Here is a 67651-nt window from a genome sequence, read left to right as displayed (position 1 = left end):
AGCTAAAAGGGACTGATTCAAACAAACACTGACCATTGAAATCATTAAAGACTGATCCAAAGAACAACCAAAATACTTTAATCAAATTACAAAGAACAATAGTTCAACCAGAGCATGGTTAATGGAAGTCAATCTTTGGTCCTCGATAAACGAATACAAAAATTTACCAGCAACTAATACAAAAGACAAAAACAATTGTAGCAGCAAAGACGCCATATAAACAATTGTATTCTGACTGGGTTGACCAGAGCTGTTCTGTTCATTTGAATTTTCTTACAAGTGAGGGCAGAGAGCCAATGACCTTGCTGGTGAAGCTGGATATGGAGTTTGGATTATCCATCTAACATATAAGAAACCATTTGAGTTTGGGACTTTGGACCTGTTAGGTCTTGTGGTGTCGCCATAAATTTGACTGAGGTATAGCAGAGAAGGTGAAGTGGGTTTGCAGGTAGAGTTGTAGAGATGGCTTGTGGCGGTGAAGCTTTGGCTGTTGAAGTTGGCTTTGAGAGAAGGCGAAGTGGATGAGCACAAAAAACAATCTCACGTTAAAAAAAAAGTCTCATGGGTTAGGGTGGGATTTGAGATAGGGTTTGATATTCATACATCTCACTAAAAAGTCTCACACAATCTCGCATTTGAAAAAATCTTCTGAAATTAACAAGTTTTTGAATACCATAAGACTTTTTGTTACTTGTTTAAAGTCTTGATTGAATACCACAAGATTTTGACACTCTCTTTAAAAAATCCTAATAGTCTTAATGGAATACCACAAGACTTGTTTAGATTATTTAAAAGTCTTAATTGAATACCACAAGACTTATTTATCTCAAAATAGTCTTTTAAAATCTTAATTGAATACACCCCCCTTAGAATTGAAGCAAGTTTTGGTATAATTTTAGGGGAGGTTTTTTTTTTTCCCTCCAAAGCTCACTCGTTAAACTGATCTTGAACGTTAACATCAGTTTTTGAGCGTTGTCCTTCAGTGTTGAAATCTTGATCGATCAGGAGCAAATACCATCAACGAATAATTGTTGAATCCATTCACAATTATCCAGATGCTTGTTTCTTTGGTTTTAGTGAAGCCACTGATGGTGTCAAGTCATTGATTCCAAAACATTAGGTTGTTATAGGCCAAGGTAGAGCAGACAAACCTAATATAATCAAAACAAGCTTGATTATAAAGGACGTTTGTCAAATTGGTATAATGTAATATACATATATATATGTGATTATGATTCTATGAACAAAATATAATGATAATCGTATCTCTGCATATAAGAGGGTGCGAACCACAACCATTGAAAATTGAAGGCCCCATATAGCAAGGCAGTGAAGCAAACCCAGAGGACAGAGAACCCAAAACCATTCAAATTTGAAGATCCCAGATCAGGGCAATCCTGAAGCACAAAATTTCAGGGGCCAAGAGAGAGAGAAACATGCTCAAACTGACGTTAACGTGTGTGAGTTTTGGGAAAAGAAAAAAAAACAATAACTCCAAGTTTAATGACATGCCATGTTTTAAGACGTTAGATTATTAGAATGGTTTGGTGATAGGACCCATCCCGAATTCTCCATTGGAACCTGTGACGAACCCTGTTGCCTGTCCGGCATCTAACCAATGTCGGGCCCACTTACTAAAATAACTCTCTTCCATCAACAACAACAACAACAATAGAAAAAGAGTCCAGACTTCTACCAAAATTTCCGCAGTCTCCTGAAAAACGAATAAATCATAAAATTTTCCACTAGTAAAAACAACACATTAAATATCTCAACTGGCAGCACACACAATGCTAAAGCACACAGTTCACAAAATAGGCATCCGACCTCAATTTCTACCCTCCATGGACAATATCAGAGCAATATAAGAAATTCTTAATTACACAACCAAAGTAATTTTCAAAGGAAATAAACAACATAAAAGTCCTACGATTGAAGTCAGAAGTGCGGGAAGAGTGACTTGGATTCACGAGTCATGTCAAACTACGGCGTGAGGGGAGCAAAATAGAAATTATGAGTGGACAAAAATAAAGTTTGAAAATAGTTATGATCAAACGTACTAACCCTACCGTTTTATGAAAACAATGTAAAACCATGCAATAAAATCCATTATTATAGTATACTTGAATTTGAAATCATTGTAATCCCATAAACCCGATATGGCATGGAATATAATCATCAAACAGGACCTTTTTCCTTTAGCCAACCCTTTTCCTAGACATATGCTTGTAAAAACACAAAATACAAAGAAAGTGCCTTATAAATATATAAGTATAAAAATGTATGTATGTATATCACTACATCAGCAACAAGTACCAAGGGAAACAATCTAACATGAGGATTGTTTTCACTAGATATAGGATAGAAACGCATTACCCTATGACTACAGATGAGCAGTTCAATCGGGGGACTATTGCTCCCCAACACACATGACGAAATCGCATCACTGTAAGGTTAAATCATGTCATACGCTTGTAGACTGCCCCACCAAGGGCCTGTTGGTTTTAAAACATTTTTAAGAAGTTGATTTGAACATTAAACATACAAATTAATCAAATTAATTGCAGCGGAAGAATATGGTGGTTGTTTAAATTCAAAACAAAACTTCTTCCAAGTATCTTAAGCCATGAACATTGATATGTATTTCATAAATGAAAATTCAAGAGAAAGGATAAGATATAATTACCCTTGAAGCAATTATATGAACCAAGTTGTGTTTTGGTCTTCTCTTGATGATTTCCCTTTGTTGATCTCCTCTTGATCTTTCTCCTCCTTGTGAGCCACAAAAGTATATGGCCTCTAAGTCTCCACACCAATGGAACCTTGAGATGAGAAGAAGTATCTTGAGAATACAAGGATGCTAGTGCAAGATCCTCAAGATTGGTTTCAATCTAAACCCCTTTGAAAGATGATTGTGTTTCACTCTTGAAAACTCACAATTGTCTCTCTTTGATCTCCCAAACCTATTTGGTTGATGTTGGATTGTGTTTGTGTGTAAATGAGCTTATGGAAACAATTCCCATACACCTTTACTTAAGCATTTTCGGCCAAACCCCATTGGGCTTCCAAAATTGGGCCTTATGACACTTAAGCCATAATTTAGGTGTCTTAAGTCCATGGGCTTGATACCCAACCATTTGGGCTTCTCATTAACTATTACCGAGGCCCAAATATATTTTTACACATAGTAAATCATCCACATCAAATCAATCAAATTGATTTCCTCATTCTCATTTGTATTACTCAAAGTTAACCATTTAAGGTGTGCGATCCATTAGGTTCTAATTTAGCAAGGCAGTGGGAAAACATTAGAACTCTTTCTAACCAACTGGAATTAAAACCCCTTTTTAATTCTTCCTTTATTTTGGATTGATCACAATCAGTCCTAGGACTTCCACAAGCCAAGAGTGACATCTAGCAATATATCATGGCTACCCAAGCTAATTAGAATAGATGAAGAACCTATTCAGTTGGAATTGCAATGCAATACGGTCCTTCTCTTATACAATGTTTCCAATCATATTATTAGGGTACGGATTGATAATGTCAAACCCCTAATATGATTAACCTCATATGATTCAATAGAACATAATTAAAACACTTTTTAAATCATGTTCAAGTACTTCGGCCGAAGATTCACTGAATCATATCTTGAAACATTCTCCTTTTCTTATCAAAGGTAGAGATTCCTTATTGTACATTCACATATCTCCATGATGAATTAAGAGATCTCAATAACACATAAGGAAAATCTTTTACGACTTGCCTTTGTGAGTTATCAAAGATCAATAACGCATCACAAGACAACCATGATGCCTCAGGTCTAAGGACTAATTTGCATTATTGCAACTATAAGTTCTCGTTTGACATATAGATAAATACTCCATACGAGAACTGCGGTTGATCGCGTTCAGTGTACTCATTCACTAATGAGCACCCACATACTTGTATTAGTGTCAACTACACAAATGGTTTGAGACCAACCATCCTCATCATTGAGCATACATAGTATGTGCCAATCTTGACGGTTTATCAATGCCCATTTGATAACCTTATGATTAGGAACATTTTGGGATACTACAGTTAGAGATTAAAGGTCTCCCGAATCTAAACTTCTTTAGATTACTTTATCTCTTATTTAGTACACCCTGGACTTTTGTTTCTTTACACGACATAAAAGATAACAAAATAATATTGCCCTTTATTTATCATATACGAAATGTATTCTAAGGAGATTACATCAAATGTATTGGCTCTTAGGGCACATTTCTAACAGGGCCTGCAACACATCCCTCCAAGGGTGCCCGGGTCCCGACACACCTATGAAGAGTTATCGCGTGTCGAATGTATCCAAGTATCCAATAACATGGGAGGTACATATAATGGTGCAATCAATACATGATATGCCTAAACCAATATTCCAAAATCATAGCCCAACACTATGTACCAATTCCCAAAAAAAACAAAAAAACAATATAAAAAAAAAAATTCCAATTTCCAATAATCATCTCCGAAATCCATATTCTCAAATTCACACTAATCAAATCCATACACATGCCGATAAAATCATAATCCAAAACCCAAAATCCCTTTACTTTATAACTAACAATAAGTTCTAGTAATCCCATAAGATACTATAAAGCCATAGTTAAAACATATATCAAATTCCATAATCCCAATAAACCAAATAAATCAAGTTCTAAATCAAATCTCATTTATGCATGCAATTCCATATTTGAAAAATAATGCTCATTTAAAACAATGTCTACTCATAACAAGTCCAGAGCTGCTCGACTCTGAGAATGTCTCTCTTGTGGAGTATGTGAAGCTTGAGTACCTATTTGAAAGAACAATAAGACTTAATCAATAAAAGTATCCAACCATAAACTTTAACTTCAAATCCTAATTCTGGGGACTCAAAGTGTGTGTACAACCTTTAAGGAAGTTCCTAAGGGTCCGGCAAGGGCTACTAAATATGTCCCTAGGATTTGGTCTCGATCGAGCAGTCGGATTTAAACCAATCGCACGATCGGTTTGCCTAATCCTAAAATTAGTGATTCGGAGGATCCGAAACTTCGATTCTCACTCCGTAAGTTCCTACACGATCCTAATTGAAAATGAAACCGATCAAACGATCCGAACCTATTGAACCCAGATATCACATAATAGGCGCAATATCCGTTCGATAGTTAAACGATAATCCGAGCATACCTCATGCTCGGGACGATGTGGTGAGTATTTAGAACTCAAAAGACTACCACAAAGTGGCCAACAAGTTCGATCTAGACATTCCTAAAAATTCACAATTCTACTTTACTTTGGAACAACTCAACAATCTACAAAACCTCAAAAATATAACCTCTAAAACAAATTTCCATAAATCAAACATCTTAAATATTTACCTCACTCCTTTGAATTGGTCTGAAATCCTCAATTCACCTCTCAAGGCGAACAACCACCAAAACAGCGATTGGCAACAAAGAAGCTTGTTTAAGCTTGTACGACTTTCGAGAGGGCTAAACTTGCTGGATGACTACGAATTTTGGATATGTTGTAGACTACAGAATTCTCAACAACTTTCATCAAGAACTTTCTCATCTGAGCAAGGGAAATCGACATGCAAGATAGAATTTGAGCCTACATTAACAAAGCAGACAAGGATGAACAAGTTACACTTAGACACGTTTTAAGATGGCTATACTTATTGGATAAAGTTTAAATTTTAGCATATTAGAGCCACGACATAGATAAACAACTTTGATGAAGGGAAATATGCCATTAGCGCAGAGGAAGGCTACATGCAAGAGTTCATAAGTTCACACTAGTGTGGAACCAGTAGACAGGAAGTAAGAGAAGACTAGTCTCACCTTGAACACGATTTAAGGTAGATAGACATCGTCAATTTAGATGACATTATAATGTCAAAATTATGTGTTTAGATTACTATGCCAAGATTTGAATAACAATGAAATGAAAATCAAATGAATTTCAAATGATTCATTGCATTTATTCATTTCATATCCATTCCGAACGACGAAACAAAGCAAAGAAAAAAAAAAGGTAATTTTATTGGCACCCCATTATTTGCTCTTTGCACCCCATACTATTTTTAAACATAAATAATCTATTATACCCTTGTACATAATTACCATTTAGAATAAAAAAAAAATATTTTTTTTAAAAATTAAATTTGCTTACTACACCCCACATATGTTTTTGCAACCTTAGTTAGACTTTTTTTGCAAACCATCATGTTCCTACAATCTTAACGAGGTTTATACGCTTATATTGGTCAAACAATATCTTGTATTTATTCATGAAGGGTAAGATTGAAGTTAGACAGGCTTTAAATGAGGTATGAGTTTATTTTTTGGTGTTTTTCAAGTTTAGGATTTCATGATGGTCGTTGGTTGCATTTAGCACATTAGTACCGAACGCGATAGGTAAATTCGGTGGGATGCCACCGAAACATTGCACCTATTTCGGTTATGTTTGATCGGTCGTTAACTTAAGATGTGGTGGAGATCCACCATAACATGGAACGGTATTTAATGGTGTATAAACAAGTTTTTACTTACAATTCAGTGGCAACGAACCAAAGTATATATATTTTTTTAGTAATTTATTGTCTACCACAAATTTAATGTAAGCTATTTTGACCTTACTCTCATTGAAGGAACAAAAACAAGATGACGCCCTTAAAATAGACGACACATCATCCAATGTAATGGTCATCTCACCAAAAGGCATGTGAAATATGTTCGTTTCGGGATGCTACCTCGTAACGGAGGTAGATACAATAATCTTATCTGCATTCCGATAAGAACACCTAATAAGTTGCTCTAATACAAACCTTTGAATGTACCCTTTGAATATACTACTATTTGGATTAGGCAACCAATTCCACTCACGAAGGGTAGATGTCTTCGACATGCACCTAAGGGCTTCCTAGTCAAATTAAAAAAAAAAAAAAAAAAAAAAAAGGGTTAATTATCATGAACCAGACTTATATTCTGCTTTCTATTATTACAGTAAAATGACTTACATGGTTATTCCAAATTGCAGCTACTATGTGAGTTTTAAAACTCGTAAGTAAAGATGGATCAATATGACCTACTCGAGATGGCTCAATAGGCTTGACATCTACCTCAAAATTACTATAATGAGTAGTTTTTACATCTTCAACCTCTGTAGTATCTTTAAAGTGCTATGGGAATGATTGCCACCTGAAGGTGCAATGTTTTAAATTTATAAAACTCGCAAGCGCACGAATCGTTGATAGAAAAAGTGTGTGTAAGTGCGAGGTCGTAAAATGGAAAACTAACCCAACCCAAATTAATTCAAATTTGAGAAAGAAAATGAAATAAAGCAAAGAATTGAAAATGCAAATAAACTAAAATAGGAAAAGCTAAGGTTTTAGATTCCATACCATTATTCCACAATCTCTAATCTAACAATTCCCATTGAGTAGCAATCTAGAAATCAATCTACTACTTTCTCAAGATATATCAATTAAGCATGCATTTTAATGAATCTTATGTAAATTCCTCTTCCCTTCATATTTACAAATTCTAAGCATCCTATGTGAAAAATATTATTTAACTACAAAGGATCAAAGAAAATTGTATATTAGTAATACAAAACCAAGGATGCATTAATAGATTAACTTGTATTCCTAACTACCACAAATACATGATAGAAGTGGTGAAAAGAAAATTAACCTATTAATCATGTGAATGTGAAACTATAAACATTGAAGAACATAATAGTTGGGAATTGAAAGATAAAACTAGAACAACAAAGTTTAATTAGACATAAATAAAATAACAATACAATATAAAAAATGAAGAACAAATAAGAAAAACTAAAACAAAGAGGAGAAGGAAAAATTGCATCTTTAACCCCTTGGTTCCTTGCCTCATGGCTCCCCAAGGTTCTCTCCAATTGTATTGCCATTTTTCGTCTCCCTGGATCTTTGCCTCTCGGCTCCCCAGTTGTTAAACTACTATCTATTTTGGTGCCAAAACTCTTGCACAAATTCTGCACACTTTTCTCTTCTGCCGTAGCTCTCTATTTATAGGAAAATGGGAGCAATTTTGTTTCATCAACTCCCTCCATACATGATTTCACTCCCGACAAGCAATTGCCATTTTGCTTCTGTAGGGGCCTTTTTCTTCCGGCAGCAAGTGGGCTAGGCAGATGAAATTGTACCCTTTGTCTGAGTTCGAAAATTAAGCCCCAAAATACTTCGAAAATGCAGCAAGGCCTTAGGAAGTATTTTGGTTACCTTCACCAACTAAAATAGCAGCCACTTACAGATAACTTCTTCATGCTTGTTGTTAGGGTCTTTTTCTGTCGGAAGGCTCGTCCGGGCTTGTTGATTCTCGAACCGCCATAGAGTGGTGGATTAAGCCTTCGTTGCCCCTTTTTCTGAGTTAGCGAGAACTAGGCCCAAAGTATCCCGAGAGAAAAGCATGTCCTAGGGGGGGTACTCTGTTCTTCTTCCAGCGGCTGCGTGTTTGATGTTGACGTTTCCGGCAGCTTGACGAAAAGTTGAAGATGACTTGCTGATGTAGATATGAGATTATATTAGCTTGGCATGAGAGCTTGGAGTGTGGGAGCTAAAGATTCACAAGTTTAGCAAATGAGAATGCATGTGCTTGGCTTGTTGTTGGATATGCTTGAGTTTGGGATATTGATGATTTGTTATTTGTGGCTATGGCTATGGGTATAGGGATTTTAGAGTTCAAGAGGAGGATGGGAGGAAAAGCTTGAGGCTTGAAGGCTATGGTATTTATAGCTTGGAAGGGTATGAGGAGGAAGGAAAATCTTGGTTGTGATGGTTGAGGAATAGCTGGGATGACTGCTGGAATGCTTGCAGCAGCCAAAGGGAGAAAGGAAAGTGGTTTGATGGTTGCTGGGGGCTTGAGCAACCAAGAGATGTTGGTTGACAGCTGCTGGGATGCTTGCAACGGTCAAAAGATGGAGGTTGATGGCTGGGATGGCTGCTGGAATGCTTGCAACAGCCAAAAAGAGAAAAGAATATGAGTTCTCATGGTTGTTGAGAAGCTTGCAACAACCAAGCGAGGCTGGTTTTGGCTGGACAAATGCCTCCCAATTTATAGAGGGGGAAGGCTTTCTTTGGTTTCTAATAGGTAAAAGGAAGTATTGGAACTAATTTATTTCCTATGGGTAAAAGGGAGCATTGGGACATTCTTATTTCCAATGAGTAAAGCTAAGCATTGGAAAATGACTATTTCCAACGGGTAAAGGGAAGTGTCAGAATTGGCTTGTTTCCAATGGGTAATAGGGAGTACTGGAAAAGGCTTATTTTCAACGGGTAAAGCTAGGCATTTGGAAAATGACTATTTCCTATGGATAAAAGGAAATGCTTGGAAAATATCTCATTTGCTTACCCACATTGGAGAACTCTAAGTAATGGGCTTGGACTTTGGTGCTCCCAAGTAGCTAGCCCAAAGTCTCCATTATCCAAGAGCTTCCGTGGGCCCTGTGAACCTCCGTAACCTTCCACACCACAATCCCTCATGCAAGCCCCGTAACCACATGACTTGGGTTCATGTAAGCTTGATAGGTGATTGACATATGAAAAATGTATTATTGGCTTTGCATGGCATGGACACTATTATTTATTTAATGAATTAATTCCCAAAATATAGCTTGGATTAACGCATGACCAAAATTATATGTTATATCGGGCCTTAAATGTCTTTGGGCTTCTCATGACTTTTTTGGGCCTCAACACTTGCAGATAAACTTTTGGGCTTGGCATGAGAGGCATGTGGCATGGGAGCAAAATTATCATGGGTTTAGTACTTTATGAGAGAGAAAGAGAGAGTTATGGGTTCCTATGAAGGTCAGAGGTTCTAATGGAAGGGAAGAGGGTTCTAAGGAGGATTGGTGGAGAGTTTTGGGTGATTTTCGTAGCTTCCGGCAGCTTGACAGTGACTCTGTCAGAGCTTTTGTCAATCTGCCAAAATAGGGGAAATAAGGGAAGATGGGCAAGAATAGCACGAAAATTGTTGGGTTTTGCATGCAAGAGAGGAAGCTTTCTCTTTGAAGGTTGTAGGTTGTTCTGTGTTGGGTAGAAGAGGCCCTATTTATAGTTGCTGGGGTTTGTTCTTCTCCAAGAAACCCTAATGGTTTCTTCCCAACCTAGCTAAGCTTCCTTCTTCCTTTCTTCTCTTCCTTCTTGACTTACCTCATGGTGGCAAAGTCAGCTCTGCCCAATCCCACAAAATCAGAGATTTTGGGTGCTCCAGGCTTCTTTTAGCGGCTGCCTCAGAAGGGAACTTCCCTTTTTCACCCATCTTCTTTTTCCTCTTTCCATGGCCAAATCTGATGAAGGAAAGAAAGTGGGTGCGCCTGTTGGTTTAAGGGATGGCATCCTCCCTTGCGTGCCAAAATCCCTTGGTTTCTTGAATTCTTGCACTTGGGACTTGTTCCTTAGCCCCCCAGCAGCCACTCACGTGTAGATTTCCAAAGTTCCTTCGTGGTTTTGTCTCCAAGCTGAGTGCCAAGGCTTATGCTGGTTTTTATCCTAATTATGTTGGCTTTTAAGACAACCACATGATCTATCCAATGGATGAGATGGCTTTGTCAAATGTTGGGCTTTTTGGTTAGTTTGTTCTAATTGGATCAATGGGCTATTTTGGCTAGTTTATTCTAGTTGGGTCAATGGGCTATTTTGTCTAGTTTATTCTAATTGGATCAATGGGCCATTTTGGTTGAAGCAATGGTCTATCTCCTCTCTTGCGCTTACCCACGTTTGGGCCTAAGAAAATGGGCTTGAGTCCCGAGGCCCTCAAGCGACCCGAGACTTCCATTTCTCGACCCATCAATGGGCCCCATGACAACTTGTTACCATCCATACCACAGCCCACTCAAGCAAGCCCCGGGCATTCGAGTGGCTTGGGCCCACTTAAGCTTGTTATGGGATAATAATTTATTGCTTGGCATGGCATGTCGCTTGGCGTGCTTTTTAAGTATGACGCTTGATAGAATGATTGGCACGAATCTACAGTGCTAAATGCATCCTTATAATTTTAATCTCAGCTTCTATCATGATAGATTTCTATTTTGGCGCGGCATGTAGGATATGGCTCGTGCATGGCAGACTTTGTACTCTTCAAATTGAGTCTTTTTCCAATAATATGTTGTCTTGGGCCGGGAATTTACTCGGGCCCAACCATGGATTTTTTGGGCCTCAACAGCTTCACTTTTTTTATTTGCTGGCAGCATCTTTGCACCATCGTGCCTTCTCTTTTTCAAGTACAGCTGCCATTCTTCACATGCTAATAATTTCCCACTAGTATTTCTTTCTTTTTACTTCTGCTTTCATCACGTGGTGGCTCTCTTCATTTGATCATTTAATTATGTGATATGGCAAGAAATGCTGCCATGCTGCCCATTCATTCTTTGTTTATCATATTCACATTCATTTGGTCTTCAACTTGTGGCTGCATGTTGTTCCACATTCTTTTGTTCATCCTTCAGTTGTTGCACCTGCACCAATTGTAATCTCGTGTTTATTAAAAGGATAATTATATTAACTACAAAATCAGGTAAAAACATGATGTTTATTTTCTCCATACAAATTAGAAAATCCAATTGAATTAGCATTTATTTCAATAAAGTGCAAATGGATTCGTAATATGCAAAGTAACACTCTAAGTGGTTCAAAATTCATTCAAACAAAGTACTAACAAATATAGATTAAGGGTATAAATTGTAATAATTATGTGTTTATCAGGGGACCATGCTGGGGTTGGTTCGCTTGAAGGGGTAACCTCGCCACTTTATGTCTCCTCGTTGAGGTTCTGGGATGTTGTTTATTAGGTCGAGATGATGAAGCCTTAGTAGTACTCTGTGAGTCCTCTTCATATCTAAAAAACAATATTAAGTACAAATTCAGTAATGAATTCGGTAGATGATCACTGCAATGAGAAACGAATTCACTGAAACAAGAAACGAATTCAGTAGACTACTATTGAAAAACAAAAACAAATTCGGTGGACTACCACTAAAAAACTGATTCGGTGGACTACCACTGAAAAACGAAAACACACGGTGGACAGCCATTGAAAAATGGAAAAAAAAAATTCAGTGCACTACCACTGAAACAATGTCGATTTCGGTGGGATTTACACAGGTAAGTTAAGGAATGGGGTTCATGAATGCAATTTAGGAAGAAAAATAGGATGTAGTGAGTAATTTTAAATTTTAATAAAATTAAGTAAGATGTAAACATAATATGAGGTGCAAAGAGCAAATTTTGGGGGTGCCAATAAAATCACAAAAGAAAAAAAAAGACTTTAGTTTCATTTTTAATCCTGAGAAAATTATTATAAAAGAAAAGAAATAGTTGTGCAGCCCAATGTAGAAAATTTGGGCTTCATATTTGGGACTGCTACAAAGCCCTAAATTTGATTACAATTTAATCTAGTCCATACTTCGAGAGTTGGGGTTTGCCGTTTTCATTTTCAGCACCAGAGACCTGGCTTCGGCTACCTCACACTCTCTCGCGCCTTCCCCTCCTTCCTCGACAACACTCTCTGGACTGCTGCAGGATTGACGGCTGCAAATCTCCCAACGCATTTCGACGACCAGATTCAAACCACATACTTCCACACGGTACTTGTTTCTTCTCTTATGTTCTCTTCCACAGTTTGGGCACTTTTTATCTTCCTTTTGCTTTCTCAATGTTGTATTTAGATGAATATTTATTTGAAATTTTTTGGGTTAGTGTTCCTTAATCATTCATGAGCTGCTAAAAACTGTGCTGGGTTTTATATTCTTGTTATTTGTTTTTATGTTTTTCTGGTGGGCATTTTTGTTCGAGACACTGTAATATATACTTTGGTACTTGTCGAGGAAGAGTTTGACGCCAAGAGGAAGCTCCTCCCTCTTCGAAGGTGAAAGTTGGGTCATAATTCATTTACTATAAGGAATTTGTACTAGTTTTTGGGGCTTGATTTTGAAGCATAGTTTTCCTTATCTAGTAGAACATATCCGAAAATTAGCCCAATCTAAGAAATATAAACACCTCAAAACCCAGTTTGAGGACGAACAACTCATCTCTGCCTGGTACTCTATGTTATTCACGGATTTAGCTTTGCATGCGAGTTTCTATTGCTTTTTTCACCTATGTTCCTTCACAAACGTTGTTACTGAGGTCGAGAGCTACAACATATACTCCCCACGTCGTCCCGAGCACGGCGGTATGCTCGGATTAGCGTTTGGTTACCATTTGACTATCGAACAAATATTGCGTCTATTATGAGATATCCGGATTCGATAGGTTTGGACCGTTCGATCGGTTCCATTTTCAATTATGTTGTTTCCCATACCTCTAGGATCATATAGGAACTTATGGAGTGAGAATCGAAGTCCCAGATACTCCGAATCACTAATTTTAGGGTTAGGCGAACTGATCGCCGTCCGATCGTGCGATTGGTTCGGGACATATTTACTAGACCTTGTCGGACCCTTAGGAACTTCTTTAAAGGTTGTGCACACACTTTGAGTCCCGGGAATGAGAATTTTGAGTTAAAGTTTGTGGTTGGATACTTTTATTGATTAAGTCATCATGTTCTTTCAAATAGGTACTCAAGCTTCACGTACTCCACAAGATGGACCTTCTCAGGGTCAGGCAGCTCTAGACTTGTAGTTAGTGGACATTGTTTTAAATGAGCATTATTTTTCGAATATGGAATTGCATGCATAAATGAGATTTGATTTAGAACTTGGTTTATTTGGTTTATTGGGATTATGGGATTATGAGATTTGATATATGTTTTAACTATGACTTTATAGTATCTTATGGGTTTACTAGAACTTATTGTTAGTTAAAAAGTATATGGATTTTGGGTTTTGGATTATGATTTTATCGGGATGTGTATGGATTTGATTATTGTGAATTTGAGAATATGGATTTTGGAGATGATTATTGGAAATTGGATTTTTTTTGTTTTTGTTTTGGGAATTGGTATATATTGTTGGGCTATGATTTTGGAATATTGGTTTAGGCATATCGGGTATTGATTGCATCATTATATGTACCTCCCCTATTCCTGAATACTTGGATACATTTGACACGCGGTAACTCTTCGAAGGTGTGTCGGGACCTAGGCACCCTTGGCGGGGTGTGCTGTAAGCCCTTGGTAGGGCAGTCTACGAGCTTATGTCGGGATTTAGCCTCACTGTGATGCAATTCCGCCGTGTGTGCTGGGGAGCAATAGTCCCCCCCAATTGGACTAGTCATTGGGTAATGCGTTTCTACCCTATGTCTAGTCAAAATAGTCCCCACGTTGGATTGTTTCCTCCCGGTACTTTTTGATGGTGTAGTGATTACATATATACATTTTTATAATTATATATTTATAAGGAATTTTCTTTGTATATTGTGTTCTTACAAGCATATGTCTCATAAAGGGGTTGGTTAAAGGAAAAAGGTCCATTTTGATTATTATATTCTATGCTATATCGGGTTTATGGGTTACAATGATTTCAAATTCAAGTATACTATAATAATGGATTTTATTGCATGGTTTTACATTGTTTTCATATAACGGTGGGGTTAGTACTTTTGATTATAACTATGTTCAAACTTTATGTTTGTCCACTCACAATTTCTATTTTGCGCCCCTCAGGCCGTAACTTGATGTGACTCGTGACTCCAAGCCACTCTTCCCGCGCTTCCGACTTCAATCGTAGGACTTTTATGTTGTTTATTTCCTTTGAAAACTACTTTGGTTGTGTAACTAAGAATTTCTTAGATTGCTCTGATATTGCCTATGAAGGGTTGAAATTGAGGTCGGATGCCTATTTTGTGAACTGTGTGCTTTAGCATTGTGTGTGCTGCTAGTTGGGATGTTTAATGTGTTGCTTTTATCGATGGAAAATTTTGGGATTTATTCGTTTTTATAGGGGAGACTGCCAAAATTTTGGTAGAAGTATCGGGCCTTTTTCTATTGTTATTCACGGAAGAGAGTTATTTTAGTAAAGTGGGCCCGGTATTGGTTAGATGACTGGCAATAGGGTTCGTCACAGGTTCCAAAGGAGAATTCGGGACAGGTCATGTCACCAAACCATTCTAATAATCTAACATCATAAAACACGCCACGTCATTAAACTTGAAGTTATTGGTTTTTTTTTCCCAAAACTTGCGCACGTTAATGTCAATTTGAGCGTGTTTCTGTCTCTCTTGGCCCCTGAAATTTTGTGCTTCAGTACTGCCCTGATCTGGGATCTTCAATTTTGAATGGTTTTGGGTACTCTCTCCTCTGGGTTTTCTTCACTTGCTATACGGGGCCTTCAATTTTTAATGGTTGTGGTTCGCACCCTCCTATATGCAGAGATTCGATTATCATTGTATTTTGTTCATAGAATCATAACCACATATATATATATGCATATTACATTATACCAATTTGACAAACGTTGTTTATAATCAAGCTTGTTTTGATTATATTAGGTTCGTCACAACCTAATGTTTTGGAATCAATGACTTAACACCATCAGTGGCTTCACTAAAACCAAAGAAACAAGCATTTGGATAATTGTGAATAGATTCAACAATTATTCGTTGATGGTATTTGCTCCTGATCGATCACGGTTTCAACACCGAAGGACAACGCTCAAGAATTGATATTAACGTTAAACGTCAATTTAACGCGTGATCTTTGGAAAAAGAAAAAAAAAGCCTTCAAGTTTAATGACGTGTCTGTTAGATTTCTTTATTACATAATCTAGATCTTTCACACAAATATGTAATACGTATAAAGACATGAAGACGTACCTGGAGCCATCTTCCTTGAGTACACAGCTTCTGAACTTATCCAATCCGTAGCAGCAACAAACCTATCAGGAACAGGAACGGCTCAAGACTTCTACTCTCTCTCAGAATCTGTTTCAGCTCTCTTTATGATGAGAATAGGTTTAGAGAACGTGTCTGATTAGAGCAGGGCCTTAAGCTTATATAGGGCTAGGTCAAGTCGTTTCTACTCATCACCGAGGGCCGACTTGACTAATCTTCCAAGCCCACTTAATCGGTTCACGCAAAAAGGAAACAAAATAGGACTCCTTAATAGGTCTTAAAACCTTTCCTTATTTCACAAGGTTCGGGCCTCAAAGTACAACTTAATTTAAACCCTTATCAAACCTGATGTGACTTAGTATCTAGTGCACCAATCTAAATAGGAAAACATAACAGTGTCATGTTAAGACGTTTGATTATTAGAATAGTTTGGATTTAATGAAATGCAAGTAAATGCACAACCTCTAAATGTAAAGCCTCGGGATCCCCTAAAATTATACCAAAACTTGCTTCAATTCTAAGTGGAAAAAGTTACAAAATCACATATATAATGGTGGCTAATCTCATGAAGTTGCCACGTCAATATGAATGTGGTCGCATTCTTATGATGGGAAGAATTCAACAAAAATAAGAACCCGCCGCTTATACTGGTTAAGTAAAGTGGCAAATAGGAGGTAAAGTACTAAATTGCTTAAATTGATTGTAGTAGGCATGATCCACCACTAAAATGCTTCAGATAAAAGCACTATTAAATACAAATGTTTCATAATCAGAATATTACAGACTGATAAGTTTTGCCTTTATATTATTTGTTGCAAATGAGCTAGACATCTTATTTCATGGCATCATACACTGTCAATCACTCGGTACTCATTACCAAGTTCTCGAGCCCATCATGTCTACTAGTTTTGAAGTTGAGTTTTGTACATGACTTCGCCAGAGGTTGCAGGGGTTATCGGGCACAGCCTAATTGAGAATGAGTATGGATAAGCATGAACCAGATACTCGTGGTGGACGCAGGGCGACCAACTATCATCCCCACCCAGGCCCATGTGCTTGTGATCAAGATGAACCTGTAACACAGTAAACCGTAAACCCTAGACCCTAAACCATAAACCATCCTCTGTATATTACTCATAATGGATGTCCAGAAACAATCTACTGGTACTGAAATGAAAGATATGGATTGATGATGTAGAAGAAATTACCTCAATGTCATCTCCTTTGATAAGATCTTCATTATGCGTTGCCCGATCAAGCTCAGCTGTGGTGTAGTAACTTGCATTTATTTGCATAGGCGTAGAGCTGCCATACACTGATGCATATATTCCAAAACCATCCTTGTTTTGGAATGTCACCCATCTAACATCTGCCCTACCTGAACATTCCCCAGGAACTATATAAGGGACATGCATGTCATCCACTTTCTGCTCATAGACCGCAACATGAGCAGCTGCTTTTCTGTCTGGATAACATTCAAATGGTCCTCTTCCATACCACTTAATCTGATCCATTGACTTATCCAAATGGAACTCCACTCCCACACGTGGCAGAGATGGAAGGTTCGAACTTGGTCTTACATTACACTCAACAACAATGTCTCCTGAACCGTAAATTGTGTAAATCACATCAACTTCAATTTTTGTCTTTTTCCACCTAGGTAAAGAAACCTCCTCATTCTTTGGAACACCAAGAAAAGCCACAGCTATTTTCACAAAATGGTCCGTCTTATTCTGTATAGAACAGCTTTTGGTAATATAATGAAGGTTATCAATACGAGCACGTTTCCATAAGGAGAAATAACTACTGGCACCTCCTCCTTTGTCATTATCTGTTGGTGCTCGCCAGAAGCATGGAAATATGCCTTTCGTCATCAAAGGAACTCCTTCAACCTACCATTTTTTTAAATAGGAAACAAAATGAGTATTAATGAAATTGAGAAGTACAATCAAAGCGGTTTGGTTGTCAACAAATAAGCAACCCTTAATCTACATGAGACGGAACATCCTTAGGAACAAAAAAGAAAAATCATACAATGCTTATCCCAACAGAAAATAGAACAATAACCAGGCAACTACAATCATAAAACTTGGAGGGAAATCATTCTTAAAATAACTTTGGTTTTATAAAGAAAGTGTTTATCAACAAAAAAATGAAAATAACAATGGTGTAGAATACCTTCCAGCTTTCAACTGTTCCCGTTTGAACACTCAATATGATCTCCCAAAAGCTATGTCGGCTGACTCTAATTTTATCCCCAAGAGTTTCACTGACGAACGTAGCATCTTTAGTCTGGATGACCTGGAAATCAAGGCCAATTGTAAAAATGTTTTTATATGACAAAACATGTAAACTTCATTCTTATTGTCAAAGTGGGTATCAAGCAAAAGCAACTACGTGAGGAACAATTTCTCTTTTGGAAGGCAACTGGACTTGGGTAGATGAGATAACATGACCGGCTTCAACCCAGCGTGTGGAATGCAAAAGCTTAGCTGTTATTGTTAAAAAATATTCCTCTGCAGATGATGAAGTCCATAGAGGATACCACGGAGCTGACTGCCAATCAATATCATAACTCTTCTGAGGTCCGATGAACGGAAGAGATAGAATTCCGGATCCAAGTTTGCATCCATCCCCATGAGCATCCCAGCTGAACTCCAATCCTTGTGTTGCTTTAAAAAAGTGGGTATTTGTTATCTGCAAGGTGTATTTCAGGTAAAGAAGTATTCCGGAAAATAATAAAATAAAATGAAAGCAAATACTATGTGAAACTTACCCTTAGTGTTTCTTTGCTAAATGAAACCTTGATTGGTTGGTACACATACTTGACTTCTGAAAACAATAACCAAAGAAATGAGACATGAAAATAAATTAAAAAATGACGTACAAATATTATCTTAAAGAACGCAAAGGACAAAGGTACTTGTAAGTATAACATAAATCATCAACTTACCATGCAGTGCAGGATGAGGAGTTCGATCTGGCCATATAAGGCCATTCAAACAGAAGTTTAAATCATTAGGAACATCACCAAAGTCACCCCCATATGCCCAGTGCTTACTACCATCTGCATTATCCTTCAATAGGGCCTATATACAAAGAGAAAATCTATTACCCCTGATGTAATTTCTGGTTCTGAACAACAAAGATTTCATGTGTGTGTGTGTGTGAGAGAGAGAGAGAGAGAGAGGTTAGGGGTTGGTGGTTGGGGGATGAGAAGAAGAAAATGATGATGATATTTACCAGGTTCAATTTTATGTTGATGTTATGTGGTTATGCCCAATAAATTAAAGTAAAGGGGTTTCAAGAGTGTAAGATGGCTCGAAACTCAATATTTAATGTAATGTTGATAAATCATCAATGCATTTCTTATGAACAGCAAGGATACTTGACCTGATCAACCCATTCCCAGATAAAGCCACCTTGAAGACCAAATGTGCTATCAATTATTTCCCAATATTCATGTAAATTCCCATTGCTGTTTCCCATTGCATGTGAATACCTGCCATTATTTTCTCAAACTTTTAAGTGAAGAAATTAGCATTGCCATGAGCATAAACAGAGGTATCTTATATAACTTTACAAAATAAATTAGCAGGTTTGAATACATTTGGCCCAAATTCTAATAGCTTAAGAATTTGGGAGCAGTGGTAAATCAACGAACTTTTGCATGGTATTAGAGCAAGAGATCCTGGTAAAGGTGTAGAGCAAAAACTGCAACCTCTTTTTTTTTTTTTTTGGATTGGTTGCAACCTCCCTATATAAGTTGAATTTCACATGTTGGACTCTATTGGTGGAGGGGTCCAAAGGTGAGAAGTGCCAGAATATAAATAACATTTGACTCATCTTCAAACATTGGGAATAATGGTAAACCAACAAACTTTGCTCAAACAATAATAAAAAGGGAAAAGTGAAAAAATTTACATACTCGCACAATATCAAAGGGCGTGTTTCATTTGAATCTCTCGAAATCCTCGACATGTCCGGGACCCGCATATACATGGGACATACAATATCTGTGGATGAGGTTCTGGATCCACCCCCTTCGTAATGTACCAGCCGTGAGGGATCCTTTCCACGAACCCAGCCTAAATTCAAGTGAACAAGTCTTGAAAACAATGAGTGATATGAAAAGGTGGGGGAAAAGAGATGCCTTACACGCAACTTAAATTATACTGTTCAAAATTTTGAGGGTGATCATAATAATAATAATTATTTTTCATAAGAAACACTAACATTTTAAAAAATGAAAAATAAAATACAAAGATAGAATATTGCCCAAATTATAGAAAAAGGTGATGTTAACTTACTTACCCAACTTTAGTATAATTAATTATATATAAATTACTCAAAATTAGAGTGCATGCTTCTTTCTTTCAACAATATTCATTTTCCCTAAAGTAAGGCCCATTCCCAGATGAACGCCAGTTCCGACCATCACTTCCTTATTTTCAAAATTTTGAACCCAAATCCATCACCATCATTTCAAGGTAACTTACTAAAGCCACAAAATGATTTCCCATTGTCTACTTCTGTAAAATGAATATATCTTCTAGGAGAAATATGTCAAGGTGAAGCAATAATTCTCGAACAAGTACAAAGTAATAACATTTTCTAAAACTTCCTTCAAAGCTGAACAAAAATATGGATATGATAAAAGAACAGCGGTTTACCAGCTAAAGCAGAATGATTAGGTCCATATCCAGCTTCATTCCCTAAGGACCAAGAGATAATGCAAGCATGATTTTTGTCTCTCTCAACCATGCCTATCACACGGTCCATCATTGCAGTAGCCCAGCTGGGTTCCAAAGTAGGATGCTTCACGTGCCCAGAAAGATCAAAACCATGGGTTTCAATATTGGCTTCATCTATCATGTACATGCCAAACAAATCACAGAGCTCGTACCAACGAGGATGTTGGGGATAATGACTGTTTCTCACAGCATTGATATTGTATTGCTTCATTAAAACCAAATCCTGTACACAGAATAGTGATTAAAATTCCAAGAACCATCAACTCCAGTTGCAAATCAACTTGGCTAGCAGAGAAAAGACAAGGGGTAGTAAAGTATGTGTTACCTTAACCATGCAGGATTCTATGTTTGTCTTCCCCAGACGTGGATGATGCTCATGCCTGTTCACACCCCTTATTATTATTGGATGCCCATTAACAAGCAGCTGTTTGGGGGCTTTTGATACTTGCCGTATGCCTACTAGGCAAGATTCACAGTCCAGAAGGTTGCCAGATGCATCTTTCAATGTAACAGCAAGAGTGTACAGGTATGGCTGCACACGGTAAAGAATCAGTAATGAAATATGTATGTTGGACACAGGAAAAGAGTTCAAAAGCAAATACTGTAACATAAACTCTGGGAAATGAGTCATCAGTGAACAACATTAAATAGATAGCCGGCAATCTTTATTTCTTTTTGAATCTCTAAAATCAGGTCATAATTTTATTTTATTTTTTCAAACAAGTGAATTGTACCACTTCCACTCTTCCCCACCATTGCGCTTTCCCCTTTTAATCATCATATTTTCCCTTTGAAGAACAAGCATAATAAAGAAGTGGAATGAGAGCAGATAAATTTAAACCCTAGATTCACATAATTTAATATTAGTAAAGCATCACCAAAAGCATTACATTTTCAAGTTGCTCAAGGAAATGGTATTAAAAGACACAAAGTTTGCTGCTAAATGAAGAAAATATTCTCTTGAAAGTACTTCTCTAAATCCACCAAACAGCAGAAAATTTTGCAGAACTTTCCTCGAAAATTTTGAATTTTCCGCTGAAAAAATGTTCCCAAAATTCTTCAGAGAACTTATTGTCTTTCCTTCTATCTTCATCATGAAACCATTTGATCTTATATGAAAGATGAGAAGAGAAAAACATCTAATTAATAACTGAGAACACTGTGTTACAAAGTGATAATAAACCGTATGATTGAATACTTTAATATTCTTTTCCTAAGCTAATGTACAATGCTTTAGCGTTTGCCCATAAGAAGGAAAAAGAAAAAAAACAATACCACCAAATGTACAAGCAAGGTTTTAGATACTTCTTGTTATGGGGCCACAAAACTTTTAGTTCATATCATGATTTATCTAATGTATATTTTTTGTTTTTCTCAAAACTTCTTTTCTTACTATTATGCTTGAGTCATCCATCTACTTTATGCTTAAATGGAGCAAGAAAGTACCAAAGCCATACTTTCAACATGACTTGACTAACCCTTTACCCTAGCTAATGCTTAGGTAAGGGGGAAAGTTTGTAGTCATCTACGTAGTATTCACAATATCACCCCATTGAAGCTCAAGGTAGAAAGAAGACTCGACCATGGTCTTTTAAGGCATTAAATTTAAGTTAAAAGAAATTTCCACAAACTCTGGAGTCATGTGAATGAGAAAATCTAATTACTCTTAGACTGTTATAATTTAACAAGATACGATATTCACAGTTGACCAATTTTTCCCACATGTCTAGAAGAGAAAAGCAAACTAAGTTATATAAACAAAACGGTGCAGCACACACAAACATACACATTAGGTTAAACGGTGCAGCACCCTAAAATATTCCCAGTGCCAGGGTACTTCCAGCACTTGACAGGCATTTTTGGCAACTCCAATGACTCAACAAAGTTGAGAATATCAATAAGCAAGAAAGTATATATTGCTTAAAAGGGTTTTAGCTTAGGAACAAACTAGGAAGAAACAAAAAGAAATAATTCCTCACTTTCTCTGCAGACCAAAGCCACGGCATGTCCAGTCTCCCTACCAGCAAATAACCATGAAACCCCTGACTCGTGCTGGATGAGAGATTAAGCTTTATACTATCCATTTTAGACAATTGCAGGTCAGCACACCTATCACTGCTGTACCACCTCGCAGTGTCAAATAATGCAGCTTCTATAACATAGTTTGCAAGAACGCTATCTTTAGATGTGTCTCTGGAGTTATCTATTTTCACTTCAACCTGGTCAAAAGTGCAAGACAACAATATTTTAAAATGTTTTCCATGTAGAGCAATGGCACTGAGAAGAGAACATAATCTCATCATATTGCACATTGATATAAGGGTAGATTCCAAAATCTTGACTGATAAATCAATGACAGTCTACATTAACAGACATTGCGATACTCAAAAGAAGAAAAAAAGTGAGCACATGCACATATAATCAGATAGTATGAATAAAAACCATTAACAGACAGGAATTTCTCAAACCTAAGCACATAAGACATTTCCTGTATTCTTTATTGTTTTTGGAGTTTATCATATGATTCAATGGGTTACAAATTATTGTCCAGTTATGTGCAAGAAGTCAACCATCTAGACAAAGCTGCAAAATATTGTTTATACTTATTGCTTTGTAAAAACAAAAAGATCCATCCTCGATTGATAAATACTTGCCTGTATGTCTGCAAAAGAAAAATCCTCAGCCAGAGTTGATTTGAAAAAGTAGTCTGCAATGAATACCTGCACATCAGTTATTTTTACGGATTTAATATTATGCAATGCTCCAGTACAGGTAGCAGCACGTTACCAGTTTACGTTAAAGAATAAGGAAATAATTTAGATAATCTATATGTGTAATCAAAATAAAATATGGCTTAGAACATTGATGAACTGGGTCAGATTTCCATACACACATTATAGCATTAACTGTCCTAATTCTTTGCCTCCAATGAGTCAATTTTGCAAAATGGGAAAGGAAGAACAATAATGAGTTGCAAAGAGATGGAGTGATCTTATGATAGCAAAGTAGCCATGCAAATCATCAATGTATACATGCTTGTCCCCAGTCGCCAACTATGTACTAACTCCAAGAAGTACCAATTGCATATAGTCCAATTGTAATTAAAAGAGAGGATATAAAGGCAAGAAAGAAGACAAAAAAGACCTGTGGCTTGGAAAGAAGAAGCACGTCACGATGAATGCCAGATAACCACCAATGATCTTGATCTTCAAGGTAGGAGCCATCACTCCATCTGAATACTTGAACAGCTAGTACATTTTTCTTGTCCATACCAGATGGATAACAATAATCAGTGATTTCAAATTCAGCAGGAAGTCTACTGTCCTGACTGACCTAGCACGATATGGAAAAGTTTGTTAACGTATCTCACAGGGGATTCCTACCAAACCATGCATCCCTTATAAGCGGAAAACAATCTTCAATTTGATATAGTTGTATGTACTCGGTTATACAAGTTACAAGACCGACATGTGCACATATGACCATCTCAAATGCTTAGGATTCATTTTCTATCACCTTGTGTAAAAAGTGAACAAGACTCTACTAACATCCGAATTCCTAACTGATTAAACAACCATCAAATAATTCAAATTTAAACTTCCCAAGAATTACCCCACCGCCAAAAAGAAACAAAATATTTAAGTCAGATCATTCAGCAGCTGGACCATTTATTAAAGAAAGTTCCTTTCAAGGCTAATACATATTCTTTGTATGATAAACAATACATTAACAGAAAAAAGGGGAAAAAAAAGGGAAGCTATGTTCAAAGATTAGTAATTAGTATAACTCAGTTATGTCATACTCACCATGCTTCATTTTTAAGTTAGTAACAATTAAATGCCCCTTTTCTTGCTAAACCATATGGTAGCAAAAGACTCTCAGCACAATATACATCATTGTATTTACTTGATAAATTATTTATCAGCAACAAAACAGTACCCATACTCAGCTTTAAGAGTTGGGGACTTTATGTTCTTTATATTCCATGTGGGTTACCCCTCTCTTTTTGCGTTTTATATTTAACTTTTAATTTGTATGTTGCGAAAGAGAAAAGTGAAAAATAGTAGATTGCAAAAGAAGATCCTCCATGAGCATCTTAAACTCACTCTCCCTATCTCTTATTCACAAATGTGCGCAATCTTAATCTGTCAACATATACCCGACTGAGATAACTTCCATGTAAAATGCATATGTTCAGAAAACAGTAACACACGCTGAGAAGACTCCATGAATGGAAGTATGACATAGGGTATAGCATAAAAGCAAACACCTACAGGATAATTATGATAATTCACAAGTTCTTACAAGTATTTATTACCTATATCCTATCAGGACCCCATTTAGCCATGCACAGAATGCAGAATCAACAGCTTCAAAATGCAACAAAATCCTGCGACCTGTCAAATGGTAAACATGTCATAAAAATTTTGCCCACAGAAAGAATGATCAACAGAGTTGAGGGATGTCATGGAAATGTCATTTGTGTGTGTGTGTGTGTGTGTGTCTCTGACTGTAATATAGGTGCATGCATACATTCATACGTACATACAGCAGAAAATCCAATCTGTGAGGCAATACTTCTATTAGTCACATTTCAAATCATTAACACAAATTTAGGTCATATTGCGCTACATATTACATTTCAAAATGGTTACATTACAAAGTGGAAAATAAAACTTACTTCGATGCATACAAGATATAAGTAGCACAGGTTTGATAGAATACTGATCAGTAAGCAAACTGTAAAAGGGAACAACAAAGAAAAATAAAAACAAAAGAATAAAAAAGCACCAATAAATAGTAATCAGCTACAATCAGCAAGGCAATCAAATGGATCATACCCTTCCATTCTTCAGGAATGTGAAAGTATGTCCTATAGCAGCCAGTAGGGTTGTCCACAGGAACAAAAGGTGGATCAAGTGGAAATGGATAAACAACGTTTGTATAAATAGGCCGATCAAATCCATGCATCTGCCAGTTTGAAGGAACTGTTTCATGAGAGAACACAAAATAATGAGACACGGTCGTTGGATAATAATTGCATGTGTTAGACATGAAAAATCATGATAAATTTATAACATAAATCATTCATGAATTTGTTCTATATGCTATTGCTAAAGCTCAAAACACTACAAGGAATAAGGTTATCAAAGTATTCTTAAATTGTCTATTTTCGAGAAGAAAAAAAACGAAAATAAATATGGAATCATGAAATCATAGTACAAGCACTTAGAAAAGAATTTTCACAATTACACAAGCTTCAGTTAGCGCCTATAGTTCAAAGCACAATTTATTATCTGGAAAGAACTGACTTATTTGTGAGCGGCACTTACTGAACAGTTTCACTAACACATATGCGTATCTCTCTTTAAAGAAAACGAATAGTAAAATAAAAGGCAGATTTATGATAGCGAAAATCCGCTATGAGAATAACCAGTAGCCAACAAGCAATAAAATGGAAGTTTTTCCTTTTCTTTCCTTGAACCTAATCCACAGTGAAGTTAAGATTGGATCCCAACTCTCATGTGAAGCTGACTCTTACAAAAGCTAACTGAAATACAGAAAAAAGAAAAAAAAATCCCCTCATTATAACCCAAACATTTCATACACGTTACTAAACATGCCTTCAAAATTCTCTCACTTAGCCACAAAATTACCTCGAATGCAATACTACACTGTTGCAAATAAGAATATATAAAGAAACAGTGCAGAGAAAACTCGTAGTTGAAGTAAAACGCTGCAATAAGTTTCTGGCATGCAGGTATAGATACATATTTTGCAATGAAACAAATTTCATTAATGATTTTATGAAACAACTATCACTGCTATATTCTAACACAGCATACCAAATATATATGTGTAGGTTTGTCAGATTTTAAGGCAAGAAAAAGTGAAAGATACATATATGCTTACCTGGCAAGGTTTCCCACTCAGAATCCTGAAATGCAGTGTCATAAAAATTTACAGGAACATTTCTAGGACTGGAAGCCAAGAAGAATTTCCAATGGCCTGACAAAGACTTCACAAAAGGCAAGTCCTTGACCCAAAGAGCCGCGCTATCAAGAGCTCCAGGAACAGCATCATCATCCCAAACAGCAGAGTTGGATACCAGAAAATTCACTTTGCTGCGCTCATGCCAGTATTTAAGAGATCCTACACCACATAACGAACGTCAGATATCTTCTAAAAGAAATAGAAAAGAAGTAAGATTCCACAGCCAATGATGAGATAAAATAACACACAGAACTTAGAGAGGGGGGGTTCCGCATCATGGACCCAAACCATTATACCAATTAGAATCCCTCTATGTGCCTATAACGTAGACCTTGTTTCGTGATTTCAAGGCTTGGGAACAGGTACAAGATTCCTGTCCCATCTTCCTATACCAAAAGCTCATCTTGATGGCAAGATGCAACGTCAAGCTCAAGCTCATATACCATACCATGATGCAGTTTCTGAACAATGTGAGATTCTACACATCTGCTTCACAACTGCATACCATGTTTCCCTATTCACTCTTCATATTTGAGAAAATGCATTTTTACCAAAAAACAATGCAACAAAACTCCAACAAAAATTCAAAATGTGTTAGGCCAATCGATGAGCTTGCTTATACATAATTATTATATATACTCAATGTGTGTTTGTATAATTTGCAAAGTCGAAACATCTAAATGACATTGCTAAATCATTTCCAATAAATATTGCATGTAGAACCTGAAATTTATAATAAAGAAAATAGCTAAATGCATTTATAATATACTTAGCATTACATGAGTACTTCACACTTCATAGAACTCTTCATCTGAAGATTGAATGTGATTCTGAATCAAACAGACTTAACAGTTATATCCCAAACATTTACAAAATTCCAGCAACAAAAAACTCCATTAACCAAAATTAACAAGACAAAGTGAAACAAAGCAAAACTTCCAGCAACATGAAAAAACTCTTAATCCAAATACGAAACTGAAATTGAAATGGGTTTAGTTCCTCACCTTCAATTGATTCATGGCAACGTAAAGGGACATGTGCATCTCTCTTCCTCCACTTGATGAAAGATTGGTCCTCCCACACCTGATGTCCATTCTCTAAGGGAAAAACGAGTTGACCCGGCAAAGAAGAAGCCATGGCTGATTCTTAGTAGTAAACCGATCACTTCCACCACGTATCAGTGGGACTGGTAGCTGATCTTGTGGATCAATCAGACTCAAAGTACTTTAAAGCAGTAAAACATCAAGACAACGGTGACTGGTGATATATAATTGTATTTGCTTCACGAGAAACAGAAATGGATAATGGTTTTTTTAGGACAATGCTTGGCTCCTGATATATCAGGACCCATTCCTCCTCGATACAAGTTTTGGCCTTCTTAAAAAACGACACATGTTTCTTTTTTATTTTGTTTTGTTTTGTTTTTTTTGTTTCACTGACTCTCCCTATCTCTCTTCTCACCCACTCTCCTCTCCTCCCCCAGCTCTCTCTTCTCTCATCTCCCCATCTGTCTCTTCTCTTCCCATGTTTTTATTTTTTTATTTTTTTATTGGTTTCATTGACTCTCCCGCTCTCTCCTCACCCACTCTCCTCTCCTCCCCCAACTCTCTTCTCCATCATCATCACCCAAACACTATGTATTGATTTCTCTCCTCTTTAATTTTTAATTTTTAAATAAAATGCTTAATTATATTCTTTTGTCCTCGTAATTTGATTCAATTTTAATTTGGCCCATATCATTTCAATTTTCATAATTTTAGTTATGTAATTTAATATCCATCACACGTGAGGGCACCTTTGTCTCTCCAAAATATTCGCAATCAACTCAAAACGGAATCATTTCGTCTTGTTGGACTTTGCTACCTAAACAAAGTTCATTATTAAATTGACATAATTAAAATTGCAAGGACCAAAGTGAAAAAATGAGTCAAATTACAGGGATAAAAATGTTAAAGAAATAAATAATAATATTGTCAAAATCTACAGTTTTACCACTAAACTCCAATTGTAAACAGTGATTCAATAATTTTCCTGCAAATACGGTTTTAAGATATACCAAGTCAATTGAAGATTGACAACCAATATGCATGAAATTGTAAGGGTTTCCTTTATTTTAATTAAACTAATAGTAGATATTGGCCTACGACTAATCCAATGTGAGTATTTCTTGTACTGATTAACCAGAGGTGAATCTTTTATTTATTTATATTTTTTATAGCCAATTGTTCAAGAAATGATTGATTGGATTCAACTTACTTTTGTAATCTATCTGAACTTGAGCTCAAGTATTTACTAGGATGCATTAGACTCTTTAACTCTGTAATGAACCGAGTTCTTCATGTTCATTTGCACAGCTATCTATCATGGCCCAGTACCATCAATTCCTTACCAGAAAAATAGAAACAAAAATAAAAATTCCAAATCAGAAGTGTGATTGGCAGTATGAGCGCTGCTTTGCAAATCAGCAAAACATTTCCCTTCCAGCACACAGAAGCAGCAGCACATCACTTTACAGATAAACCCAAAGCCATGAACCATGAGCAATGATGAAGACCTAATTGAGCTGTCATCAGAGGAGGCAGCAAGTCTCAGTTCCAAAATTATTAACAAAGAAATAGAATCCATTGATGAATGATATTGGTAACACTTCTGCATTTCATCGATAATTGATTTTTTACCTGCAACATCTCCCAATTAAGGGTTTAGTTTAACCACATCAAGTAGCTACCAACAGGTTAACTAAAATGCTCTAAGATCAAACCCAGAAAAAGTAAAAAGAAAACAAATAGAGGAAGAACACTGAGTTTGTCAGGAGCTGCTAACAACTGCCTAATATATACAAATCAAAAAACAGAGGAGCAGAATGTTTACACCTAATTACATGAGAATCTCAAAATGACACGTGCCCAGGAAATAGACATGTTCTACTGCGTCTCCGCATTCTCAGTTTGCTCTGGAGTGGAGGTTTGACTTAGAGTGGGGGTTTGACTTAGAGTTGGGTTCCGCTCTCGATTCCCTCTCCTAGAGAAATACTTGCCAATGAAAGTGTCAGCAATCTCAGGGAACTTTTCCCTTATGTAATTGTCCAGGCATTTCCTATATGAAAAATCTTCCGTACGACCATCTGTTGACACAACAAAGAAGCATCTGCTGTCCTGGAAACTACCATGCCTATTAACCTGTCATACCAATAGCGGTGTAAATTAGTAGAATATTTTACTACATAAGAAACATATGGCAGTTATTACAAGACAGCGGTCCCTAAAAAAAAGGTAAACAATACCGGACATTCCAGCCTGATTATGTTTTCCAAGTATTATGAAAGAAAACCTCTTCCCAATCACTACTTGTCCAGACTTAAAAACCCCTTCAAATGAACCATAGTCTTAATTCATGTTTAAAGATGAGTATATATTCCCCTTATCTGAAAAATTAGATCACCAACCTTAGCAGCCTGGTAGCCATGCGCGAGTATCTAAACCAAAAGACATGAAAATGATTTTTTCCGACTAAACCCCATCTGAATCAACTCCCCATGTGAAACAGCTCTTTGCTAATGATAAAAATTGACATAAAAAATGGTTTCAAAATTTCCATTGAGATGCAGAACAAATTTAGGTATGCAACAATACACATGGAGTTTAAACTCAATGGACAATTTAGGAAAATCTGTATAAACGTCCAGCTTCCATAACAAATAAAATGAATATTAGAATAATCAGTATAACAATAAAATCATCAGTCACAGATTCTTAATCCAATGAATCAAATGTGTACAGAAATATAATTCTAAATAAAACGTAGTTAAGCAAGAACAGGGTAGATGAACATACTGTGAGATGATCAATTCCACAACCCATTTTAGCCGCTTTATCCGGGTGGTAATTGAAGACATTATCAAGTACAAATGATTGATCGTCACCTGACAGTGGATCCCCATCATTGTACCTGAATAAAATAATTTAAAAACCGGAAATTAAGTTACAGCATTGTCGAACACCATGCAAAGATATTGCTACAATTAAAATATTCAAAAAGGGAAGGAAATATCAAACAGTTGCAGAACACGGCACCAAGCTATAACATATGCAAAGTGACTGGATAATGTCCAAAAATGAAATCAATTGTTTCATATGGAGATCGGTGAAGATATGATATCCCTAAGACATCTCCAAAGGAAAGTCCAACTTAATATGTAAAATTCATCACTTTATAAGATATCTTTCTTTTATAGTTGTTATAATTAATTTTATGTAAAAATAGACTTCAGACTTCAACATGCATATTAATATGAACGGGAAGTACAATCAAAGTGGACTAGAAGACCAGAAAATACACTGCACAAAGCCTACAATTTATAAGAAACCAAAAGAAAAGTATGACAGTACAGCGTCCAACAATGCAGAAAACAGAGCAAAAGCCCCGAAGTACAATCAGGACAACTACGATATAGCAGCTTCCCTTTCCAAATTTAAGAGAAAGAATGGGCAATCATGATACAGATGAGACTGAAGCCCATAGAGAGGCCCAAAGTCTAGCCATATCTCATAAATAGTCCACAAACTGCCCAACTTCGGCTTTGAGTTAAACTGTTCCTTTCCATCCAAATCACCAAAAGAACATTGCACACTAATAAATAATTAATCAAATCATTAGTTTCTTGTCACACTAAACTACAAGTATTCCCCTGACTTCAAATGGACTCTTACTTATAAGACACTTAGCAAGACAAAAACATCTGGTCTTCCTATATAAGAATCATTTCTCCTTTAGAAAATTGAAAAGTATCCATTATTTTGATCTGCCTGGTCCGAATTGTTAAGAAAGTACATAGATAGAAAACATACCCAGATTGATGCATTATCCTTCGGAGGGAGCGCATAACTGGTTCAATATTAGAAAGAACATCTTGCTCCTCAGAAGTGAACATATCCAATCTCTGTCTTGTTACAGTAAATAATGCACCCATGGTAGAATTGTCATTCACCATTCCAGGCGACTTAGGAGGACGGTTCTTATTCTTCCATTCCCCAGGACTTGAAACCCAATTCCTTGCACCTTCAAAACGACTTTTCTTTGTTTGGTCTCCACGATGCTGTCCCCACTGATGATTTCTTTCACCAGAATTCCCATCTCCAGTAGGTGAATCCCACCCAGACAAGCTTGCAGAATCATCCTGGGGTTTTGTAGGCTGGAGGTCTACTGGTTCAACTTTACCTGCCTCTCTACCGCACCAATCATTTTCACTTGCCGTAGTTGTCCCCCATGTAGATGTGGTATTTTCTTTTGCTGGATTTTTCCCCCAGGCGGATGTAGCATCTTCTCTGGCAGTATTTGTCGCCCACACAGATGAGGTATTTAAAATACTGGATTTCTTCCCAGACAAGCTTGCAGAATCATCATGATCTACCCCTCTACCACACCAATCATTTTCACTTGCCGTAGTTGTGCCCCATGTAGATGCGGTACTTTCTTTCGCTGGATGTTTCCCCCAGGCAGATGCAGCATCTTCTCTGGCAGTATTTGTCGCCCACGCAGACGAGGTATCCAAAACACTGGATTTCTTCCCAGACAAGGTTGCAGAATCATCCTGACCTACCCCTCTACCACACCAATCATTTTCATTTGCTGTAGTTGTGCCCCATGTAGCTGTGGTATTTTCTTTTGCTGGATTTGTTCCCCAGGCAGATGCAGCATCTTCTCTGGCAGTATTTGTCACCCATGCAGACGAGGTATTCAAAACACCAGATTTCTTCCCAGACAAGCTTGCAGAATCATCCTCACCTACCCCTCTACCACACCAATCATTTTCACTTGCCGTAGTTGTCCCCCATGTAGATGTTGTATTTTCTTTTGCTGGATTTTTCCCCCACACAGACGAGGTATCCAAAACACTGGATTTCTTGGAATCCAACTGGGCTTCTGCTGAGTTGCTATCTTGTGTTTTCCCTTTCTCTGTACCCCAGCTTGACCAAACGTCAGGTACTGCCACAGTTCCCACATTTTTGTCGACACTCCAGTCTTTCCCCCCACTAGAATCGGTGTGGAAGGAGGAATCCTTTTCCCAGTTTGATTTTTCGGGAAGATCTCCTAACTTATCATCAAATTCAACAAGATCTTCGAAGACGGGCCTATCAAAACTGGAGTTAAGTTCTGGCGAGAAGCTTGAATCTGCCATTTCATCAACTAGCATTAGATCATCAACTTCTGCACCAAGAGCTCCTGTAGTTGCTTCTTCTACGTTTGCAGTGCTCACCATATGCAAAAAGTTGAAAACATCAAGTCCACCCTCTTGAGTCAATTCTACCTAGAAAAAATCAAGATTTAAATGGTGCGAAACATTAGCAGCAGATAAGACTAAATTTAATACGACTGAGAATTCACAAGTGCATTAAAAATTATGAAATACCTCTCTTGTGTCCCACAGGACATCAAACCTCGCGCCTGTACCCACAGCAACATGTTTACCCCAGGAACATGATGCAACTATGCTTGCCAACGAATCCATGTGGCACTTTTCAGCTGCTCTCTCAAAACACTTTCTTGGTGTCTACAACCACAAGTGAGTACTAAAATCAGTTCTGATTGTAATTCATCTTAACCAGTAACTATAAGTAAATGCCCTTTCACAGAATTAGACGAAAAATTTCAATTACTTACAAACAGTGTTGCTTCTGTAAATGGTACTTGAATATTCAATGCCCGAGATAGTGCTTTGTACCCACTCGAATTGAATCCCACGAAATTTCCTGCACATGTCATGCTATTTGCTAGGAGGATAAGATGCTCTTTCAGAACACCTTTTGCCACCATTGTCACTGCCGTTGAGAGGCGCTGCGTAATCAATCATAAAATGTATTCTTAATTGAAAAGTAGAATAAGTATCTCATATCACCCAAAAACTTAGTCTAATATGTTCCAATTTTCATTGACAACTAGAAAAGTTAAATTTCATAATATGTACAGTAGCATGCCAGAGGGAACCAGAAATACAGCCACACAATTACACGAAGATTGAAATTTTAAAAGGAGGTCCACAGCTAATGAAGATCAGTCATTTGAATCCCTCTAATAAGCATATGAAACATACAATTTTACACACAACTGATGTGCTAGAGCACTCCCACTAGAAAGAAAGGGTAGTGAAGAATTAAATGCTATGAAGAATGAGATGTCCAGAAAGTCAAACACTCCAATGGGAGAGAAGCGTATTACACAGATATAATAGAAGCTACTGGAAACTAAGATTGATAATTTTCTAAGCAATGCAGCAACAGAATATCACCCCAACACAAAAATGTCACTATTACTTGAATTTACCCTACTTGGTAACAGGAACGATAAAAAGGTTGATTCATTTGAAAATTGGAAAATTGGATAGACTAAGTTGGAACATATTAGACTAAACACCAGAAACACCAGATTTTGACAAAACAGACTGTTCAACGTTTGCATGAGGAAAATTTCAGTCTTTTTTCTGTTTACTTCTTGATTGGTATGGTATGAATCTTTCTAGAATCAGAAATTTTGTTTCTTCTTTCTTAGGCCTTCTAACACATGGATGGAGTGCATTTTCATTTGACAGAAGATGGATCGAGTAATGGATATGGCTTTGAAATAAAGAAATTCCTAGTCTTAAATTACAGTTTACTCTGTCTCTACCCAAACGTACAACGACTAATATAAAATTTGAATTAGTGTCAAGTCATACAGCTCAAAAAACTATATTTTTTAGGTTATGTTGCCTTATGACACCACCAAATCATGATATCCCACAACCCTATTACCACCCCCACTAGAAAAACTAAACTGTGAGCCTGTATGACAGTACCTGAACTGCTTGATCAAAAGCACAAGACACCCCCAACAATTCTTGAATTTGTTTGATGGCATACGGGATGGAACGTCTGGTGTCAATTAGGTGAAGCACTGGAAGGCAAGAATCGAGCACTGTTCTCCATGCATCACCACTTTGCTTGATGACCGATTTCTCCAGAACAACATCCAAGGCCCATTCACCCTTCTGAGATTTGTTTGGGCTTCTAATCCAAGTTGTTGTATCTGGATCAATCCAAATGATATTGGCTGAGCCAATACGAGGGTCACCTGTCCATTAGAAAGACATGATTCATTTGAGAACCAAATTAAAAAGCCTTTATAAAAATGAAGACATTACTAAAAGAAGAGTTACAAAATAGTGTCCAGCATTAAACAAGAGGTCCACCATTTAGACAAAGCAACAATAACTCAAAATATAAAAGAAAATGCTCCGATCACCAGTGTCAAAACTCTAAAGATCAGCTAACTGCAGCAACCCGAACTAAATTAAGGACAATGAAACGAATATCTCTAAACTCAGCAACTACTGATGCCCAAAATGTCCAAAACACCACCTATCCATTAAGACCACTCCTCCGCCCCTAAGATTTAGCCTTCCTGCCTTTCCCTAAAGCCACATTTTCAACTAATGACTATACATAAGGCTCGAAATGCCCAACTCAACCTAGAAATAGATGGTCAATATGTTCTGAATTCATGCACATTTAACACCAATCGGCTGATAGGCACATATTTGGCCTCTTACGTTGGATATTGTCACAAGTAACGACCATCCCATGAGCACCTAACCAAACAAGGATTTACTAGGGCCCTTAGTCTTTCAAACCAACTGGGATCGGTTGAAAAAAGGTAAAGACAGGAGTTGCAAGAAAAATAAAAAGGATTTAGAATATTCAAATTTCCAAGCCCTTCTATCACCCTGGTCTGGACACAATCAAGGATATTCAATCAAATAAATAAAGAGAGGAAAACTCCCCTATTTCAGCTTCATTAAGTCTCTCCTAATTTAAATTCCAACCCATACGACAACTGACAAGCTAGAGATTGGATGGCAGTCTATAAAGATGCGCACATAAAAAGCAAAAAGGAGATTCCCCAACCCATCAATTCACTGTGAAATGCCAAGGACTTGTACATGCACGACTAAACACCACTTTGGAGTCCCAGCTATTAGCATGAGGACAAGTCAGCATGCCACAAGGATTCCCTCTCCAAAGGAAATATCCGCAACTATTTTTCAACAAAGCCACATTCCTCTTAACCAAATTTACAAGCCCAGTACCCATTTTCCCCTAGATCTCAACACTAATTCTCACTTAACTAAATGCTCCTTTTTCCCCTTCTTGGCCCTCCCTCAAAAAGTCCCTCATGAGCTTCTCAATTCTTTTAGTCACTTGACTTGAATTATGAAGAGACAAACAATCAGTACTTAGACTTTCCAATACTTTTTTTTTAATAAGAAACTAAATTTTTCTTTAAAAAGAAAAGAGTAGAAAGATGGTAAATAAGGAGTCCACTTCTGAGAACAAACTAAAGATGAACCTTCGACAGCAACTCTAATAAAAAGGGGATACAACACAGAAGTGGGGAGAGAGAGACAGAAAGAGACTGAACAAACAGACATAATCAGAACATAAAAATTGCAAATAATAGCTAGGAACATTTCTGTTACGTATGTGAGGTGAAAAACAAATGAAAAGAGCAACATCCATTGGAAACAAAGGGAACTCAAATAATAAATTAGTTTTGCACTCTTAACATAAAACTCTAAAGCTACCTTTTATTATTGTTTCTAAAAGAACAGGGCAAATCAAGTCCGCATAGTATTGCAAAGTGGTAGTGGTCTCCAAATCATCAGTTGCTTGAAGGAAGAACATCAAGCATGGGGAGTCAGATCTTTTTTCTGCAGAGGAATGATGAAAGGAGCAATGTTCACTGCAAACAAGGAAGCTTAAATTGTTAAGTAGGCTATCCTTATAGTTCTAATGTGGAGCCACAGGTAACTTTCAAACACAATAGGGGAAGTGGATGTCAACAAAGTAAACATTGTATATGATTATGCCATGTAAACAACTTAATTTTGATTTATGAATTCTTTTGAGATGGAAATTTTCACGATCTCTAGGGCTCTTAAATCCAGAAGGCATGCAGAGTTCCAGATCGAATAAGAAAGCATTTACATGGGATGGTAACAACAGGGATGATCTACATTACTATGGTGGACTTTGTACTGGCTGTGTTTCTCTTATCAAGTTACTGTGTTTTTTTTGGCCAAGATATCACGTTATTGTGTTTCCACCTCCCCTCCTTTAACTAAAATTGCAATTATCAATTAAAAAAAAAAACCAACCTCTAAGAAATTATAAAATAAAATATACAAAAAAGGTGCAGCTCACAATGTTCCTGAACTTTCCTCAAAATAAAAATATCATATTAACTAAAATGACTTGAAGCTTTGTTCTCACTTCATTGTCATATCACGTATCAAAATTTTGTTGCACAAATAGGAAAGCAGAAAAGATCAAGTCCATATGGTGAACATAATTATGAAACAATTATCAGAGGAAAAACCAACCTGGCAAACAAAACTGTATTTTTAAAATGATAACCAATGTTGAACTTCTTCTTTCCAACTTTCTTCCTCCGAAATGAATTAATAGTTTCTTGGCATTTTTGAAGAATATCGTGAACACCAATGTTCAACTCTCGTAACATATCCTGTTCAATAGAGCTCTAGTTAACCCACACAAGGAAGTAATTGCAACTTCATAACTGAAGATATAAAGAAAATGTTAGAACAATTTGAAAACAGTGCCAACCTCATTGAGATGAATATGACCAACAAGGCCTGCATCATTTACCAGACTTCCCAAACCAGAAAGCTGATTGTTATATCTGCGATGTAAGAATACACAAATATTACACCAAACACAGTCATACATTAGATTTTTACCACTAAAAAAAGAAAGCAATATATATAATACATGCCAAATCCAATTTCTTTTGTCAATGACATGGAGACCACATAATATGCCAAATTCTCTCTCTCTCTCTCTCTCTCTCTCTCAATGATTTAGCTAAATCGTGGTAAGGCTTCACCAATTTTGTTCTGGAGCTGTTGGCCCTCTTTGACCTGATCACCCATTGGATATCTAACTAATATTAAACTGAAAGTTTGCATAGTTACCCCAAATTATGCATCAAGGAGCTACACAGTATTAAATATATTTCAGCAAAGGCAACACTTATTCTAGGTAGCAACTCGCGGAAGGCATTTAAAGAAATAAATGAATTCTATTTACTTATTCACTTTCCAGAATATGATGAATCAACATGGACTAAAGGAGTGGGCAATGCATGACATTCCTACATGCATACTTAAATAAAACTACATGAAAATATTGCCAAAAAAATATGAGGCAGAGCATACTCAATCATAAATTCGACTGCAGTATCTTTAAGACTGACTTTCTTCAACTGATTCTTAACCAAACATGCTGCACGTTCTCGGCAGTACTTTCTTCCACAACCACAGTTATTCAAGTACAAAATTACACGGCGATCAATGAGCTCATTCTTAAAATTGACTTTGCAAAGCAGAATTTCCTGAAGAAAAGAAAATGCAAATTTAAGTTGAGCCTTTATGTATGCACTGCGAAAGAAAACATAACAGATAAAATTCAAGCATTGAAAAGAAAGAAACAGTCATAATCAATAGCCAAAACTAACTACCTTCATCAGCTCCCATGAAGAGTTGCTGCTTGGGGTAGAATCCAGAACTGCCTTATACGCAGGATTTGACATTGCAGTTGCAGCTAACACACCAACAGGTTCACCAGCAGGGAATAAATGCTGGTGCCTAGATCCAGTATTGACTCCATACTCAAATTGGATTATTGAGTTGCTACAGACATTTCTGACGGTGCCATCATAGCAAATAACAACATCGCGAAGAATGGCCATTAAATTTTTAAATAGAGTCCCAGGTTCAGACAATCCTCTTGAGGACCGAACAATCACCTCTCGTGTAGCAATGGAGTGAACTATCGCCTCATATGGATCTAACCCATGAAAAAAACAGCTTTGAACTAGTCCATATTCGGCAGAGGGATAATCAATGTCAGAAGGATATTTACTATGACAGAGAGAGGCCACATCCTCAACCAATGTCTTAGAGTAGAATCTTCCTTTATCAGAAAGTTGCAGGCCTAGGAACCCAATTTGTTGAACAATTTTGTTAATGGCTGAATCACTCTTGGAGTCGATTAAATCACCCAATGCAGATGACTCCAAGATAAAATGTGAAACTGGTACTTTCACACTTCTGATGCGATTCTGCAATTGAAACTCTACAAACTCATTGTATGTTGACCTCAAATGATACAACAAATCAGAACTATCCTGAATATTCTTCTGAATGTCTTGTATGGATGCCCTGGACATGGAAAAATCTTCCAAACCAACACTAAACCCTTCTGAAAATAAATTCTCCATCAGCAAGGGCTGTAGAGAATCAAAGAATTTCAGAACATCTTCACCACCTTTCTCAAAGAAAACAGAGGTAGCAATGTCATTCATCACAGCTGCAACAGAACTTGTGCTAAAATCAATATTCAGTATCTCACTTTTGTTGACCAAGTAGTTGTCACCACTGCAGTCAAAGTGAGCTGGCAATGCAGTCTGTAATATCTGAAAAGCAGTCCAATATGAATGAGCAGAATTTGCTTTCAGTAAAGCCGGTCGTGGCAATGAAGATGATGCAAACATGGCCAGTTGCTGTGCTGCTGCTTTGTCCAAAAAATATTTCTTGAACATCATCTTTAATGACAATAGTGCATCAGTGGCCAATTGCAAATTTGGCTTTCCACTATGAGAGCTAAGCAGCTGCTTCTCCACTGAAAAAAGCTCCAAGACTTCTGCCTTTGCAGCAAGCGACTGGGGATAGAACAGGTGGATGCAATCACCATCAAAGTCGGCACTAAGTGGCCCACAAATGAGAGGGTTGATTTTCACCACATGGTCATCATGCACATATACTTGGAGTGCTTGCAGTGAATGTTTATGGGTGGTGGGGGGCCTATTTACAAAAACAAGATCCCCGTCCATTATCCTCCGATGCACCACTTGACCAGGCCTCAGAAATGTGTGCCCCTTTGAACCTTCCCTGAGTGAGTACGTCGATGAACCATCCTTATAGGTTAGGCACAACTTGCTATCTACCAGCTCTTGTAGATACCTAATGTTATGATCATTAACCTTCTCCTCAAATGTGATTCTTTGAGCAATTTCATATGGGATACCAACTTCATTCACCCTTCTAAATGCATCCCCAGTAATCACTGAACGGGAAGAGAAGCCTGAACCCTTTCTAATGAATAATGTCCTCATCTTTTCAAGCCATGCTTTTGTTGAAGAGGCATTAAGCTCCTTGTTTACCCCAAATCTTGCATCAATATCGCGTGATGGCTTTCCAGTACCCCTAACTTGAAGATACTGATCAATTATTGCTTGCAATTCATTCGCTTCAACAATCTGAGATTCAAAATTCGGTATGCCAGACCTTGAACTTCTTATGATTTCAACTTGCTTTAGAACTTTTTTTAGCATTGATATTGAAGGATCCTGGAAAATGACAAGGAAGAACTAGTTATAACCAATCCAACCAGAACTGATTAAGGTCCATTATCATGCCAAGAAACTTACCGCAGACATAACACTAACACCATCAGAAATTTCAGGCACAGACAAACAGTTTGGAGGGACAGGTATTTGAGACAAGATGTATCCATCTTGAGGAAAATAGCCTTTAGCAGCAAGTTTCTTCCTGGTCTCTTGAGGGATTCTTTTCAGCATCTCCATCACCTGGTAGTCATTACCAAAATAATAACATGTATCAGGGGAGAATATTACATGCCATAAAAAGCATTAAAGAAAACGGTTACAATCAGCAGAAACAGGAAAGCGCCACAGTACGATTGCATTATGCATGATTTGTAATTTAAACCATTTGGTCAGAATCAATTTATATACATCCGGCCAACTAATTTAATGAATAAATTAAGTTGAAACCACATGGAGCTGACAAAAGTAACAGCACCACGTGATCAATCTAATCAATAAAGTATTTAAGAGTAAGGTGCTCACTTCACCAGATTACCGTGATTAGTGAGGACGTATGCATGAGTGCAAGTGCCTCATACTAGAAATAAAGATGTAGCACAAATTAAAACAGCACAAAAGTATAAATGAAGTATTTGAAAAAAGGACTTTGACTAACTTAGCCATCAAACTAATTGTTGAGATAAAATAGACTATGCGGCTTGACACCAAAGGGAGCTCAATAGCACCCTCTCATCAATGCATTCAATAAAGTAATTCAAACAGGAACCCAAGGCTAAGGCAATCACTTTGTCGCATTTCTGTTATTAGTGAGGACATTTGCATGTGCCCTAGTGTGTCAAATTAGAAATACGTACGTGATAAAAAACATCAAACTTTGTCACTAGCTAAAACATCATAGAAATCAAAGTGAACTGTGAGCAAACAAAGCCTTCAACCCACATAACTGGACAATAAAAATCAATCAAACTTCCAAAAATGTGATATGAGCAAGGAGAAACATAGGCAGGAAGTAAGAACCACACCTCACAAGGAAGCAAAGTTCGTATGTGGCCATCACCATAACGAAAACCATATCGTTCAAGGAAATTCCAGAAACCAAGGGGTGTTCTTGATTTAGAAGGCCGCTTCAATTGCAAGGAACAAGAACCATCTGTTGGTTTAATCTCTCCAATAGACACTTGTGAAGCATCCTACAGAAAAAAGTAACAGGCCATAAAACTGGTGTATAGAAAATGCAGAGAGAACATATTGCATAATCTTCAAATTTCTATAAAAAGAAGTATTCTAAACTTCAAGAGAAAACCCCAGTTTTAGTAAAAAAATACTTTAATTAGATTAGAATATTTCTGAGTTAGTCGCAAGAGAACCCACAAACTAAATGTTAATCCATGGAAAAACTGATATAGTACAAATAACGTTTATGAAAATACCAAGCTGATAAAAAAAAAATACTTGTCCAGTTTATAGAAAGTAATACCATCTTACATACATGCAACCAAATAAATAAGGGCATAAATTCCACTTGGATGCATTACAAAAAATTAAATAAAAAAGACTAAGAAAAACACAAACAATATCAGATTTCTTGCCAGTCGAAAACAACTTTATCCAGTTATATTACTTTTAATTTTTTAAACATAGTATACCAAATGAAAGAATAAAACCTCTGAAGGACCAATCCCTAATAAGTGCACAAGGCATCCCAACAGATGAAGCATATGAGATAACACAAATGATGTTCTGTTTTACATAACTTAAATTAGTGTGCGCGTGTGGGTGTGAATGTGGGTGTGGGTGTGAATGTGCATGTGCTGTGTGCGCGTGAGTGAGTAAGCCAGAGAGATTAGATTCAAAAATTACTAGATACAGCTAGCATACTTCACATCTAGAAAAAGAAAAGGGGTTTGGTCAGCTTATACTCACCTCACAACATGAAGATAGCATTCTCTCTGCTAACCCAGCATTCTTGGTTGGAAACTGAATGGTATCAACCCAGAAACACCAAAGGATACAGAATATAAGAACATAAATCTTCATGATAAGAAAAAGTAGCTAGTCAAATAGAAAGCGTGCAACAACTAGTTTACAGAATTTAAAAAAACTGAAGATCAAGCAATAGTCGACGAAGACTCTTTGCATCAATAAGATGTTCACAAAAACAATAAAAATTGTGAGACTAGTGGTTGGCAAACAAGAAAAAAATGTCACTGAATACAAACGTTGATCGTGCAGTACTAAGTTCAAACTTCAAAGACTTTCTTTGCGAAATTTGGGATATTTTAGCAACTTTCGAAAGTTAAAAACAAAAATTGGGACTACTGCATAGATTACAAATACAGGTGCAAAGAGGGGCACTTAATACAAAATGATTATAAATAGAAAAAGTGATATGTATGAAAGATGGATGACACAGTAAAAATAGCTTCAAAATTCAACTGCTTCTTCATGTAAACCTTTTTGTTCCTCAGCTGAAAATTATAACAAAAACAACCACCATCTCCAGTTCTTCAGTTAACCGACAAGAAAAGTCCAAATAAATGAAATAAAAGTCTCTGCTTTGTGTGCAAAATAATGACCATAGAAACAATCATTAATGATGAAGAACTCAATCTAGTGGTACCTTGTTCTTTTTCATTTTCAAGCATTTCAAGCATAATAAGCTCAGCATCCGCTTCAATTCGCTCACATGATTAGGATGAAATATTGGTATTGGTAACTCAATATACCCAAAATGACCTGAAAAGGGATAAAACATATGCTTCATTATTTTTCCAATCATATTCTTTGGATTATAATCTATTTCTTACATGTAACTTTGTTTCACAACATTATAAAATTTAACTCTAAATGACAAGGCTAAGAAAAGACACTTATGGCACCTTCACACTTCCCAGCTTCAGAAGTGCCACAAGATTCACACTTTCCAAACTCAAGGGGCAGGCCAAGGAATGGGTTGGAAAGCTGACTTGCATGGCTGATAGCGCAATTGCTGATAGATGCTGTACACTGCCAAAAAAGTAAGCGTACAAATATAAAACGAAATTAGTCCAACGTTGTTGGGTTTCGGAGTAATTAAAGATTAAGAGCTGCAAAATTAAAATCATTACAAACACTCTGTTGATTTTCTAATTTACTTCCCCATAGTCAATAATCAGGCTCTAGTTGTGAAGAAATAAAATTTGATAAATGGAAAGCCATAATTCTTTTTCTTTTTTGGTATAATCCGCTAATTACAGGCACTAAATGAGCTCAGATTTTTTTCTTTTTTGAAACGAAATGAGCTCAGCTCAGATTATAGATGTTTAATATGGACTCTAGATGTCAATCTCTCCAAAAAATGAAACAAAAACCTCCAACTCCTATCAAATGAATGCATTTTTATTTTCTCTGAAACAAACCAATGCAGTTAACACCTCTCAAACAGTAGATGACATCAACTGAATAACTAATGAATTAAATGTCAAATTTCTACTTACGATTTCTTGATGAGTTGCCAAACCAAATTTGATTCCAGTTATCTCCCCCTCTAAAATAGTTGAGGAAGAGGCTTCCTCCATTTCCTTTAAAGAAACCTTAAGATACTGCAGTGGAAAAGAAAAAAGAAAAAGGGGAAAAGGAGATAAATGTAGAGAGGACTGCAACTATTACAGCAAAACCAACATGCAAATATACCACAACACCATTATTAAGCTAAAAATTTATTTCAAGAAAAAAGTTAGTCTGTGCGAGGTAGCAACCTCTAAAACGATAAATAAATAATAAAATATGTTAAAAACAAACGCAATAAAAAAATCTGAACCAATGTAGCATGTTTCTGAGAGAATGGAAAGAGTACAAAACCCAGCACAACGCAGCAACAAAAGAGAAACGAGGTCTAAAATGTTCATCAACTTTCTCAGACACCAAACACAAAAGAAACCTGCAGCAAAAGGAAAGAGCAAAATTACCCAAGTCTTCGGGTTTGTTTGTGCTTCAACAGCTACTTGTAAGCAAAAAGACCCCCTAAATGGAACCAAAAAAACAAAACGCAAAGCAAATGTGTTTAGCGTCACAGTCAGAGACGGAGAAAGCAAGAGAGAGACTACATGGTCCCTTTGGTTACAGAAAAACTGAGTGAAAATAAACCCAATGTACAACATTTTCTCCCCCTTCAATTTCCCAAAGAAGCAAAAGCCCCATTTCTACGGTCGTATTTTCTTCTAAAACTCGCTTTCTTTCTCAGCAACCAAACACCGAATAACAAAATGCAAACAAGTTAGAGCAAAAATTACCACAACGTTTCGCTTCTTCCGTACTCTGGCACTGTGGGTTTGACCCCAAAACCCTAAATTTAAGCCCTGAAGCACCAAAAAAAAAAATTGGGGTTTTTCAACGGAGTGAGAGCTCTGCTCAGCAAAAAGCTTTTGAAAGCAAATTTCAGTTTTTGAAATGACACAGAAAATTGGTCTACAGCTTACAGTGACAAATTACAAAAACGACGCCGTGTGGTCTTCTGCTGTCACTTTCACTCTCTCTTTACAGACTCTGATGATCAGAGAGTGATGTGGAGAGAGTGAAATGAGTTTTGCATTAAGAAGGGAATTTGTGGAATTTTGGGTTTTTCTTTCTCTTTTTCTCCACTACGAAATGAAAGTCCCTAAATAAAACAAATGCTTATTGGGCTTTTCAAGAGAAAATTAAAAAATAAATTATAAAGGTTCTTTCACCACAAAAAAAAATAAATAATAAAAAATTATAAAGGTTATTTGGGTTTGAACTTTTCGAGCCGTACATGTCAGTGGTGTGGGGTTTGGGGATTTGAAATGACTGGACTGGACTCGTTGACCAATTTGTTCTGCGTGGAAAGCTGGTTTTGGTTGGTCAATAGATGGAGGGCAAAATGGAGAGTGCGCATTGTGGAAATGTTGTTTGGGATTTCGTGGGAGGAGGGAAAGTTAAAACATCTCAGAATTCATAGCGCCACTCTCTCAAGTCCGACGTCGTTGAACTCGGGCTCAAATGAAATGCTTCATATGAAAGTGGAAGGCTTTATATTACAAAACGTCCCTAAGAGGATCGCAATGGTGAGGGTTATTTCAATTTTATTTCAATAAGTTGACCCACCATAATAACTCTATACCATAATAACTCTATAGCCTTTCTTCTATTGACACATGAAAAACATTACTTTTTACTTTTTAATTTTTTCATTACATTTAATTAGTGTAAATTAGCTTTCATTGTTTCAAAAAAAAACAAACAAACAAACATCTAGTGAATATATACTAGCCATTACTAATTTGTTTCACTTTTTGAAAAAAGGATAGCTAATTATTTATACTAGCCATTGCTAATTTATTTCACTTTTCAAAAACATAATTGGCTAGTTCCCTTTTCAAACGGCAAGTTATTTACCTAGAAATACATATGTAGAAAACAACTCTCCCACAACTTCCTACACCACCAAAAAAAAAAAAATTGTTTATGTTGAAGTTTTATTTTTCAATAAAAAATGAGCAACCAAAAAAAGGGAACTCATTTTACCAGGGAGCAAGAAAAATTATTGTGCACAACCAAAAAAATTTTGTTATATTCAAAATTGGTCTATTTTTGAAGATCTCTTTGAAACTATTATAATTGTATAATTCTTATCGTAATTAACTTTATTCATTTTATTTTATTCAATCATTTAAAAATATATGTAAAAATATATAGTTTTTAATTTGTAAGATATTGAACTGCACCACTACAAGTGAAACTACAGTTCAGTTCAATAGCTAGGAAAAAAGTTCAATAAATTGAACTGTTGAACTACCATTGCAGATGCTCTTAAGTTTATGAAATTATCATATTGTCATCCTTACCTTTTTTTTTTTTTTTTTTTTTATCATTCATGGTCCTCAAGGTTAGTATGTGTGCTCACAAATGGTCCCGACCGTCAGGTTCCGTCAAAAACTCTATTAGTTTGATGATGTGGCATATATATATAATAATTAAAATAGCTTTATATCACAAAACGTCACTGAGGTTCACGAAACTATCAAATTACGTCCTTATTGTTTTTTTTTTGTCATTCGTGGTCCTCAAAGTTAATATGTGTGCTCACAAATGGTTCGTGCGAAAATTTTGGTTTTTTCATTTAAAATTCATAAAATTGAAAACTCATCTTAATTTTGACCAAAAGGGCAATAAAATCATAACCCAATGCAAAATTAATGTACGAAAACTGCATAAATAATTATGAAGCTCGTATCACTAAAATTAAGTGAGAATTTTTTTTATACAAGTGATATTCTACTTTAATCTAATCTAAACAACGGAACAAAGCCGGTCCATTGATTTTGGAGGGCGTGGGAAAAAAAAAAAAAAAAAGAGGTCTTTTTTGTTTAACACTTACCTCATTTTGAACAAAATTATAATAAAAAGTTTTAAAATTAGGTGGTAAGTATTTTAGTTTAAGTAAAAAAGATCCATTGTATGAAAGATAAAGAAAAATGCCCAAAAAGCATTAGTTTCACACATAAAATGTTTTTTTGCTAGTATACTTATTAGACTGGAAGTGTGTAGGAGGCCCCATTTTTTTGGGGGCTTGTGTCGTCGCCCAGCCCGCACACCCTGTGAGTCGGGCTTGCAATGGGAACGGGGATTCAAACTCGGGTGCAGAGTTGAGAGCACATCCACTATAGCCAACTTGGCTAAGCCCATATATGCAATTAAGCGTGATATTTTAAGACATGCAATAGTCTAAATTAATTCCCACATTATACCCACATTATACCGTCAATTCCTTGTGTCACTAAGTGTGACACATCCTCGCAGGTCTCGGTAACATAAAGTCGACCCGAGCCGCATTCCTTGCAAGACTCAGGAGACACTTGGGCAACCTAAGCCGCATTCTCGCTTCTCACGGTCCGAATATCCCTAAGACTCGTGGGGCAAATATCAAACGCTCACTGACTCAACTGAAGGCAACTAATTATCCAAAGGCCACATCTTGGGTACCTATGGTGGTTAAAAAACCTTTCATGGAAAAATTATAGTTTTGTTTCTCATTAAATCCTTAAATCTTGTTATCATTTCATTTTCTACCTTCCAAGCCATTCACGTTTGAACATAACCAAAATTTTATAAAAATGATTTAATTCAACTAAATGCTTGGAAAGCAAAAACTATAAATACTTCGTTCATGAATAATCCTTCAGAATCATTCTCAAATTAATTTAAAATATGCATAGAACGCTATTAGAAAACTGGAAATCATAAATTATCCATTTCCTTAAGCAAAGCAATTAATAACCACAGTTCCAGAATTTCTTCAAACTATTTAGAAAACAAATGTCCACTAACTGAGTGTCCAAGCTAGCTTGACCTTTTGAGGGTCCTTCCTGCGGGTTCGAAGAAGCCCGAATACCTATTTAAGCAATTAAAAACATTTAATTAATAAAATTGTTCAACCATAGATATTGTTGAGGCCCAAAAAATTCAAGGTTGGGCCAAAATAAATTCCCGGCCCAATGGGACACCTTATTAAGAAAAGACCCGGTTCGGAGCACGCAAAATTCGCCATGCACGCTTGCACGAGCCACAACCACGTGGCATGCCAAATAAGTATGCAATCCGCCATGCAGTGGCGAAGCCAGGATTGCATGTGTGTGGGAGCCTTTTACAAATTATAAAGAATCAAAAATTCGAACTCACAATACATACAAAAATAGTATATATATATATATCACATATGTCAAGAATTATATTGCTTATTGGTTGCAATCATAATTGTCCTCAACGAAGGGATAGACAAATACATTCTGAGCAAGAAAAATTGCAAGAGATAGACAAAGAGTAGCGATTTAGCAAATATCTTTAAAGCTTTTCCCCCCATTAAACCCAGTAGAAAGAAAAAAAAAATCAAAATTTCACAAACTTTAAAAAACCTTAGGTCGCTTCATGCATTCTTATCATACATGAAAAAATGTTTTATGTAAAAATATTGACTAAGTATGAAAAATGGTTTTTCAGAATAATCATTTTCTCAAGATAATTTTTGGCGACTTTTATTCCTTACACATCAAATAAGAAAACTTGATTTTATGGGATTTTAGTATGAAGTATATATTGACTTAATGAGCCATCATTTTTAGCCTAAATCGTATTTTGCACTAAAACGGATTTTTCATATTTTGATTTGGTGGGAATTTGATTTTCTAGTATTTTTATTTGAATCCAAATAGGGGGTACTTCCTTATTTACATTGTAAACTTAAGTAAATTGAGTAATATAAAAATAAATGAAAGTAAAAGGACAAAGACATTTACTTATAAAAATAAATGTTGAAAATGGAAATAAGGTAATCTGTACACCTGGAGTGCACCACTACCAGGTCCTCCACAACACATGTGAGTACATATCAAATCGTAAAGTATTTGAAATAATATACATATAGAAATACATAACAGTATATTACTTTTAAAATATAAAACAATTGAGTGGGGGCCCGTGACCACATTGGTCCCAGTGTGGCTCCACCCCTGCCGCCATGCTATAGCCTATAAAATGCACTAGCTCTACGAGCCAATGCTAATTATCCCATCGAGCATCATATCCATTTTCAAAGGCAATAAAATTCGAGCACGCCAATCAACATGTCATGCCAAGCGAAAAATCATTATTTTACACCTAGCCACACTACAAGCTTAAGTGGGCCCAAGCCACGCAAATGCTCGAGGCTTGCTGAGCGGGTTGTGGTATGGATGGTAACGAGCTTTCATGAGGCCTATTGATGAGCCGAGAAATGGAAGTTTTGGGCCGCTTGGGAGCCCCAAAACTCAAGTTCATTTCTTGAGCCCGAATATGTGGGCAAGCATAAGAGAGAGAGAGAGAGAGAGAGAGAGAGAGAGAGAGAGAGAGAGAGAGAGAGAAGGGAGCCAAATACCCTAGGAAATAAGCCCATCACCATAATAAGATAGCCCATCATTTAAGGAAATTAGCTTATTAGATTAATGGACTAACCTATCACATTAGCAAAAACCTACGCAGCCAAGAAAATATCTATAGTCTCCAGCACTTAGCTGGAAATGTGAACCACGATGAAAGCCAAAGTGTATGTCGGTGAGCTTCTGAGAGGCTCCAGCACATGGGCATAGCAAACTTCAAAGAAGAACATGCAAAGATCCAGAGGATAATGGCGCGCACAGGTTGCTAGAAGGAGGGGCACTCTTCAAACCAACGCCCTTACCAATTTCTTTCTCCTACCAGCTCCTACCATTGAAGAGGGAAGGAAAGAAGGTGCGGAGGTGTTCAAAAATAAGATTTCAACGCTGGAGCCGCTGCAGGAAGGCCTTAGAGCTCCCAAAAACCTTGTCTTGGTGTGTTTGGACTGAGGAAAATTGCATAAAAGATGATGAATCGAAAGGAGAGAAGAAAAAGGGAAGGGGAGACTTGGCAAAATTGGAGAAAAGCCATTAGGTTTTCTTGGGAAGGAGGAGCTCCCAACGGCTATAAAAGGGGGTGTCTCCTACCCATTGAAAAACAACTCAATCGAAGGCAAGCAAACCAGACCCAGAGAGCAAGCATCATCTCTCACCTCTTGACAGACTTTTCGTCAAGCTGTTGGAAATTACTCAAACAACCCATCGTTCCTCCTTATCTCTCTCCCCCCTTAGCCAACCTTCTTAGAATCACTTTCCTTTCCTTAGAACCCCTGTTTCTCATAGGAATTCACATCCCTCTCTCTGTTTATGCTAAACTCATGATGGTTTTGCTCCCATGCCACAAGCTTCTCATGCCAAGTTAAAAATCTATCTGTAAGCAGATGTTGTTTTTGTTGGTGAAGGTAACTGGGGTGTTTCCTAAGGCTTCACTGTCGTTTCGAAGTATTCTTGGGGCTTGATCTTTGAACTCAGACACAGGGAGTAATTTTACCCGTTTTCGCTCCTTACGGTAGCCCAGCCCATTCGTCAGGCTGCTGGAACAAAAAGACCCCCACAGATATTTAATCAAAACCCTGACCCTGGCCTCAAAAGTGCGTGTACAAAATTTACAAAGGTTCCTATGCCCATTTGCAACATTTCTGACAGGTGGAATGGTCTAAAAAGACTTGAGGTTAAATAAGCGATTAATTTTCCAAAATGGTCAACCTGGTACCCCGTGGGGTCCACGATCTCCAATTAGACCTAGCAAATGGGTCTTGTTAACGGGTTTCGGGTCGTGTTCGTGTTAACCCGTTAACTTAACGGGTTGACATGACACGACTCATTAACTTAACGGGTGAAAAATGTCAGACCCAAACACGACCCATTACAATTCACGAATGACCCGACATGATCCGTTAAGAATAAACCAAAAATAAAAAGGAAAAAAACACACAGCCAGCTTTGACTAGAAACCTATGCTCTGTTAGGCCGATGAAGAAATCTGATGACTTTTAGTAATTAGGACCAAGAAAACAAAAGCCTTGTAAAACGATTTGGAAGTCCAATACAAGGATCAAGGAAGGTGAATACCCGGGAAACAATACATCCTAAAGCTTTAAGCTTTAATTTTAGCTCAAGAAACTTAAAAGAAAAGGTTTTAAGCTTTAATTCCTCAACGACCAAAGAAAAAACAAGAAGAGAAAAAAAAAATTCGTTGATTAGATTAAATTAGATTATTTATAAATAAAAAAAAGGACAGAAAGGAAGAGATGAGAGATGCAGATAAGAGGAGAAGAAGAGAAAAAAGCGAGAGATTGAGAATGACAGAAAAAGGAAGAAGAAGAGAAAAAAAAAAAGATGGAGAGAAGAAGAAGAAGAAAAAAAGAGTGGGAGGTGAGATAGTAGACAGAGAGAGAAAGATAAGAACAAATAATAATAAAAATAGGCATGGTGTTGGGACTTGGGATATTTTTTTAAAAGATATTTAGCAAAATTACCAAATTACTCTCCTTAACGGGTGGATGTGAATATTCGCAAATTGACCCGACATGACCCTAAGCTTGGAATAGTCCACCAGCTTCTCAGACCATACCTCTTCTACACTCTTAAAACCGAGAACTGTAGATAGTGATATGTTAATCACATAACTTGCATGATTAACAGCCTCTGGCCAAAAACTATCAGGCAATCTTGCATGAAATCGCATGCTCCTCTCTCTCTCTATGAGAGTTCGGATCATCCTCTCAGCAGCTCCATTTTGTTGGGGATTCTTCTTTACTGTGAAGTGCCTTATGATGCCTTCCTACTTGCAGTAATCGGTAAACTCATTACTTGTATATTCGCCTCCATTGTCACTTCTCAGGTACTTGATCTTTCTTCCAGTTTGATTCTCGGTTTCTATTTTCCATTTCTTGAACTTTGCAAAAACACCTCGGATTTCTACTTCATGAAATAAACCCAAACCTTCTTAGAAAAATCATCCATGAAAGTAACAAAATACATGGCTCCACCATTTGATTTGGTTGGTGCAGGGCCCCAAACATCTGAGTGAATATAGCTGAGTTGCTCCTTGCTTCGGTTATCTGCACTGCTACTTGCGAATGATACCTTCCTTTGCTTTCTAAGAACACAATATTCACAAAAGTCCAGTTTGCAAGATGACAAGCCTTCAACAGGCCTTGCTTGTGTAATTCTGGCAACCTGCTGAGGCCCAAAAATCCATAGTTGGGCCCGAATAAATTCCCGGCCCAATGCAGCGCCTTATTAGGAAAAGGCACAGGTTGGAACACACGAGAGCCCGTCACACGCAAGCCACAGTCCATGTGCCATGCCAAGTAAATAATTTGTCATGCTAAGATAAGGTAATAAAATACACCGGCTTTACAAGCCCACGCTAAATAAGCATCGTGTCCCTCTTCAAGGACGATAAAATTAAAGCATGCCAAGCAACATGCCATGCCAAGTGGGAAATTATTACTTCACGCCTAACCACGCTACAAGCCCAAGTGGGCCCAAGCCACTCAAATGCCCGGGGCTTGCTTGAGTGGGTTGTGGTATGGATGGTGATAAGTTGTCATGAGGCCCATTGGTGGGCCAAGAAATGGAAGTTCCGGGTTGCTTGAGAGCCTCGGAACTCAAGCACATTTCTTAGGCCCAAACGTGGGTAAGCACAAGGAAGAAAATAGCCCATTACTCCAACCACAATAGCCCCAACCAAGAATAGCCCATTGCCTCAATTAAGATGGCCCAACACTTGATAAGGATAGCCCATTTATTTAATAAATCATATTGTTGTCTAGAGAGGCCCATACAATTAGGATAAGAAGTGGTAAAAGCCCCAGCACTTGGCTGGAGGACAAAGCTGCAAAGGGAGCTTGGAGGACCACGTGCACAAAGAGGCTGGGAGGCTCCAGCCCATGGGAAGAAACAAGTTGCAAGCAAAAACATCCAAAGGACCAAGGGATGTTGGCGCGCAGACTGCCAGGAGAGGAATCACCCTTTGAACCAGCATGCATACCCATTTTCTTCCCCTTATCAAATCTGCCCATGGAAGAAGGAAGAAAAGGAGGAAAGGAAATGGCTGGAAATAAGAAGTTTTCCACTGTGGCAGCCGCAGGAAGAGCATTGAGCTCCCAAAAATTCCTACTTTTGTGGGATTGGGCAGAGAAGATTTTCCCATAATAAGAGGAGAAAGGAAGGAAAAAGCTTGGCCAAAATTGGATAGAAACCATTAGGGTTTCTTGGGAAAGGACAGCTTCCAGCAGGTATAAAATGAGGCCTCTTCAACCCAGCAAGCATCATCCACATCTGGAGAGCAAGCTTCCTCTCTCGCCTGCAAAACCCAGCAAATTCGTGCTCTATTCACCCTTTTCCCCTTATTTTCCCTCTTCTAGTAGACTGTTATAGCATTTGACAGAGACTCTGCCAAGCTGCCATAAAAACACTTAAGCCACCCATTCCCATCTCTATTCCCATCTCTCTCCCTCATTCTCTGCCAAACCTCCCTACGAACCCCCCTCCTATCCTACCTTAATACCTCCTTTTTTCCCAGAAATGCATAGCTTTCTCTTCAGTGCTAAACTCATGCCAATTTTGCTTTCATGCCACAAGCCTCTCATGCCAAGCTAGAAAATCTATCTGTAAGTTATTGTTATTTTCGTTGGTGAAGGTAACTAAGGTGTTTCCTAAGGCTTCATTACCCTTTCAAAATATTCTTGGGGCTTGATCTTCGAACTCAGACACATGGGGATAATTGCACCAGTTTACTCCTTTCTTCCTTTTGTTTATGGCCAGGTCTGATGAGGGAAAGAGAATGGGTATGCATGCTGGTTCAAACAGTGATCTGCGCTCCAATATCCCTTGGTCCTTTGGAAGTTTTTACTTGAAACTTGTTCTTCCCATGTGTTGGAACTTTCCCAGCAACTATACATAGTGGACCTCCAGACTTCCCTTCGTGGCTTTCTGCTTCAGCCAAGTGCTGGAGCTTTGCAGCTCTTTTATTGTAATTGTATGGGCCAAGTTGGTTTATTGAGTAAGTGGGCTATCTCTTTCAAGCATTGTGCTTTTTATGGTTGAGTCAATAGGCTATTTTGGTTGGGCTATTTTGGTTAGGATATTTTGGTTAGGATATTTTCTCTTTGTGATCACCCCCATGTTTGGGCCTAAGAAATGGGCCTGAGTTCCGAGGCTCCCAAGCAACCCCGGGACTTCCATTTCTTGGCCCATCAATGGGCCTCATGTCAACTTATTACCATCCATACCGCAACCCACTCAAGCAAGCCCCAGGCATCTTGCGTGGCTTGGGCCCACTTAAGCTTGTAGCGTGGCATGTTGTTTATTTGCTTGGCGTGGCGTGTGTGCAAGCGCATATTACGAACTTTCGCATGCCCAAATCGGGTTTCTTCTTGGTAAGGTATTGCATTGGGCCGAGAATTTATTTGGGCCGAACCGTGACTTTTTTGGGCCTCAACATTAGCCCCCTTGATTATTGGGGCCATGAAGTGGCAACGAGATGGGCCAAATAATCAATTTTAGCCCAAAATAATTGGCAGTGGCATGGCATGGCATGGGTGTAGGAGCAACTCAAGGATGACCAATTAAGGGTCTCTGAAATTACAGCCAGGTCTTTTCCGGTAAGGTTGGAGGGGTCGCAATGGTCCCGCTTAAAACTCAATCCTTCTTAAACACCGAGGGTGTTGCCTTAAAGAAATTTCCTAGACACTGTAATTTTGGAGGTCACTTACTAGAGTTACCAAGAGTTTGCCCATTTTGTGGCATGACAGAGAAGAAAATGCTTGGTGGATTAGCTCAAAATAACATAGCTTGCATGATTTATTTGCTTGAGTGACTAGAGGGGCTTGATTTTGGATTGTATGCTTGGATGCTTGGCATTGGCATGTACGCTTGGCTTGGGCTTGTATGCTTGGATACTTGGCATTGGCATGTATGCTTGGCTCGGGCTTGTATGCTTGGATGCTTGGTATTGGCATGTACGCTTGGCTTGGGCTTGTATGCTTGGATGCTTGGCATTGGCATGTACACTTGGCTTGGGCTTGTATGCTTGGATTTTTGGCATTGGCATGTATGCTTGGCTCGGGCTTGTTTGCTTGGATGCTTGGCGTTGGCATGTACGCTTGGCTTGGGCTTGTATGCTTGGATGCTTGGCATTGGCATGTACGCTTGGCTTGGGCTTGTGTGCTGGAAGGATGTTTGAAATAGGGCAGGTGCTGGAAATTATGTTTGAAATAATGCATTTGCTGGAAGGATGTTTGAAATAGAGCAGGGGCGGAAGAATGTTTGAAATAGGGCATGTGTTGGAAACTATTTTGTTCGGCATGGAATAGGTGCTGGAAATTCTTTGCTTGTGGAGTAGATGCTGGCAATGCTTTACTTAATGTGGAATAGGTGCTGGAAGAACGTGACTTGGCTTGGCATGATTAGCGTGGATAATCTAATGGTTGAGTTGAATCAAGATATAGCTTGGTCTGGCATGAGGGTTCACTCTTCTGGCGACATGAATATAGCATCTCGTACAGTGCATCATTATCTTCCATGTTTTGCTTGGCTTGAATCTTAGTTACTACAAGCATATTTTGGTTTACAACAGCTTGAATTCTTTGCAAGTGATGGCAAACTTGGAGGTCATAGTGGCATAATTGGGATTTCAAGGAGATATTGCAATGAATTCCTTCCTTAGCCCCCAAGTGCACCATAATCATCAGAAAAAGATTTGATTGGCATGAGCTGCAAAAATTCTTGCAGCGTGGCCTTCTGAGCATTTGTTTGGGTCATTGCATGGCGTGATGAACTTAGGATATCCCTTTGTTGCAATGGTGACAATTTGGCATGATAGCATGACTTCTCCTCTGTGATTCCGGCAGCCAGAAATGCCAAGTTCTCATTTTTATGATGACTGTGTTGCTTGAAAAGCTTGATCTTGTGATATCTGGTTTGGTTTGCTTGAAATGATTGCATCAAGTGAAATGCTTGAGTTGCATGGTTTCTGTGGATTGATTCACAAATGCTTGTATTGATGCATGGTGGGTTGAAGAAGAGATACGGGCTTGAGAGAGCATAAGAGAGTTGGGCTCGTTATCCCCTTGACTGGCTTGGCCTTCATGTGGGCAAAATTGTGTTGCCCCTTCCTTTTGAATTTTTTATTTGCAAGTGGCTGCTCTCTGTTCCTTTCATTTGGCATGGCATCTTTATTTTCTGATTTTCTCTCACCCTTCTTTCTTCTTCTTCTTTATCTCAGCACCCGTGCCCCTCATTTTTCTTCTTCTCCTTCAACTCCTTCTTCCCTCCTCAAGATTCAAACCCGTGGGTACTATGCATCAGTACATAAGTCATATTTTGAAAGCTCGGATCAGAAAACTTCCTTGATGAAAGTTGTTCATCTGCTCGAGTACTACAGCTTGAAAATTTGTAGGCTTTTTTGAATTTTTCTAATGCCTCAAAGTGGGTCTGCAACTTCTGCATTCATTCATGGCTGGTGAGTTTCTGCAGATTCTGCTTCTGCATATGTCTTTAACTTATGATGCTTGGATGATTGCGCTTCCTTCATAAAATTTGCTCGAAATTATGTTGTTTATAACATATCCAAAATCGAGGATCATCCACCCATTCCAGTGCTCTCTGCCTCCATTTTTCTGAAGCATGTTCATGAGTTAATGTTGATGCCTTTGTTGCATGCTTGTTTTCTACGCTTGAATGCTTGAGTTCCTCTGTATTTCCCAGCATTTGTGAACTATAAATTGAATTCTGAGGTTGAGCTTTTGATTTAGGATTCTAGCTTGGTGATAAACAAGAGTCATACAAGCTCACTTGGGTATGCATGCCAAGTGTTTGTCAAAATATCTCAAAGTAGTTTGCTGGCTGTTTTTTGAACTTTTGAAATGTTTCTTTTCGAATCTGAGTTGGAGCTTTTGAGACATAAAAATGGACTTCTCAATGGTTATGTTGGAATTGGTCTTGCGTCACTTGAAGAAAAAATGAATTTTCGGTGGAATTTCAAAGTAAGGGCTAAGCTGCTGGAACTGTGCAGTTCCTGCGGCATGGGCTGTTTTAGGAATCTATTTGACATGCTTCCCTAGCTCGAAATGCAACGAAATTTTGGGAAAACGAAGCTTGATATGTCTAGTTTTAATCTGGAAAGTTTGGGACTTGTTGGTTGTAAGCTTGATTTCTAGTGATTTTTCAAAGGTGGGGTGTTCTAGCTAGAATTGTGGGAAAGCTTGTGTATAAGTTTTGCTTGGCCTGCTGCTTTTTGTTGAGAATTTGGCATGTCTTTTCTGTTGGCATTGAGTGCTAATATGAGTATTGCTAGAGCATGTCCTTGAGCAATATTGTCGTGAGAGCATGATGTTGAAAGGTATTGTCGTAAGAGCATGAATTCTTCAATTTTCTTGAAATGCCCGAATTGCTTGGAATGCTTGAATGAAATGAAATTTCTTGGCATGTGGATTGGTATCATGCCCTGTGAATTTTGTCAAATGCTTGATAGATGAGTTTGCTTGCACTTTGAGAAAATTATGCTTCCAGCGCCTCCCTTTGTGTATGAGTACCTTTCCAGCGTTTGATTTTGGCTAACATATTCTCTTGTTTAGAAGCTCCAGAGCATGAGAAAGCATGAGAAGTCTAATTTTCTAGGATTTTGATAGCATGAAAGTGAGCTTTGGTTGCTTGCAACTTGTCTTTGGAAAAAATATTATGCTTCAATAATGATTATGCTTCCGGCACCCCATTTCTGTGTATGAGTTCCCTTCCGGCACCTGATCTAGCGAATGTACTCTCTTGTTTCTTTTTCAGGCTTGATTGAGAGGTTCCAAAGCATGAGGAATGCCATCTTCTTACTGATTTGCTGGGAACTTGATAGAATAAAGGTGAGTTTTTGGTTACTTTCACAAATGTAATGAGTTTGTTGAATTGTTGCAAGGATAAATTGAGCTTTGGGGGTTAAGGAGCATATACACTAGCATGATGTTTGAAATAGGGCAGGGGCTAAGAAGATTTGAAATAAAGCAAGTGCCAGAAATTTCTTTTGCTTGTAGAGTAGGATCTGGAAGAATGTAAGAAAATATGCTTCTGGCACCTCTGTTTTTTTTTTTTTACGAATACCTCTCCAGCATCTGTATCTTTTTTTTAAGACTTGATTTAGAGGTTCCAAAGCATGAGAAGAACAAGCTAGTCGTTGAGGTCACCTCAAGTGTTCTTTTAGAGGTGCAATGAGGTTGTTTAATTGTTGTAAGGATAGATTGAAATCGGGTAGAGGCTAAGAAGGTTTGAAAATAAGGCAAGTGGTGGAAACAGTGATGAATGAATGTATATAGCTTGGACTTGGTTGAAGATGTGAATAATGTTGAATCACAGCTCTTGGAACTGAGGCATAGCTTGGTTTAGTATGAGAAACTTTAAAGTGCTTATGCTTGACTCTTTTTTTTTTTTCAATTGGCAGGAAGCCCCCAAGTCATTTGGAACTGAATTTTGACTCCTCTTTTTTTTGCAGATTTGCTTGGCAAGAAGCCCCCAAGTATTTTGGAGTTTGCATGTGTAGTTCGCTTCAATGGCATGAATGATGGATTTGCCTAAGCCCCCAGCCCTTGTACAAGATCTGTTTTGCTTGAGAATGGAGATCTAAGACACAAGAAAAAAAAAGCACATGTCAGTCACCCATGTTATGCTTGTTCTGCAAAGTAGATAGCCAACAAAAGGAAAAAAAGAAAAAGAAAGAGGGAATGTTCTTATCTCTTTATTCTCTCTGATTTTTTTTGCTTCTAGCCTTCTTCTTTGGAGGTGTTGGTGAACATAACGACCTGATCCCCAGTGAAGTCGCCAATTTATGTAGGGGTCTTTTTCTTCCGGCAGCTACTACGGGCATGGGCTGCCGTAAATAGCAAAATGGATGAAATTGCCCCTTGAGCCTGAGTTCAGAGATCAAGCCCCAAGAATGCTTCGAAAGGATAGTAAGGCCCTAGGAAACACCTTGGTTACCTTCACCAACAAAAATAACAACAACTTACAAATAAATTCTTGGCTTAGCATGAGAAGCTTGTGGCATGGGAGCAAAATCGACATGAGTTTAGCACCGAAGAGAAAACTGAGTGTTCTTGGGAGAAAAAGGGGTATTAAGGTAGGAGATGGAGAGTTTGCAAAGAGGTTTGGCTGAGAAAGGAGGGAAGGAAAGAAGAAGATGGCTTGAGTGCTTTTTCCGGCAGCTTGACAGAGACTGTCAAGTGTCAGAACAGCTTGCCAAGAGGGAAAACTAAGGAAAAGGGATGGGCTGAGCACGAAATTGCTAGGTTTTTGGAGTAAGAGAGGAAGCTTGCTCTCTGGATGTGGTTGCTTTGATGGGTAGGAAATGCCTCTTTTTATAGGCGCTGGAAGCTACCATTTTCCAAGAAACCCTAATGGTTCCTATCCAATTTGGCCAAATCTCTCCCTTCCTTTCTTCTCTCTTCCCTTGACTTTTCCCATCTTGGTGAAATTTCCTCAGTCTATTTGCACAAAATCAGGAATTTTTGAGAGCTCAAGTCCCTTTCCCGCAACTACCTCAGAACTCCCATTTTCAGCAATCTCCTTCTTTTCCTTTCTTCCTTTTGTTTATGGCCAGGTCTGATGAGGGAAAGAGAATGGGTATGCATGCTGGTTCAAACAGTGATCTGCGCTCCAATATCCCTTGGTCCTTTGGAAGTTTTTACTTGAAACTTGTTCTTCCCATGTGTTGGAACTTTCCCAGCAACTATACATAGTGGACCTCCAGACTTCCCTTCGTGGCTTTCTGCTTCAGCCAAGTGCTGGAGCTTTGCAGCTCTTTTATTGTAATTGTATGGGCCAAGTTGGTTTATTGAGTAAGTGGGCTATCTCTTTCAAGCATTGTGCTTTTTATGGTTGAGTCAATAGGCTATTTTGGTTGGGCTATTTTGGTTAGGATATTTTGGTTGGGATATTTTCTCTTTGTGATCACCCACATGTTTGGGCCTAAGAAATGGGCCTGAGTTCCGAGGCTCCCAAGCAACCCCGGGACTTCCATTTCTTGGCCCATCAATGGGCCTCATGCCAACTTATTACCATCCATACCACAACCCACTCAAGCAAGCCCCAGGCATCTTGCGTGGCTTGGGCCCACTTAAGCTTGTAGCGTGGCGTGTTGTTTATTTGCTTGGCGTGGCGTGTGTGCAAGCGCATATTACGAACTTTCGCATGCCCAAATCGGGTTTCTTCTTGGTAAGGTATTGCATTGGGCCGAGAATTTATTTGGGCCGAACCGTGACTTTTTTGGGCCTCAACAACAGTTGCTTCCCCGACTATAGTGGTCCCAATTAACTTATGCAGCTTATTGGGTTGTAGGTCACCCTGCATTACCACCAGTGCCTTTGGCTACCCTGAGTCTTCCCTTTTTAGACTTGTACTCATAGCCGGCCTCATCTAAAATACCCAAGGAAATCAAATTCTTTCTTAGTCTAGGGACATATCTAACGTTCCCCAAAGCTCGTATCGTCTCATCAAACATTCTGATTCGAACAGTGCTGATTCCTTTTATAGGACATGAAGAATCGTCCCCCATTAAAACTTCCCTGCTGCTGACTTCTTTGTAAGTATCGAACTATTCTCTTATTGCACACATATGAAAAGTGCATCCAGTATCCAAAATCCAATTTGTGAAAGCCTTGGAGCCTGATGTTACTGAAAAAAGCTCCCCGTCACTCTCATTCTCGGTGACTACACTAGCTGAACCTGAGCTTTGTTGTGTAGATTCAGCTGCATCAAAATGGATTAAGCTGCATCCTCAACTTGTGATACTCGCAAGTGCACGAGCCGTTTGGTAGTATAGCATATGTAAGTGCGAGGTCGATCCCACGAGGATTGGTGATTGAATGATCCAATTCATTTTTCCTACACAAAACAGAAATGAAAAAGAAAGGAAATAAATAAAACAAGGAAGAAAGAAAATAACTAACTCAAGCAGATAAGTTCCCAAGTTCAATTAGATTAACGGATTGATTCTAGCTAATGTATGATTAAGCCATGGTGTGTGGTCATAACCTTGTGTTCCTAATTCCCTAATTTGATCATTTGTTGTCTAACCTAAAATTAAGCATTAGGAACCCATTAAGCATAGAAGAACAATTTAAACAACCAAGCATGTATCTAATCCCTGTTGTCGAATGTCCATACATACTCTTCCTATTCATAGTTCAATTCGAATTAAAGCATGGTGTATACTCTTAATTCAAACCAAGATAGCTAACATGCAAGCCTTAATGGTGATCAATCATTCAAACTAGCATATTAACTTATAAGCATAATGAATAAGAACATGAACCATAATTGAAACTTGGAAACTAATCAAACTTGAGACTAAAGAAAAGAATTTACATAATGAAAAGTAAAGTGGAACTAAGAAAAACTTAAGGAAAATTTCAACACAAAAGATTTCATTACAACAATTGAAAACTAGAAAGAGAAACTAAGAGAATTTGAGGGAGAGAAGGGAAGGGAGCTCTAGAGAAGTGTTTGAGAGCTCCCCCCCTTGGGGTGTGTTTACAAGCTTAGAGAACATCCCTATTTATAGGCCTAGGGGAAGTGAAAATCTGAATTCAATATGGCTAATGCATACAACACTTTTTTTATAAAATCTGAAATGGTTGATGCACTTGTATTAGAAAATCTAAATTGGGTGATGCACTTGTATTAGAAAATCTTGAATTGGTTGATGCACTTCACCAATAGATCCCACCAGTAGCCCTAGCTCATCTTCATGTCACCATGACCAAGCTTCCAACCAGAAATGATAGCTCATACCTAGCTCACCATGACCAAGCATCCAACCAGCACATGCTGAGGTCAGCATGACCAGCAACTTCAAGGGCTTACAACTTGGGCTTCTCTTAATCAAATTAGGACTTTAAGCACTCGAAATTGAAGTTCAGAATGTCTTCTTTCCAGCCATATGTTATTTGGGCCAATCCAAGGTCGGAGGAAGAAGTTAAGGCCGAAACAAATTGCTAACTCATTTTGCTCGCTGACAAAAATCCATCCTGAGTATGGTTCTGTGTTTGCTAGGTGACAGACTCCATATTTATCCAATGGGGTTGAATTTTGGATATGTTATAGTATACACCCATTGGAACAACTTTCATGAAGAATGCTGCCTCATCCGAGCTGTGTAGGTTGCTGAAACAAAGCTTGCAATATGACCTACGGAACTGGACTGGCAAGGGGCTGTAGCCAAAATGAGTTTGTCTTTTAAGCTCTTCATCCATTCATCCAAATTAGGCCTTAACATGCTTGAATTGCATGAATTATGCTCTCTTGCTCTATTTGCCTACAAAACACACAAAGGGAGGCAAATAACATAGAAATCTAAGAAACTAAGCAAAAGAAGTAAGTAAATTTGGGCATGTATATGTATCAAATTATGAGCTTAACAAGCTTCCTTCCATCTTAGCTTTCTTCTCTTTCCAAATCTTGCAGCTCCTCTTCCAATGATCGGCAGAACCACATTCGAAGCAACCTTCCTTTGTAACACCCCGACCCTAAATTATTTAGCCACCAAATTATTTAATTTATTTAAATATGAATTTCCAATTTTGCCCTCGGGGTAGGGGAAAAATGGTCATTTTAATCCGGAAGGATTTTGGGGCAGTGGCTGGTATTTTTATGTAGGTCGTACTGAGACGAGTCCGTAGACTTGCGGTGGGCTCGATTCGGAGTTGTAACGAAAAAGATATGGTTAAAATACCCCCAGTGGCAAAACTGTAAATAAATTGAATTGGATTTTAATAAAATCTCAGAATTTCTCTCTCTCTCTCTCTCTCTCTCTCTCTCTCTCTCTCTCCGCGAGCAGCCCCCTCCCCCTTCGTTTTTTCTGCACAACCGGTGGATTCTCCAAGCCACCGCCGTCATGTCCGGCCGCCATGTGGGGCGGTACCAGTCCCAAAAGGACCGCCGTGAGTTCCTCTTCCAGCCCTGCCCCATCTCAGCCATCACCACCGTCGGCAGTCGCCGGAAATTGCAGAAAAACGGCCGGAAATTTCAGAAACTTTGGGTCGCTCATTCTCCCTCAATTCTCCACCACATCTGACGAGTGAGGTATGGATTTTCGACTATTTTTCATGATCTAGCTGCTAGTTGGATAGGATCCCATAAAGTTTGAGAGGTTGTAGTTCGATTTTCGATCTCAAAGTCGGCCGATTTTCAATTTGAAATTCTGGCCACATCCGTCGACTTTTTGGGGTATGTCCAAGAACAAAAGTGACTCCAAATTAGGTGTATTACCTAGGGTAGTAGTCTTGGCCTGAGATTTTGAGATTTTCTGGCAATGCGATATCGCTTTGGACACCCACGCGCTGCCAGCGCGTGTGGCGGCGCGTGGGCACTGTATCAGAGGGAATTTTGTCCAAATGCGATCCCCTGGTTGTCACGAGCGCGTAGGTACTTTCGGATTCCAATTCGGATAACGTTGAACCCCGAACGGATTTTACATATTGTGTGATTTCCGGGTTCGATATGTTAGAACCGTTGGATCATTTCCAATTTAATATATGTTGATCTAGGTATTCCTAGGATCGTGTAGGATTTCACGGAACGTGAATCGGAGCCCCGGATGTTCCGATTCAATAAGTTAAAGTTTGTGTTTTGTGATAATCGTCTGATCGCGAGCGATCCGACCGTCCGATCTGAACCAGACTTGTAGGACGCATTTCCTAGACCTTGTGGAACCCATAGGAACTTTTGGATCGTAAAACGGAGGTCGTGGGTCCTGTGGGCCCGGTTGACCAAGTTTGGGCAGTTTGACCCTCGGTTGACCGTGAGTCTTCCAAGGTAGTTTCACTCTTCAAGGAGTACTAGAACGACCCTTTTGGACGAGTCTTGACCGTCATTTGATTTATGTGGGTCTATGAGATTATTTTTATGGTTTTGTGATGGAAATCTTATGCTTTTGAATTTAATAGTTTATTTAAATTATGTTTATATTTAATAGTTGAATTCTTTATTTTTGTAAAGTAGTTGCAATACATGTGGGTTTGACATATTCGAGTGTCTTGAGTTTATATATAATAATTGAGAAAGTGCTATCTTTGTTGATTTTGTGTGGGGTACTCAGAATGTTAATTTGAGTGTTTTTAGCACTACCTTAGGTACCTCCCCGGTTATGGGTTTTATGTTTGAAATTTATTTTGCCCAGGCTCGTCGGAGTTTGTCCATGCCCTTCGGAGATTTATTTTGCCCAGGCCCATCGGAGTTTTCCCAGTCCCTTCGAAGATTTGTTTTGCCCAGGCCCGTCGGAGTTTGTCCAGGCCCTTCGGAGTTTGTTTTGCCCAGGCTCGTCGGAGTTTGTCCAGGCCCTTCGGATGTTTTCTTAATACGATGCCTTGGGAAAAATTGGATTAAGGAAGGGAATATTACTTTATAATATTTATATAAGGATTATGAACTCCATCATCATACGTACCTCCCCCTTGGATGATGATACTTGGAAACAGTGGTTATGGACACTGGGATACATGGAAATGGATATGGATTGGATATGGTCTGGATATGACGGAACCCGGGGCATCCTTGACGGGATGTTGCTGTAGATGATCGGTGCATATTTACATATCATTTTGTACCCTTCTAGCTTATGATTTGGTTATGTTTTTGAGTTAAACTTGTGCTTTTAATCCTTTTTGTGTTTATCTTTCAGTTCATTGAGCTTTAGGTAATAATGAGGGCTTTGGATAGTAAATGATGCAATCCATGCATGTTAGGGCCTAATTTGGATGAATGGATGAAGAGCTTAAAGACAAACTCAATTTTGGCTACAGTCCCCTGCCAGCCCAGTTTCGTAGGTCATATTGCAAGCTTTGTTTCAGCAACCTACATAGCTCGGATGAGGCCACATTCTTCATGAAAGTTGTTCCAATGGGTGTATACTATAACATATCCAAAATTCAGCCCCATTGGATAAATATGGAGTCTGTTACCTAGCAAACACAGAACCATGCTCAGGATGGATTTTATCAGCGCGCAAAATGAGTTAGCAATTTGTTTTGGCCTTAACTTCCTCCTCCGACCTTGGATTGGCCCAAATGATATATGGCTGGAAAGAAGACATTCTGAACTTCAAGTTTGAGTGCTTAAAGTCTTAATTTGCTTAAGGGAAGCCCAATTCGTAAGCCCTTGAAGTTGCTGGTCATGCTGACCTCAGGATGAGCTATTATTTCTGGTTGGAAGCTTGGTCATGGTGACATGAAGATGAGCTAGGGCTGCTGGTGGGATTTATTAGTGAAGTGCATCAACCATTTCAGATTTTATAATGGAAGTGTTGTATGCATTAGTGAAGTGCATCAACCATTTCAGATTTTATAAAACAAGTGTTGTATGCATTAGCCATACTTAATTCAGATTTTCAGCTTCCTTAGGCCTATATATAGTGAGGTTTCCCAAGCTTGTAAAAACACCCCAAGGGGGGGAGCTCTCAAACACTTCTCTAGAGCTCCCTTCCCTTCTCTCCCTCAAATTCTCTTAGTTTTCCTTTCTAGTTTTCAATTGTTATAATGAGATCTTTGTGCTGAAATTCTCCTTAAGTTTTTCTTAGTTCCACTTTACTTTTCATTATGTAAATTCTTTTCTTTAGTTTCAAGTTTGATTAGTTTCCAAGTTTCAATTATGGTTTTTGTTCTTATTCATTATGCTTATAAGTTAATATGCTAGTTTGAATGATTGATCACCATTAAGGCTTGCATGTTAGCTATCTTGGTTTGAATTAAGAGTAGACACCATGCTTTAATTCGAATTGAACTATGAATAGGAAGAGTATGTATGGACATTCGACAACAGGGATTAGATACATGCTTGGTTGTTTAAAATGTTCTTCTATGCTTAATGGGTTCCTAATGCTTAATTTTAGGTTAGACAACAAATGATCAAATTAGGGAATTAGGAACACAAGGTTATGACCACACACCATGGCTTAATCATACTTTAGCTAGAATCAATCCGTTAATCTAATTGAACTTGGGAACTTATTTGCTTGAGTTATTTCTTTCTTCCTTGTTTTATTTATTTCCTTGCTTTTTTTTTCATTTCTGTTTTGTGTAGGGAAAATGAATTGGATCATTCAATCACCAATCCTCGTGGGATCGACCTCGCACTTACATACGCTATACTACCGAACGGCTCGTGCACTTGCGAGTATCACAAGTTGAGGATGCAGCTTAATCCATTTTGGTGCAGCTGAAATCCACACAACAAGTTTTTGGCGCCGTTGCCGGGGATTGGCAACATAGTTTGGTTCTATTTCTTTTCCCTACTTGTTTTATTTTTATTTTTCATTTTCATGTTTTTCTAGACAATTTCAAGTTTTAAAGTTAATGACGTTAATGGACAAGTTGTGTTTGTAGTCCAACAGAAAAGGACAATTGCCCAACAAGCAAGAGAACTGGGTTTAAGTCCCAGCTTACACAACCCATTGGTGCTTGTTGCTTTGAAGCATGGAATTGGATGTGTGTTGATTTTCCTTTTCATTTTAGTTTTTATTTCATAATCCTTTTAATTCCATTTCAAGTTTGTGTGTTTGTTTTAGCAATTTATGATAGCTTAATAAAAATGGAGAGAGATGGCAACCTCAATCATAAGAATGGGAAGTGTGGAGCAATGGGAGAAGTCGCGACCTCCAAGTGCATCACATTCGACCTAATCGCTTCAAGGGGGAGCATTTCAATCCTTTCTCTTCTTTGAATTATGTTTCTTTCCGTCATTGTTTTTACCTTTTGGTCCGCGTTGAGTTCTTTGTTTTTCTGTGCTGAATCCAACCATATAAAGAACGTAAAATTTGGACTTACGGTTGGAAAGTTATAGCCTAAAAACTGAACAGAGGTCGAAGCTGAAAAACATAGAAACGAATCTGTCCAAATGGTGATAAACGGGTGATAGAAAGTGCTGTTTGTGTTTTTCTTTGGTTTATTGGTTTGTTTCTTTTAGTACAACAATTTATGTTGTTTGTTTGAATTTGTTTAGAGTACTTAGTTCATTTTCGTTTATGGTTTGTTGTTCCATTTTATCTTAATTTGTTTTTGTTTCTTATCTTAAAAATTTTAAAAAGATTTTTCATATGAGCTGACTTATGGTAACTCCAGTGAGCACTTCCGTCAATACAGTGTCTAGGAGTTCTATAGGCGACACCTTCGGTGTCTAAGAAGTTTGGGTTTTAAGCGGGACCATGGTGACCCCTCCAACCTTCCCGGATCCCCTGGCTGTGTTTTCTGAGGCCCTTAACTGGTCATCCATGAGTTGCTTGTATATTCGTGTGTTTTTAAATTAAGTTTTTATTTTTATTTTTATTTTCTTTGTTTTCTTTTCTGTTAAGTCTTTGTTTTTGTTTTGTTAAGTTAGTTTATGTATTTATTTACGTGGTATGGTTAGTTAGTTTTTTTTTTTTTTTTTTTTTTTCTCTGAGTGTTAAAAACAAACTTTATTTCAATTCAAACATTGCATAAAAACAAAAAAAAACAAAAAAAAAAACAAAAAAACAAAAACAAAAAAAAAAACAAAAAAACAAAATAACAACATCATCATCATCTTCATCATCATCTTCTTCATCTTCTTCATCTTCTTCATCTCCATCATCATCATGGCTTGCCTCTATTTTCTCGCACTTGTAGAATCTGCAGCAGCTCCACATGGTCCTCATTTTTTCTCTGCAGTGCTTCCACGTGCTGATTGGCACAGTAGAGCCGCTTCTGCAAGTCCGCCACCATAGCCTTCAAGGAAACTATTTCCTCGCTCATCGCGGCACACTCCCTTGTCCTCGCCAGTAATCGCATGCCCAAATTGGTAGCGGAGACCGCGTGGAGCACAGTTAAATTGTGGGACTCCTCTACCGCTGCCTTATCAGACCTCTGTGCCACATGCAGATGATCTGTCGGAGTGAGCTTGCTGCTAATCATGCCTCCTAGCAGCACTGCTTTGTTCGACAGTGCCTCAGAAAAGTTCGGTATTGCCTCAGCAAAGTTTGAGGCCGTGCCGTGATGATATGAAGAGTTTGGAAAGACAGTGTTTGGAGGAGCCCTTGTCTGGGCATTCGGTGGTGCAAGTGAGAGCTCAAGGTTGAGATCATCAAGGTGAGTGCATGAGGATGCCATTTGTTTTGCTTCTGAATTTTTTGATGTTTTTCCTTGAGTTTGCAGGAAGAAATGCTGGGTATCATCCGCTTGCAGAGGTGTGGTTTAAATAGA

At 37.9% G+C, this 67651-nt stretch overlaps 2 protein-coding genes and 2 long non-coding RNA genes across 11 annotated transcripts; 2 read left to right on the top strand and 2 right to left on the bottom strand.

The window, feature by feature from the left end:
• Positions 1-12468: 12468 nt before the first annotated feature.
• Positions 12469-14853, top strand: LOC110765222 (uncharacterized). Its single transcript, XR_002528005.2, has 2 exons — positions 12469-12651; positions 14670-14853. It is a non-coding gene; the product is annotated as an uncharacterized LOC110765222 (long non-coding RNA).
• A 1657-nt stretch (positions 14854-16510) lies between these two features.
• On the bottom strand, positions 16511-28162 carry LOC110765218 (glycoside hydrolase family 2 protein). Of its 3 annotated transcripts, XM_088248395.1 has the most exons (17): positions 27588-28162; positions 26503-26742; positions 25431-25577; positions 24908-24986; positions 23734-23917; positions 23244-23309; positions 22569-22808; positions 20915-21121; positions 20509-20812; positions 19764-19923; positions 19229-19337; positions 18789-18924; positions 18612-18667; positions 18233-18532; positions 18014-18136; positions 17044-17727; positions 16511-16908 (listed from the first exon to the last, which is right to left on the bottom strand). In XM_088248395.1, exons 1-17 carry the CDS (start codon positions 27718-27720, stop codon positions 16738-16740), a joined length of 3339 nt encoding a protein of 1112 aa, XP_088104521.1. In that variant the 5' UTR covers positions 27721-28162; the 3' UTR covers positions 16511-16737. The 3 variants fall into 3 exon arrangements, with proteins under 3 accessions (XP_088104521.1, XP_021823994.1, XP_021823995.1); XM_021968302.2 differs by lacking the exons at positions 26503-26742; positions 27588-28162 and adding an exon at positions 25271-25329 and having other exon boundaries at positions 25431-25572; XM_021968303.2 differs by lacking the exons at positions 25431-25577; positions 26503-26742; positions 27588-28162 and having other exon boundaries at positions 23734-23922; positions 24908-24957.
• Positions 28163-29211: 1049 nt separating this feature from the next.
• NRPD1B (nuclear RNA polymerase D1B) lies at positions 29212-44620 on the bottom strand. Of its 6 annotated transcripts, XM_021968299.2 has the most exons (20): positions 44502-44620; positions 44316-44381; positions 43992-44046; positions 43521-43625; positions 42924-43050; positions 42665-42780; positions 41968-42021; positions 41067-41234; positions 40126-40284; positions 38155-40044; positions 37853-38028; positions 37242-37317; positions 36998-37140; positions 36200-36357; positions 34415-34689; positions 33244-33417; positions 32993-33133; positions 31431-32890; positions 30417-30531; positions 29212-29762 (listed from the first exon to the last, which is right to left on the bottom strand). In XM_021968299.2, the coding sequence occupies exons 4-20, from the start codon at positions 43599-43601 to the stop codon at positions 29508-29510; spliced, it is 5568 nt and encodes a 1855-aa protein (XP_021823991.1). In that variant the 5' UTR covers positions 43602-43625; positions 43992-44046; positions 44316-44381; positions 44502-44620; the 3' UTR covers positions 29212-29507. The 6 variants fall into 6 exon arrangements, with proteins under 6 accessions (XP_021823991.1, XP_088104451.1, XP_088104449.1 ...); XM_088248325.1 differs by lacking the exon at positions 43992-44046; XM_088248323.1 differs by lacking the exon at positions 44502-44620 and having other exon boundaries at positions 44316-44473.
• Positions 44621-55582: 10962 nt separating this feature from the next.
• Positions 55583-59257, top strand: LOC110770237 (uncharacterized). The gene is made up of 3 exons (XR_015833393.1): positions 55583-55923; positions 57240-57313; positions 57937-59257. It is a non-coding gene; the product is annotated as an uncharacterized LOC110770237 (long non-coding RNA).
• Positions 59258-67651: the final 8394 nt, after the last annotated feature.

This window comes from Prunus avium, chromosome 2 (genome assembly GCF_965620075.1).
Source record: "Prunus avium chromosome 2, drPruAviu1.hap1.1, whole genome shotgun sequence".
NCBI classification, from domain to species: Eukaryota; Viridiplantae; Streptophyta; class Magnoliopsida; order Rosales; family Rosaceae; genus Prunus; species Prunus avium.
The sequence above is the reverse complement of the archived record's forward strand: the minus strand, read 5'-3'. Positions and strand labels throughout refer to the sequence as shown.

Coding starts and splice junctions, on each gene's coding strand:
- NRPD1B (XM_021968299.2), bottom strand. CDS start 43,601: ATGGAGGAAGCCTCTTCCTCAACTATTTTAGAGGGGGAGATAACTGGA. Junction 42,022..42,664: donor TGAAAATGAAAAAGAACAAG/GTACCACTAGAT, acceptor GATACCATTCAG/TTTCCAACCAAGAATGCTGG. Junction 37,141..37,241: donor GTCATATTCATCTCAATGAG/GTTGGCACTGTT, acceptor TCTATTGAACAG/GATATGTTACGAGAGTTGAA.
- LOC110765218 (XM_088248395.1), bottom strand. CDS start 27,720: ATGGCTTCTTCTTTGCCGGGTCAACTCGTTTTTCCCTTAGAGAATGGA. Junction 18,137..18,232: donor AAAGAGAAATTGTTCCTCAC/GTAGTTGCTTTT, acceptor CTTGATTTCCAG/GTCATCCAGACTAAAGATGC. Junction 17,728..18,013: donor GAACAGTTGAAAGCTGGAAG/GTATTCTACACC, acceptor AAAAAATGGTAG/GTTGAAGGAGTTCCTTTGAT.